This window comes from Notolepis coatsorum, assembly GCF_963971535.1.
Source record: "Notolepis coatsorum genome assembly, chromosome: 11".
NCBI classification, from domain to species: Eukaryota; Metazoa; Chordata; class Actinopteri; order Aulopiformes; family Paralepididae; genus Notolepis; species Notolepis coatsorum.
The window spans coordinates 103,047,968-103,120,056 of NC_140175.1; the positions used below are offsets into that span (position 1 = coordinate 103,047,968).

At 40.9% G+C, this 72,089-nt stretch overlaps 1 protein-coding gene across 1 annotated transcript; it reads right to left on the reverse strand.

Moving 5' to 3' along the window:
- Window positions 1–6,103: 6,103 nt before the first annotated feature.
- LOC311236952 (uncharacterized protein) lies at window positions 6,104–26,444 on the reverse strand. The gene is made up of 14 exons (XM_084324760.1): window positions 26,307–26,444; window positions 23,878–24,068; window positions 23,640–23,777; window positions 21,956–22,094; window positions 21,651–21,864; window positions 19,911–20,052; window positions 19,497–19,640; window positions 18,120–18,179; window positions 14,662–14,720; window positions 14,063–14,253; window positions 8,678–9,081; window positions 8,394–8,490; window positions 7,935–8,127; window positions 6,104–6,954 (listed from the first exon to the last, which is right to left on the reverse strand). Exons 1-14 carry the CDS (start codon window positions 26,424–26,426, stop codon window positions 6,815–6,817), a joined length of 2,232 nt encoding a protein of 743 aa, XP_084180886.1. The 5' UTR covers window positions 26,427–26,444; the 3' UTR covers window positions 6,104–6,814.
- Between the last annotated feature and the right edge of the window lie 45,645 nt (window positions 26,445–72,089).

Genomic DNA, 72,089 nt, shown 5'->3' on the forward strand with positions numbered 1-72,089 from the left:
TTGAGGGTGAGGTTAGTCCGAAAGAGGTATTTTTAGGGTATATGGCATATAGGGTTAGGGAGTTTGTGCCGAAACCGTTGAGGTGTTACAGGAGCCAGGAATTTGGACATATAGCCAAGACATGCAGGAAGGAGCAGAGATGTGCTAGATGTGGTGGGGGGCATGACTATGGGAAATGTGAACAGGGAGTGGAGCCAAGGTGTTGTAGTTGTGGTGGGAAGCATAGTGTAGCGTATTGGGGTTGTGAGGCGATGAAACGAGAGGTAGTGGTCCAGCAGGTGAGGAGGGAAGGTAGGATAACATATGCAGAGGCAGCTAGGAAGGTAGGACAGGGAAAGCAAGATAAGGGACAGGGGTTTAGAGAAGGGCATTTGGCAGTAAGGGTAGTGTTCTCACTTGCCTTCACGCAACACGGCCCTGCTCCCAAGTAGCCCACCCCTGACTCTTTTAAGCCACAGATTCCGTTGTTTTGTTTTGTTGTTTGTTTGTTTGTTTTGTTTGTTAATTTCATCCAATTGGACAGCACCTTGCTTCCTTTTTTTATCTCTTTTATCTTATTTGTTTTTTTCCTGTTGTTACTATACACAGATATTCATAATTTTCTTTTAATTTTTTATCTTTTATTTTTATTTTTTCAAAAATTTTATTTTTCCACCCTTTCCTTGTACAGTGTCCTTGAGTCTGAGAAAGGCGCTTCTCTCTTAAAATCCAATCTATTATTATTATTATTATTATTATTATTATTATTATTATTATTATTATTATTATTATTATTATTATTATTATTATTATTATTATTATTATTATTATTATTATTATTATTATTATTATTATTATTATTATTATTATTATTATTATTAGTGCAGGAGGATCAGGGAAAGCAAGATAGGGAACAGGGTTTTAGAAAAGGGCATTTGTCAGTAGAGGAAGTACAGGAGGAGAAAGAGAGGGTGTGGGGGGAGAAGTTGAATATAGTGGCCTTTGTGGCAGGAGTAGTAAATGCAACAATGATGGTTAGCAGTAAAACAGATAGGATAAAGTTAATAGTTAAAGTAGCAGTACAACACATGGGTATGAAGGGGTTGACATCGCCACATCGGGGGAAGTAGCAAGAGAGTTAGAGAAGGGGGTTGTTGTGAGTGATCAAGTAAGAGAGTTAGAGAAGGGGGTTGTTGTGAGTGATCAAGTAAGAGAGTTAGAGAAGGGGGTTGTTGTGAGTGATCAAGTAAGAGAGTTAGAGAAGGGGGTTGTTGTGAGTGATCAAGTAAGAGAGTTAGAGAAGGGGGTTGTTGTGAGTGATCAAGTAAGAGAGTTAGAGAAGGGGGTTGTTGTGAGTGATCAAGTAAGAGAGTTAGAGAAGGGGGTTGTTGTGAGTGATCAAGTAAGAGAGTTAGAGAAGGGGGTTGTTGTGAGTGATCAAGTAAGAGAGTTAGGGAAGGGGGTGAGGTGAGTGATCAAGAACGCCAGAGTCAGCCCACAGGAGACAATGAGTGACTCATAGATTAGGTTTGGATAGGGTGGCGATGTTAGGGATGGGTTTTTTGTTTTGTGTGTTATGGGGTTTATTGGTTTCCTTTATTGTTTTCTTTTATTTGCCGGGTCTTGTTTATCCGGCCAGTTGCTGGGATGTACAGTAGTGTGTGTGTTATACGCACAAGGTTGCAACATTGTTACATTTCAAGCACAGACCTGTCTGCTCCCATATTCCTGCACATTTTACCCTCTGTTTGTTTTTTTATCCACTTTTTCTCCCCATTTAAAAATGTTCTCCCATCCCAATTTTGTGTATCCAATTCTCCCTCCCCTGTCTTGAACGCCGCTAGACTATGCCTCCCACTGGTCGGTTGTAGTGAGGACAGAAGCCTTGCATCACGTGTCCGTGTCCCCTCCGGTACACGAGGAGGCAGCCTGTCGCATCTTTTCACCGCAGCAGCTCGAACTCTCAGTGGCGAGGAGTAACGCGTGGGAGGCTCACGCTGCCCCCGCTACTTCCTGCTTCCGCCGCACCGGCGTCACCAAACCGACCTGTAGGAGTCGCTGTCCACAACGTCCAATCCCCACCCTCTAACACTTGCCAATTGTGTTAGTATGAACGACCGGCCAGCCGGTAGCAACGCCGAGAGCTGGGATCAAACCCAGCGTCTCCTGCGTTAGTGGCGAGCGCCTTGCCCACTGCGCCAATCAGCCGCACCTTTTACCCTCTGTTTTGAAAACATTTCCTCGCACCTGCAATTTTTTGGGGGTGGGCTTTGCCTATAAAATAGCTTTGCCTGTGTGGCTCTGCATCGCAGTTTACTCAATCAATCGGTGGCAATCAGGCTCCACAACCAGGCAGGACCAGGACGAGCTAACTGCCGTGGACTGGAGGAGCTGGGTTGTGGACTGTAACTAATTAATTAATTAACATCACGATTGGACTTGTTTCTTTTTCTTTTCTTCCATTCACCACTTTTAGCTCTATTTTAGCCCTATTTTAGCTCTTCTTTTTAGCCCTATGTATTTGTCCATCTTTGTTTTTAAACACGTACTAAATAAGTGTATGTTATGTATTAACTGTTTCTATTAACTGTTTTTAAATTGCTGTTATGCTGTGATGGACATCTGAATCTCCCCTCTGGGATAAATAAAGGTTTTCAATCAATCAATCAATTCCCTCAACGCCACCATCACCAACCACAGGATCCAGCTCTCCAGCTACTGTATCTATCTCCAGCTATCCAGTTCTCACAAGATGACGTCGCCGCCCTTATTAGGCTCCCGCCAGAGCAGGCGCAGCCCGGTCTTAGGTCTGGGCGCCAGCATAACTGATGCAGACGCCATCATCACTGGCGCCAAGCTGCCAATGGTCGCCAGATCTTGCGGTGCATGATGTACAACTGCGACACGCAACTGCATGCCAAGCGGCCAGGTTTGACCGGGAGCCTCGTCACGGTTTCATGCGGACGTTTTGGAGCAGGTGCGGTCATTTTATGGAAAGGCCCATATCCCAAGATGGTAGCGCTCGTCGATGCTAGCAACAAGCTGCGGCACAATCCGAAGGCCAGGCGCTCCAGTGAGGCTACAGCTCGACTGGTGGACGCAATGGAGCACACGCTGGATGCCACGTTCCCGCTGTGGTCTCCCAAATGCAGAGGAGCTGATCTGCGATCCAGAGGACATTGCTTTCCTGGCCAGCATGAAGGGGCGACACGCGACAGAGTGGGGCCACATTTGGAGCATTGGATGCCAAGCTGCGATCCAAGCTGAAACGGCGACAGGAGCGCGAAGCAGCGCAGCAGGCATGCCTTACCAAGGAGCAGCGGGAGATGACTGCGAGGTCCAGCATGGCGGTGTTGGAAAGCGAAGGTGATGAGGACGGCAATAGGGAGGTGTAGTCTGACGTCACTTTGGTCCGCCCGCGAGGTCCACCCGTATAGGGATTTATCATTGGGAAAATGGATTATCGGCTATTGTAACAATTCTGCCTCATGAACATTGGAAAGCTTTCCATTTTTGCACAACGTGAGTTCCCTTCTATCACTAACATGATTGTTTAAGCATTTTTGGTTGAAATAAAATTCAGCGATTTTTTTTTACGATTAATTGCGAATATTTTCATGTTGAACTATAGATTGTGGATGAATACTCACAGAAAGGTCAGACCCCTCCTCTCCTCTCAGACTCAGATAGTGTAGTGGTTCAGACCCCTCCTCTCAGACTCAGATAGTGTAGTGGTTCAGATCCCTCCTCTCCTCTCAGACTCAGATAGTGTAGTGGTTCAAACCCCTCCTCTCCTCTCAGACTCAGATAGTGTAGTGGTTCAGACCCCTCCTCTCCGCTCAGACTCAGATAGTGTAGTGGTTCAGACCCCTCCTCTCCTCTCAGACTCAGATAGTGTAGTGGTTCAGACCCCTCCTCTCCTCTCAGACTCAGATAGTGTAGTGGTTCAGACCCCTCCTCTCCTCTCAGACTCAGATAGTGTAGTGGTTCAGACCCCTCCTCTCCTGCTCAGACTCAGATAGTGTAGTGGTTCAGACCCCTCCTCTCCTCTCCTCTCAGATAGTGTAGTGGTTCAGACCCCTCCTCTCCTCTCCTGCTCAGATAGTGTAGTGGTTCAGACCCCTCCTCTCCTCTCCTGCTCAGATAGTGTAGTGGTTCAGACCCCTCCTCTCCTCTCAGACTCAGATAGTGTAGTGGTTCAGACCCCTCCTCTCCTGCTCAGACTCAGATAGTGTAGTGGTTCAGACCCCTCCTCTCCTCTCCTCTCAGATAGTGTAGTGGTTCAGACCCCTCCTCTCAGACTCAGATAGTGTAGTGGTTCAGACCCCTCCTCTCCTCTCAGACTCAGATAGTGTAGTGGTTCAGACCCCTCCTCTCCTCTCAGACTCAGATAGTGTAGTGGTTCAGACCCCTCCTCTCCTCTCAGACTCAGATAGTGTAGTGGTTCAGACCCCCTCCTCTCCTCTCCTCTCAGATAGTGTAGTGGTTCAGACCCCTCCTCTCCTCTCCTCTCAGACTCAGATAGTGTAGTGGTTCAGACCCCTCCTCTCCTCTCCTGCTCAGATAGTGTAGTGGTTCAGACCCCTCCTCTCAGACTCAGATAGTGTAGTGGTTCAGACCCCTCCTCTCCTCTCAGACTCAGATAGTGTAGTGGTTCAGACCCCTCCTCTCCTCTCAGACTCAGATAGTGTAGTGGTTCAGACCCCTCCTCTCCTCTCCTGCTCAGATAGTGTAGTGGTTCAGACCCCTCCTCTCAGACTCAGATAGTGTAGTGGTTCAGACCCCTCCTCTCCTCTCAGACTCAGATAGTGTAGTGGTTCAGACCCCTCCTCTCCTCTCCTGCTCAGACTCAGATAGTGTAGTGGTTCAGACCCCCTCCTCTCCTCTCAGATAGTGTAGTGGTTCAGACCCCTCCTCTCCTCTCAGACTCAGATAGTGTAGTGGTTCAGACCCCTCCTCTCCTCTCAGACTCAGATAGTGTAGTGGTTCAGACCCCTCCTCTCCTCTCCTCTCAGATAGTGTAGTGGTTCAGACCCCTCCTCTCCTCTCAGATAGTGTAGTGGTTCAGACCCCTCCTCTCCTCTCCTCTCAGATAGTGTAGTGGTTCAGACCCCTCCTCTCCTCTCAGACTCAGATAGTGTAGTGGTTCAGACCCCCTCCTCTCCTCTCAGATAGTGTAGTGGTTCAGACCCCTCCTCTCCTCTCAGACTCAGATAGTGTAGTGGTTCAGACCCCTCCTCTCCTCTCAGACTCAGATAGTGTAGTGGTTCAGACCCCTCCTCTCCTCTCAGACTCAGATAGTGTAGTGGTTCAGACCCCTCCTCTCCTCTCCTCTCAGATAGTGTAGTGGTTCAGACCCCTCCTCTCAGACTCAGATAGTGTAGTGGTTCAGACCCCTCCTCTCCTCTCAGACTCAGATAGTGTAGTGGTTCAGAGTGACCCCTCCTCTCCTCTCAGACTCAGATAGTGTAGTGGTTCAGACCCCTCCTCTCCGCTCAGACTCAGATAGTGTAGTGGTTCAGACCCCTCCTCTCCTCTCAGACTCAGATAGTGTAGTGGTTCAGACCCCTCCTCTCCTCTCAGACTCAGATAGTGTAGTGGTTCAGACCCCTCCTCTCCTCTCAGACTCAGATAGTGTGGTGGTTCAGACCCCTCCTCTCCTCTCAGACTCAGATAGTGTAGTGGTTCAGACCCCTCCTCTCCTCTCAGACTCAGATGGTGTAGTGGTTCAGACCCCCTCCATCATGCCAGTCTTGCTCAAGATAAATTACTAAGGGGAGTGGATTATCATCTCTTTATTTACCAAAAATGCATGATGTAAATGAGGCATAATATGTCAGTGGTTTATTTCAACTGTGGTGTGTGTGTGTGTGTGTGTGTGTGTGTGTGTGTGAGAGAGAGAGATTGGAAGTAAGTTAACACAAGCTACATAATGTTTATTTAGTTGATTGTGGCTAAATAGATGGCTTCTTTCAGTTCATATGTAAATTGTAAGGTAGTTAACCCATATAGAAGTTTAGGTGACTATTTGAGCCCAGGATTCAGCCATGAAGTGAGAATAGCATAACATATCAACCAATGAGCATAATAAGAATAATTACATTATAGATAACATTGTCCAATAAACATAGCAAGAAAATATTTTAATAAACAGAAATCCTTGATTGGCAGACACAATGTCACTGGGCCAAGTCTGCCAGCGATCACACACTCCCAAATACATTCACCCCAGGCACAGGAAGAGAGTACACAAGGCACTTGTAACTAAAATGGCTTCGGATATACTCCCAGTATAAATCAAAATAGAGATAATTGTTTAAGGTAAAGGAATACACAACTTATTTCCTCTCTCTTTCAGATGTAAAACCTGAGATGGTTTCCACTGCCTACCCGCCCCCCTCCCTCACTAATCCTATGTGAGAGCCCCAACATCAGCCAACCACCTTGGCACAAATAAAAGACATATATGGGCACATATAATATGATTAGCATAACTGTTTTAAAGACACAGAAACACCCACATTTCCATTTACACAGGTTTACATAGGTAATAATGAAGCATCATTGATTGTCATTGTTGCAAAAGATACAGGTTGAAACGACTGATTATAGATTTAAACATATCATTGATTACAAGTAATTTACTGAACTAATTTACTAAACTCCTTCTAACCATACAAAATGTCATTGCTTGCTAAAATTATACATGGTTTAGTCTTGTGTGGTCATACCTCTCAAATGTATGTCAAGAAACACAATTACTGATTGTTAATCAAATCTGACAATAGTATCTGAGAATGTTTCCCATCAAATTATTCCTCAAACGTAAACCATCCTATTTATTTTCAACTGATGGCATAGGTTGATATTTGACACTTGACATCTTGGTTTTGTAGATGACCACTGCACAGATCATGCCAACAGCAGCTAGAAGACATCCAGCCATGAATACCAGGTTCATGTTCAAATTGGTCACTAGAGGAAAGAAAAACACAAGTTCAGCTCAGTATCGTCAGAGGTCTTGAGAGTGCCAAGCAAAGCTAGTAAACAACCATTTTATTCTTGTTTCTAATTCCTGGTGTCCATAAGACAAGGTTTACGATTACCTGTGGTTTCATTTTATTCTTGTTTCTAATTCCTGGTGTCCATAAGCAGTGATGCTACAGATTACTTGTAAAAATAATCTGATTACTGATTACTGATTACTCATTTAAAAAGTAATCTAGTTACTTTACTGATTACTTGATTATCAAAGTAACTAGGTTACGAAGTCGTCGTCATCCCCCCTGCTGCTGCCACAACATAAGAATGACAACAGTTTCTTTTTTTAAATAATGCTTTATTGAAAGTGCATAATGTCATAAATCATGCTTGGCTGCTCAGACAGGTCATCATGAGATGTCATCAGCCATCAGTTGCCATCAGTTGCCATCCGCAAGTCACGACTCACGCGTAACATGAATATCTCTCTCTCACTCTCACTCTCTCACTCTCTCTCAAGTAGCCAAATTACACTATAAAACTAACTGGATAGTTGATTTAACTTCATGCTGAAGCCATTCTAAAATCAGCTATAAACGTAAACATGTGTGTGAGGCTGTGAGCGTGCGTGCGTGCACGAGCGCACGTCCCATCTCTGGTCTAGCTGACTGTACCCCTGGCTCTCTTATCATCAGCATTATGAGATAGTAACGCACAGCCACTTACTTAATCAGATTACTGGCTTGTAAAAAGTAACAAGTTAAATACTATTTACTGAAAAAGTAATCAGATTAGAGTAACTAGTTACTGGCATCACTGTCCATAAAACAAGGTTTACAATGACCTGTGGTTTCATTTAATTCTTGTTTATAATTCCTGCATGGTGTCCATAACACAAGGTTTACAATTACCTGTGGTTTCATTTTATTCTTGTTTCTAATTCCTGGTGTCCATAAGACAAGGTTTACAATTACCTGTGGTTGCAGACGTCTTTCTCAAGCGCAGGGGACCCTGGGAAATGAAGTGGCTTGTAGTCTGGATGGCGGCCGCTCTCTTGCCACGATGATGCTGCCGACCATTAGGAGAAGGAGAGCTGGTGCATCCCTGAGAGCACCTGGAGTTGGGCTCCCCAGCTTCACACACCATGACCGTACAGCTGATGTAAACCTTTAGTGGGCGTCGGTAAACCATCAGACTCACAGTAAAAGCAGAAGGACTCTCTGAATTTGATTTCAAAGATAGATTTACATTTTATGAAAGCAGAGTTGAGGGCAGACCACACAAAGAAAAACTTCAAGCTGAAATCATTAGATTGAGCGATCATATATATCACAGCGTATAGCCTATTTGGTAGCATGATGGATAGTTTTTAACTAAAATGACAATTTCTATGTAGTAATTTGCTCCATCATATCTACAGAAAATGTATTTACCTGGTCATACAATCCAATGAATTTGAAGGCCTCCATTCCGAACCTGAAATATTTCGGGCTGGACGGATAGACTTCAACCGTCTGGTCGATGATACACCTGGTAAAAGGAAAACAAAATTCAGATTGGATGTTCAGTCCTTAGAATTGGTTTTACTTACACAAAACAGTTGAAAGAAAGATGTTAGCCTAAATAACAAGTCTATTAGGGACATTCTAACGTAACAACATGACACTGACTTTCATAAACAAAACAGTAGTCCATCAGTTACTGTATCTGTATTTACCCATTTTCTATGATGGGGTAGACTGGCGAGTAGTTGGGAGTATCATATGGTGCAGCACTGCAGGACTCCACAAACAGCTCGGTTTCGTTGAGTGTAGACGTGGCATCTATCTCCATGTAAATCTTTTCCCCCACATCAAACTCCAATGGGTAGTAACTGGGATCAATTATTGGGCTAAAATGGTTGTTGCGGAAGAACTCAAACTGGTAGGTGAATGTACCAAAGCCTTTCTCCTTGAACGTGACATTGCTCCTGTGCACGGAGAAACTCAAAGACACATTTTCCTGCTTGCTGTACTGGCAGCAGAACTTCACTTCCACATGGTGTCCCCTGGTGATGATTTCATTGATGTTGTTGTCAATGCTGGTGATTTCATTCCTGAAGTGAAGGCTATCGTCATCCTCCTGCAATGAAAGAAGTTATTCACGTAAGCAGTGCTTATGGTGACTCTGCTGCTGAACAGAGCAACGCTAATCGTAGCTGCCATGTTGTCCCAGGCCCTGGGCCAGCAGGTTCTTCTAATGGCCCATAGACTTTAGATCTTTTTACCTTTTATTTACCCAGGGTAGGTTCGCTGAGCACAGATGCTCTTTTTCAGGAACGCCCTGCTTCACATTCACACAGTTCCATTCACACCTGGGAGCTGCCCAGTACAACCACAGTCTGCCACCGTTGGCCACTGAGCAACTCCACTGGAGCAGTTGGGGGTTAAGTGCCTTGCTCAAGGACACTTCAGCGGTTGGTGTTAAGGGGATAGGAGAGAGTTATTAATTCACTTCACCAGCCCAGATTTTTTCCTGCCGGTCCGGGGGATCGAACCAGCGACCTTCCGGTCACAACCCGCTTCTTTTTTTATTTATTTTTTTATCTTTTTCCCCCTCCTTTTTCCTCCGATTGTCTCCCATCCCAATGTTAGTCGTTATGCCAATTCCCAATCCCCTTCCTGGTCGCAGTGCGCACTTACCCCCCACAGTCGGTCTGGGAGAGTGGAGGCTATCACGATCACGTGCTTCCTCCGACACACGTCCAGCCAATCAACCGCTTCTTTTTCACCTGGCAGCGCGGATTCTCACTGAGAGGGCGTAGCGTGTGGAAGGATCACACTATCCCACTTAGATCCTATCCGCGCTTAGCAGGCGCCCCGACCGAACTGTAGGAGTCGCTGTTTACAACGACCCGGACCCACCCCGCCAGCTTCTCCCACCCTCTAATACTGCCAATTGTATTAGTGTGAACGGCCAGCCAAGCTGGTGACAACCCCGGAGCTGTGAGCTGGATTCGAACAGGCGAATCCTAGCGTCTCCGGGGTTGGTGACGAACGCAATCTCCGCTACGCCACCTGACCGTCCCCACAACCCGCTTCTTTTAACCATTAGGCCACCGCTGCCCCCATAGGCATAGGCATTATTGCAGGCAGCCCTGACTAAGTTGAAACCACAAAGACCTATCTGAACGCTATGATCCTACCAGGTACCACCCCCCCGCTGAATTAATTTGTGCAGTCTCGCTCTGAGTCACTGAGCAGAGCCTCTATGTCCACCTCTAGGGGTGACTGCAGTGTTCCAAGACAAGGCTCCGCTTTTTCTCAAACTTTCTTTTCATATAAAGCCATCAAAGAACAGGCTCCCAGACTAAAAAAAACCCATCACTTTCATTGTTTTTCTTGTGAGTTCAAAAACAGTATTCTGGGTGTAACAGAGTTGATTGTGATTCCACTTGCCAAGGTAACTAATAACCAATAGAATAGTGTTTACTTTGTTCTAAGGATTCTCATTGGCTGGTCGGCGTTTCCTTGTGAGCTACTACACCAGTGTTTACGTTAGTGGTATCATTACAAGAGGAATACTGGATGTTATTATGATCATTACACAATAATTATCCAATCCACGTTTGTCTATTATCCACCATGGACCTCACTTCCGGCTACTACAATGTCGATATGCACGAAGATGACCTCTCTTTGCTCAGACATTTAAATGAAACATCAGGGATATCCTGACACAAACTCTTATGCACTGTAATTTAGTTAAGAGCAATGCACTGCTCTGTTGTTCTATAAAGTGTTGAGAGCGATGCACTGTTGTTAAGTTGAGAGCGACGCACTGCTCTGTTGTTCTATAAAGTCATTTAGAACTGAACTTTGTAAAGAAACTCAAAGCGTTATGAGCGATGCATTGCTCTATTGTAAATGTAATTGTATATTTTGTATTGAACTATTTTGTCACACTGTTTTACTGATGTCTATTCTATTTTATTATTTTTAGTATTGCCTATTTTTAAACTGAATCAAACCACACTTTTTTACTCTGTCTATTCTATTTTATTATTTGTATTACTGAATGAAACCGTAAACAGAGAGGCCTATTGGGATGTTAGATCCTAAATGTAAATGTGAAAAACTGTGATTTACCTTACCTTGCTACCTCTTTTATCTTTTTTATGCTCGCTTATGCCTGTATTTTTTACTGCTGTGAAGCACTTTGAACTGCAATTTCTGTATGAAAAGTGCTATACAAATAAAGTTTATTATTATTATTATTATTATTATTATTATTATTATTATTATTATTATTATTATTATTATTATTATTATTATTATTATTATTATTATTATTATTATTATTATTATTATTATTATTATTATTATTATTATTATTATTATTATTATTATTATTATTATTATTATTATTATTATTATTATAATGCTTGAGTAAATTGTAATGAACCAAAGGAGAATATAAATTATTATTATAATAAATTCTTTCTTTGACGGTGAATAATACCATGCTAACATTGACCATTGCCACTGAGCTCATTCAGCAGATCAAGTTTACAAAAAAGCTAAGCAAATTAATAAAGGGCAGATGATTTACATTTTTTTTTGTAGATAAAGTACTGGATTTTGCCATCTAAACACATGCAATTTTAAATATGAATATAGAATATCAGGCCTATAAATTACCTTATTATGGCCAAGTCATACATCTATGGATCGGGCCAAATCTCCTCCAATGGCAGAGTTCAATCTGGAGTTAGTACCACCAGGCGCCCATAACAGGGCAGCAAAGACTGTGAATGAAATCTACTGTGACCTGTCGTACAGACCTTGTAAGTCGCTTTGGATAAAAGCGTCAGCTAAATGACAAAATGTAAATGTGAATGTACTGTAAGTACAGTTACTTTTTTGTAATGAAAAATACTCCGCCATTTTTCATCAGATTGAGAGGCGTTTCTTTTCTAGACGTTCACAGAAAAGTAAAGAAACAAACTACGTTCTATTTCATGGCAATAAAGTTAAAATCATTGGTAAACAAACATAGTGCTGACAGTAATAGAGGCAAAAAGGCGTTACAGGGATAAGGTGGAAATTCAGAACAGGCTGATTCCAGAGGTATGTTGCGGGGCCTCAGAACGATGACAGACTACAAAGGCACCCCCCCCCCCCCCCCCCATGCTGAATAATGATATCTCCCTGGCAAACAAGCTCAATACCTTCTATGCACGGTTTGAGGCTGTAATTAACAACAGCCTACAGGCCACTGCAATGGCCTAATAAACTAACCTACACGGTAGCACTCAACACTTTGATGAACATTGTTACTCAGCTGATAGAGTCGTGCCCTTCCTGATGACTTGTCATACAGAACTGGTAAGTCGCTTTGGATAAAAGCGTCAGCTAAATGACTAAATGTAAATGTAAATGTAATGAGTAGAGCCACTGCCGATGGAGACTCAGTGTTCAGGATAATAGAACACGAGGTGAGAAGGACCTTTAAGAAAGTGAATACCAGGAAGGCAGCAGGACCAGACGGCATCCCCGGTCGCGTCCTAAAAGTCTGTGTCGACCAACTGGCCCCGGTATTCACTGACATATTCAACCTGTCCTTAGAACAGTCTGTCATCCCCACCTGTCTGAAAAAGTCCACTATTGTCCCTGTACCCAGAAAATCCACGCACGCTTGCCTCAACGACTATCGCCTTGTAGCTCTCACCTCCATGGCCATGAAGTGCTTTGAGAAGCTAGTGAAGGGCTACATCTGTTCCTCCCTCCCCAACTTCCCACTCGGACATTTATAACAAGCGTTGCAGGGCCAAGGCTAAGAGAATAACAAAAAACTCTAGTCACCCAAACAACTGCCTCATTGAACTGCTGCGGTCAGGCAAGCGCTACCGGAGTCTCATGGCCAGTACAGAGACTCAGAAGGAGCTTCTATGCTCAATGGCTCTATGTAACAACCCATCATCTACATTCATCCACATGCACACACTCACTTTTAAACAAACACTCACCTTATTAACACTCACTTTTAATCTATTTATTAAAGAGATTTGCACTACATTCATACCTCATTTGCATTTGCACCTTACTGTACCTTAAAGTTCTGTACCTCACTGTCTGCATTTGTACCTCACTGTTTACTCATTTTTACTCACTGTACCTAGATTGTAATTAGGCTGTACTTTAGATTGTATATTGTATTGTATATTCCTCTTTTACTTACTTTTTTACTTACTTTTTTTACTGTATGAAGCACACTCTCAGGGGCTCATACAGAACCAAGCATTTCACCGTAAAGTACATGTATTTTATTGTGACAAACAAACTTGAAACTTGAACTTGATACAGTATACACTTTGACTGCTGTTTTGATAGGGTTAGGGTCTTTACTCTTGGCTACATTTGAAAGAAAAACGCTACATTAAATAATACAGACTGTATTAATCTATTTATGACGTGAAATAAATCTCGTGCTCAAGGGGTTAAACATCGACGACTATGTGAACTATGATAAGTATGTCCAGCTCTTGTGGAAGGATCTGGAGGAAACTATGGTAATAAAGCACAAGTCACTGTGGTCAAGCAGTTGAGGAGGCATGCTGACATCTGTTGAAGTTGGTGACCGGGTGTTGTTGCCCAACAAGGGAGAGCGTGGTAAACAATCTTTCTGAACGGTGGGAGAACATCATCTACCATGTTGTTGGGATGAATGCTGACAGCCACACTTTTAAGATTCAGCATTCAGCACCTTTCTTATGTAAGGAGTTCTTAAATTGTGCCTATTATGTAGGGTGCTTTTATTGTTTCCTGTAATACATTGAATATGATGTTATTGTGCTTTTTATTGTAAGGTGGAAGGGAGGGGTGGAGGGTGGGGGGTCTTTTTATGACTGTATTCTTGTTTTTTGTATTCTTTGTACTCTTACTGTATATGACTGTTTTATATTGTATGTGTTTTTTGTGTGTATGTGTTAATTGTCTAGGACTATATATGCACACTGTACATGCACACTGTCCTTTTCATAAACCAAATAAACTAAACTAAACTAATGAACGCTTGTAAATCATGAAACAAGAAGCCTAATAGAAAGAGTGAATAATAGTACCTCGATCTGAGTGCCACAAGCATTGAGGGGGAAGACAGCGATGATATGAGTGCTGTTGGAGTGGGTCTGGAGGCTGCAGACTGTGTTGCTGGGGTCACTGAGACGCAGGTGATCTTCATCAAGTCCTCGGAATGACACTTTGGTCACCTCTACTGTCATGGTGTTCTCCTCGCAAATCACATGTGCTTCAACTGGAATAACAAATATCACATCGTGGCATCTATTCCAAATTGTGATGCTTTTTATTTTTATAAACATGTCTAAGCTACAATATGGAATTCACCATTCTTTGCTCATCACAACTTCATTCACATGGATGTTTTTTTTCAATTAATAATGTAAACAACCATTTTACAGCCTCAAAAGCCTTGTAAAACTCGTGTTTTGATGTCACGTGCGGCCCAGGCTAGAGACTGTTAGCGTTAGTGAATCAGGAAGAGGTTGAATGGGATTTTGCCATCAACTTCCACTTCTCTTGTGATTAGGACCCAAAACCATTGGCTATCTAGAACACTATTTACACAATCATACTGTATAATGCATTAGGATGCAATGATAATTTTTTACACAACTTGCCAGATCTAAACAATATCACTTACTGTTTTCCGGCACAACCTCAACCACAACACATCTCATCTCGGACTGATAGATGTCGGACCTGAAACAAATAGACAAATATCACTACACATCAGACTCAACCACTGTACCACACACACAATTGTGTGGAATGGGCTCATTATTTAGTGGTTGAGTATAGTCCACACGGTCCTCATCATGTAGTGGTGGAGTCCACAAGGTTCTCATTGCTGGACTGTGTCAAATGAGGACCACGTAGATAAGTTCATAAATGAGTTAATCAACTTACTTTAACCCCTTAAGCCCGACGGAATTAATATCTTGTCATAAATAGATCAATACAGTCTGGGGTCAGTCCGGGGTCTGATAAATAGATCAATACAGTTTTCAAATGTAGCCAAGAGTAAAGACCCTAACCCTATCAAAAATGTATATTTTCAGCACTACGTTTGTTTACCAATGTATTTAAGTGTTATTAGCGAAATATGAGTTTATAAATATCTCTGCGCATCCCGGCGGATATCGGATGAATTAGATGCAAGGAAATAATGCCTCATGAAACCGTTGCAGTCCTAAGAGAGAGGAGACCCAGTGCTTTCGATGGACATCGAAATTTCATAAAACTACACTACCCAGCTCACACCAGGCTCTGTCAAAGCTGTTGAAAATATTCTTTGCGAAAAACTCTTACGTTATTTCCGTGATTATATCTCACGGGTCAAACAAACCTGAAAGTTATTGCCATAAAATACAACGTAGTTTGCTTCTTTACCTTTCTTTGAACGTCTGAAACTGCGTCTCAATCTGATGAAAAATGGCGGAGCTATGGACATTATAAAAAAGTAACTGTACTTACAGTCGTTTTCATTCACTGTCTTTGCTGCCCTGTAACGGGCGCCTGGTGGTACTAAATCCAGATTTAACTCTGTCATTGAAAAGAGGAGATTTGGCCCGATCCATAGATGTATGACTTGGCCATAATAAGGTAATTTAAAGGCCTTATATTCTATATTATTCATATTTCAAATTGCATGTGTCCGGATGGCGAAATTCTGTACTGTATAAAACCGCCTGTAAATCATCTGCCCTTTATTCATTTGCTTTGCTTGATTTTTTGTACCCATTGTCTTTACCACCCCCCATTGTCTACCCCCTCCTTCCCCTTCCTAGCTCACCTTAACATCCGGTCACCCCTCCTCTCTCCTTCACCCTTAAATAAATCTGTGTTAACTAAGTCTATATTTGACTGATACATTCTTAGCTCCGGTTAAATTCTTTCACAGTATTATGATGTTAAAGGTTTATTGTACTTTCTGTTTTTCTGTAAAAATTTACAGAATTAATTTTGACTAAATTCACAACTTCAACTTTTATCTATTGATTCATATATCAATACCTTTTATATAAATAAAATGTCTTTCAGTCATTTTCTTTTTTTTGTTTTTAAGATTTTCACATTTTACATTTGCTGTCCTCTGCTATTACACACACTGGGTGGACATTCCCAGGAAAAGCATCTGGCACACAGGAAGGGATACGTTTTATGTCACGTTTTACCATGAATCGATTATCACCAGTGTTGTGCAAGTTACTGAAAAATAGTAACTAATAGTTACCATTAATAGTTACTTAATTTCAAAAGTAACTCAGTTTCTTTACTGATTACTTACACCAAAAAGCAATGTGTTACTGTGAAAAGTAACTTTTTAGTTACTTAAAAAACAAAAACAACATTATTTCAATCGCTTGAATGTGGTCAATCTCACCAGCAATGACATTGTACGTGTGCCTACCCTTTATCCTTTTACAGGCCAATGCAGCTTTCTGACATTGTAAAGTAGTGGGGTTTATCCAGTGAGATGTTATCCCGAGCAAGCTTTTGTTGTGGACGGACCAAATGTCTGCGGTGGTCGAGATGTAGTCCAGACTGTCCAGCCCCTCAAACCTTTCTTTAGCTCATTTTCCATGTTTGTATGAGTGGGATGAGTTTGGGTCTTTAAGATTTGAGATTGTTAGCAGGTTACCACTTTAACCATGACCTCATCAGGGCTATTTGAGATTGATAGCAGGTTACCACTTTAACCATGACCTCTCCATGGCTATTTGAGATTGCTAGCATGTTACCACTTTAACCATGACCTCTCCATGGCTATTTGAGATTGCTAGCATGTTACCACTTTAACCATGACCTCTCCATGGCTATTTGAGATTGTTAGCAGGTTACCACTTTAACCATGACCTCATCAGGGCTATTTGAGATTGCTAGCAGCTTGCCAGGCTATTCACTACATCAGTAGCTCTCAACTGTTGAGACGGTTCGCAAACCTCAAATTGATATGCATTACAATACGACCCCATTTAATAAAATGTTCTCTCAGGGACCCCCATCTGAGAACATGGCTATTGTAGGGATGCTCGATATTGGCTTTTTTACCGATATGATATACCGATATTGTCCAACTCTTAATTTCCGATACCGATATCAACCGATATCAACCGATACCGATATATGCAGGGTTTCCCCCCCCCCCCAAAAACGGAATAATTTCAGGTAATTAACATTACATATCTCTTGTTGTGGAATTAACACAACATTATGCATACTTTTGACAATAAATAAAATCAGAATTTGTTCTTACTTGCTTGCCTGGGTACATAAAGGTTAAGAAATATTAAAAAAAAAAATGTTTTTAAATTTGAAAACCGTTACAGATATTTTCCGATATCAAATTTGAATGCCAATATTGGTAGGCCGATAATATCGGACATCCCAAATGATCAATAAAATAGTTTCCCCATAACTATCCTATCATACTGTAGTTGAGGACAGTGGAGGGACAACTATCTGAATAGTCATTCTTATACACTCATCAAGTTGACTTCTAGGCAACTAAATAATAGTGAAATCAAAATGTTTAATGGGCACCCCCTAGAACCCCCTCAAGGTTGCCTGGGCGTCCCTGGATCCATGTTGAGAACCACTGCACTACATAATAACCACTTTCTTACCAGTATGATCCTCCAACTCATACAAACATCTATAATACACTCCCAACTTGCCTACAGAGACAGTATTCAGAGAAACACATAAGTGCATGCTTACCAACTGTTTCACCTGTTTTATAGCAACACTACTATCACTGACATCTGAGGGGAGATCCCTCCTTGAACGGCCCTTCTAAGGTTTCTCTCCTCCACATTGCCTGTGGTGCATTTTTTCCTATTGCTGGGTTTTAGTGAGGGGTGGGGTATGTCTGGGAGTGTTGCATTCATTTATTTTATCTATTAAAAATGTTTTGGACTTTATGGTGTTTTTGTTTTGTTCTTGATTTATTGTGATGTTTCTTCTTGACTTGTTTAAAGGAGACGTGTCCGGCCCATGGGGACATTAACGTGTGTTGTCGGGCCTTACAAATACATTTGATTTGATTTGAAACATTTTCCTAGACACAATGTAGAAAGAAAGAAGAAGGTAACTTACTGTGCAGAAACTGTGGGTGGTGGTTGGTTGTGGTGGTGACTGGCTGAAGATGGAATGTTCCTGAGTCATTAGAAAATACATCTATTATAAACCTTGTGTTTTATATGATTGAATAAGAACAGCTATTCCCTACAATCATATTGTTAAGAAGCATCAATTTTTTTTGTAAATGCCAGATCTTAGTAAGAAAGTAAATAAATAAATAGGCCTTAAAAGGGGACATGCATTGCTATTCCTAGCACAATTTGGGCAACTTTACACAATTCCTGTGAGTCTATTGAACACATCTGTAAGCTTTTATTCAAAAAGATGCATTGTTTTATATTTCTAATCAAGTACTCAAAAGCCACATTTTTCTCCCTTTGGATTTCAGGCTGTGTTGGCCTGGCTCTGCCCATAAGCACTTTGTGTAAATGAGTATGTGCTACTGCTGCTGCTTCCCCACGAGGTCCAGCCCAGGTTGTGTGTAAATGAGTATGTGCTACTGCTGCTTCCCCGCGAGGTCCAGGTTGTGTGTAAATGAGTATGTGCTACTGCTGCTTCCCCGCGAGGTCCAGGTTGTGTGTAAATGAGTATGTGCTACTGCTGCTTCCCCACGAGGTCCAGGTTGTGTGTAAATGAGTGTGTGCTACTGCTGCTTCCCCACGAGGTCCAGGTTGTGTGTAAATGAGTATGTGCTACTGCTGCTTCCCCACGTGAGGTCCAGTCCAGGTTGTGTGTAAATTAGTATGTGCTACTGCTGCTTCCTCGCGCACGGTTTGTTTCCCCGACAGAAGCTCCTCTCTCTCTATCTCTCTCTCTCCATCTCTCTCCCTCTCTCTCACTCGCTCGTTGTCTGCCTCGCTCTATTTGAGGAAGTGAAGATAATTCCACTCGCTCTGCTGTCGCTGTCAACCATAGAGGGGGCGTTAGTTATGCAAATCAGTGCTATATTCACGTCAGCAAAACCGTCAAATCAGAACAGCATAGTTGAGTGAGGGAGGATCTCGTGAACTCGAGACTAGACTGGTGAGTCAATATGGTAATTAGAGACACAGACCCATTGATACTAACCTGTATTACTATAAAACCATGCTAAACAAAAAGCCATTTATAATGCATGTCCCCTTTAAATGTTTGGAGGAATCCCACCTCCAGAAATACCATTGAGGAGCTCAGGGTCCTGAATAACATCAAGGAGCTCAAGGAAAGGGTGGGGATGAATATCACCAAACCAAACGTGAGTTCAACTGTGTCATCATCACTGCCAGGTCACAGTACAACCCCAGGCTGGAGAATCAGTTTTGCCAACGACTCACACAGTTTAGACTCTCTCACACACTTCTAAAATGTGGGGATGCTGCATCTTTCGTGGAAGAAAATAAATATAATGCTCACCCAATTACTGATTGAGCGACAAAGCAAATGGAGAAATGGTCTCCCAGGTCCTCTTCAACAGGAGTCCATCTGATAACATACTCATCATGTGTGGTCCTGTGCTTGGTGATGTTAAGGGGTCCACTGATGAGGACATCATATACTCTGTAGACAAAGATGAAACAAACACGTCCCGATTTTATTATAATAACTGACTTTTTTGTATATCTGGCTTTTTTGTGAATATTTTCATGTTGAGCTATAGATTGTGGATGAATACGCACAGAAAGGTACACCGTGCAAATGTTAATGCTTTATTTGTTTTAAACGAGACGATTTAGAAATGGTCAATGGGGAATTACATTGCGTTTTCAAGATGGTGGACCAGCCAGAAACACCAATAACGTAACCACTACACCTCCCTATTTCCCTTACATTGAGTTTGTAGCTTGTGCTTTGACTCTTATCTCCATCTCCTGGGTGGCTCCAGCATGGAGTCGCTCCCCATTTCTGGGTGTTGGGTGCAGGAACTTGGGAAAATATACTCCATCAACGCAAGATGGAGCAGCTGAATCCACTGCAATTCAAATGGAGATAAATGTAAACACCAAGATACATGTTTCCCTGCATATAACCAGTAGCCTGTTTAAGCCCTAGCCATATTTTCAGAAAAATTGCCTAAAAGTACATACCTAGGTAAATGGAAGATTGCTCCACTACAAGGTCCATTTGCATGTTTTTGGTATCTAGGGACATCTATGAACCTCAGGGAATGTATTCCCAGTGTCAGATATATTGTGTATGTTACTATGCTTGAGTAAATTGTAATGAACCAAAAGAGAATATCAATTATATTATTATACTTTTTTCCATCTTTCACGGTGAATAACACTATGCTAACATTGACCAGAATTGCCACTGAGCTCATTCAGCATCTTCTTGAGATCAAGTGTACACAATATCTAAGAAAATGAATAAAGGGCAGATGATTTACAGGAGGTTTTGTAGATATAGTACAGCATTTTGCCATCCGGACACATGGCCATTGAAAAATGAATATAGAATATAGAATATCAGGCCTATAAATGACCTTATTATGGCCAAGTCATACATCTATGGATCGGGCCTAATCTCGTCTTTCCAATGGCAGAGTTAAATCTGGATTTAGTAAACAGAAATGTGAGTAAACACGTATACAGTATGTGTGTGTGCCAGGAGTGCTCCTTATGCATCCTCACCATAAGCCACCTGCATAAGCTATAGATTTTTATAGAATTAGTTGAACTTATCCTTTGTGTCTATTGTCATTTGTGTGGGTTCAACTCGTGAACAGTAAGATGAGCTGTGGAATGTTTCTTCACTGGCTCTTACGATGTGCACACTAAGCAATGTAATACATAAATAAAACCAACAATAAAGAATAACAATAAAGAAGAAGACGGTATATGGACTATTAATATAGTATATTCCACTATAGCTATATCCGTGAGATTTGGTTTAATTCTTATTTATTTATTTCACAATACCTTGTTGAGTCATGACTAATGCAAAACGTAATTTTTAATGATACAGATTTTGTCGTATTTATTATTATTATAATTGGATGTCTGTAGAATCGACGTGAATGCAATCACCATGATTTCACCCAAATGAAGCCCTTAGAAACACGGGCACACACTAGTCTGTCCAACTTACAACTGCCTTTCCACGTTCGTAAATCCTGTTTGTAGCTATGAACGAATCTCCGTAATGAAACTGTTCAATCATGCCAAAATCGGCCCGAGAAGTTCATAAGTCGAGTTACGAAGAAATTAGTTCGTAAGCTTCTCGTAAGTCCATTCGAGCATGACGTGACGTCTATTATCTTTACCAGATAATCTACCATATAATTGTATCTAACTGCTCCAAAATACAGTATACTATTGATTGATTGATTGAAAATTGTATTAACAGATTGCAGAATGGGTACAATACAGTACGGCTCAATACACACAATTGTTAAGGGGATGCAGACCAGAGAAAGACTTTCATCTTGTTTACATCAGGGTCCCCCATTTTCAATTCATCATAAAATCACAGTACCTGAGCTTTACCATGACATTGCATCTTTCTATTTATCAATCATTACGCTGTGTATAAAATGCCATGCAAGCACAGCAGGAGAGGATGACTTACCAAGGAGAGAGAACTGCAAAGGAAGTTTACTGAGGGGAGGAGAGGAGGCAGTCGGCCTAGTTGTGGTAGTAGATGTACTCAGTGGAGACCTGACATTTGGATAACCATTTGTGTAGGCCAGGGAGATTCTATGTGTTGGGAAGTCCTCCACCACCATCTCAAATCCATAGACACCAGGTGTCACGGTGTGGTTATAGTGTAATGTGCAAGAGCCCTAAAAAAGGTTAGATACTGCAGTTGGTTTAAGCAAAAGAATTAAAGAAAGTATTTGATACGGCACTGAAAATATTGATTTGCTAACCAACCTGATTAATGTGAAATCCTGAGGGTAGGCTGCACCTGTAACACTCTGTTCCTCTGGCAGTTCCATATCTGCACAAGACCTGGTCCCCATCCGGGTCAAAGGCCATCAGGTTGTATAATCTTGGGCAATTCTGACGAACTCTGAATACATTTGTTAACACAAGCAGAAGGTAACAGTTGTAGTCACCTGAATACAAGTCCAAGAGTCACTTACAGACAAGAATAAAATCAGAAGGTTGGGAAAAGCAACCACAGACAGCAGAAAGGTGTAATAGTAAGTCATAACAATAATAAGTCATGACAATAATAAGTCATAACAATGGTTCAGTCATAACAATAATACGTCATAACAATGATTCAGTCATAACAAAGATTCAGTCATAATAATAAGTCATAACAATAGTTCAGTCATAACAATAATACGTCATAACAATGGTTCAGTCAGGCCAACTCATGTATTTACCTTAAATTATTTATTGAATAGATGACATTGGAATACAATTTTAGTTTGTTTCCGGTGATGAATGGAGCTGCCTTTGTGAAGGCCTAATCCCTGTGCACATAACTGGATGCACTATAAGCATGATATTTTATAACATAACTGCAACAAGCAACAGCACAATAAATTAAGTAAAATAAGCACAAGTAGTAGTAGACTACGCAAGAGAGAAAATGTAGGCTTTAAGATGGGATTTAAAAATGGAAATCTCCTAATATGAGAGGACACGTGGTTCCAGAATGAGGGTGTTCAACCCTGTATGTGCAGTGGTGCGTTGGTGATTTCATACCTGGCTGCACTGTGTTTTAATGACGCCACATGCACACTCACTCCCGGGTGCGTGCGCGCGCTCCTGCGCATACGCATAAATGTTCCCTCGCGTGCGCACAGAATAAAGACAATGCCTAATTGCCTCTAGGAATGGAATGTAACACATTTCATTCACAGGTTGTGTGAATGTATCTGTGGACGTATTTGAACACACCTGACAACCTGAGCTATTGTTATGCAAAGCAGCCAGGTGGGTACTTGGCGAGTTGGCGCATCAGTCGAGTGCAGTGCATTCCTGTGTGCACGCGTGTGCACATCCATGCATGTGCGCGCTTCGGCTCACAGACCCGGTTGCACGGTGTGAAACCCCGTCCCATGACCAACGCACCCCTGTGTATGTGGAGCATGACACACTGCCCCAAGTGCCTTATCATGATAAGCATTAATATACATGTCAGATTTCTAGAGAGACAATGTGGAAATGACTGTTCAGTTCAGTCAGCTAGAAATCAGCAATGCTAGAATATAAACCCAATTTGCCTTTTCATTGTCAGATTTGACATTCTGTGACATCACCAGTTAGAGGGTTCTCTATCTGATTTCTAGCTTTGGGAAAGAGTGGTGCATGTTCACAAATACTGACTCAACTGTTCTTGGGCACAGGAAGGACACAGTATATGAATTCTTAAAATGGGTGGCATTCCCCTTTAAGCAATTATTTTTAAGAGGGATACAAGATGGCTGCCACAAAACATTTGTGAATGGGATGTGTCATTTCTAATCAAATGGTTACCTTGTATTCTATTTATTCCAAAAAATTGCCCTTTCTTATTTCAGGTTAGTATGGTATTTGAAATGATGACCCAAGGCAAAAGGTTTCAGTATGAACAAATACTCTGAGAAATGAATTCCATTACCGTAAGAAAGGCAGAATGGCGATAGCTGGAGATCTGTTTGGTTCCCCAGTATCAGATCTTGTTCCCAAATCCACGTGTGCCAGTAGTCTATAGTCTCCAACATTGTTAACCGTGGGGATCCAACTGTTGCCTCTAGAGCTGGTGTGTTGATACAGAAGATAACAGTCACATTCCATAAGTAAACATCATCACATCATAACTAGTCTTATAATTCCATCATCTGAGTGAAATAACCCACCTCAGTTCAAAAGGACGGTTAGTTTGAACAACTCTTGTCACGACTTTCTCGGTTTCAAACCACGAATTTTGTCCAGTGGCGCGGTCGATTCTTCCTCTTTGACTCCTGACTACAGACCCACAGTTGCCAAGGGAACAACGGTAGACGGGGTGATCAAACCTACTAATGGTTCCCCTCATGCGAATATCCACCTGTGGAACAAGATCATTATGTGAATGTATAATAATGTAATAGGAGTTTCCTGACATTGTGTAAGTGAATAGAGAAGGGTTCCTGCTGTTACATATTGTTGGAGTGCACTTGGAGGACCAACATTCACGTGGCCTAACCTGAAGGCAGAACATTTGGTACATTGCATTACCAGTTGGCTACAAATGCAGAAAAGTCCAACCTCCTACTAGGAAGAATACAATGGAACCGCACTCAAAGTACAAATTCCAACTAGGAAACTTAAAAGTCTGTATTGTCCACAACCGTGGGCATGGACTGCATTTATATAACAGCTTTTATCCAAAGCGCTTTACAACTTATGCCTCACATTCACACATTCACTCACACATTCACACACAGACGGCGGAGGCGACCATCATGCAGGATGCCGACCTGCTCATCGGGAGCAGTTAGGGGTTAAGTGCCTTGCTCAAGGACACTTCAACACAGTTCCCGGGAGGAGCCGGAGTCGAACCCGGGAACCTTATGATTACCAGACGACCGTTCTACCTCCTGAGCCACTGTCATCACATTTGTGCCATCTGTCACCACCTCTAATAAACACCAAGAGGGGCGTTGTCTCTTGAATAGTTCTGAAGCAGGTGTGTGTGCAGCGCTGTGGCAGCGAGACCCAAAGCAGTCGACTGAAAAGTGGCTAGAAGCTAAATATGCTTTGTATAGAACCAAGCACTCTTTGTAATTTTTTTATTATAAATAAATAAAGTAGGGCCGTCAGTTTATCGCGTTAATTAGATTAATTAATTACACAGCAAATTATCGCGTTATGAAAATTAACTCAAAATGTATCAACTTAAAAAATTTAAAATAAATGTATCTCATTGGAGGTCGCTTTCACACAGGGGCTGTTTGGTCCGGACTTTCGGACCAGAATTCGATAGTCCGGTTTTTCGGGTCTGTGTGAATGCGCGTCGAACTCGGTCCGCGGACCAAGCAGGCGAACTCTAGTCCGCCTGAAAACGTAGGTCTCGGTTCGGCTTCATCGAACCAAATGCGAACCAAATATAGGAAGTGATTATTATTACCACTGCTCGCAGCACTCACTGCAAAACAAGCACACTGCATCTAATCTCTCTATCTATCTATCTATATATGTCTGTGCATCTTGGGAAGAAGGAAGAAAAAACGCGGCTTATTATTATTACCGAGGCGCGCGGCTTTTATTATATTATTAAAACAGCTACTTGTGGGCACTCATAAAAACACCGTGGTCTACAAGTTGTTTAGCGAGAGGATGGTGGTAATGTGCTTCAATAGAACAATGGATCAATGACATGTCAAAACTCGGCTGATCTGGAAGGCTCCGCAGTACACACACAGACACACACACACGCGCGCGCGCACACACGGGATCGCAGCCACACACACATTTCCACTGTCCAATAGACAAGCACCCTTTTCGACCGCGTGACATTGTTCAGAAGGTCTCGGTCCGACTGACAGATATCTGTGTGAAAGCAGGCGAACCAAATGAAGAATGCAACAATGTTGCAACTTCACCCCCAGAACCGCACCGAGTCCACCAAAACTATATTCAAGAACGTAGAATACACATTTACAGACTTTCTTTTAATATGGTCCATTTGCATGTTCTTGGTATCTGATTCTAGGGACATCTATGGATCTCAGGGAATGTATTCCCAGTGTCAGAAATACTGTGTCTGTTACTAGGCTTGAGTAAATTGTAATGAACCAAATGTGAATATCAATTAAAAGAAATTTCATCTCTGACTGTGAATAACACCATGCTAAAATGTACCAGACCTGAAAAATCTAAGCAAATTAATAAATGGAAGATGATTAAATAGAAGGTTTTGTAGATACAGTACTGAATTCTGCCATCCGGACACATGCTATTTGAAATATGATTATAGAATATAGAATATCAGGCATAAAATGGTTATGCGACTAAAATGCGATTAATTAGATTAATTATTTACAAATCCTGTAATTAATTAGATACATTTTTTTAATCGCCTGACAGCACTAAAATGAAGTAATTTAGCTTCTGTTTTAACGGTGCAACATTATCACTATTATCATTATTACTTTGCACTAAAGTTTGTTCTATATTTTATTATTATTACCCCTCCATGCTGCAATGACACTTGAATTTCCCCAAGGGGATTAATAAAGGAAAACTTGACTTGACTATACTATGCTATTTATGCTATATTGTAATATCAAGTTGAATCTCTCACCCTAAATGTTCCATCATTTGTTCTTTTGGTGTTGAAGGTCACGGAGCTGCCATAGTAATGACTTGCAGATGCCAATGAGGCCAGTAGCTGCATTAAGAACACCAGTGTAGAAGAAGACATGGTGCCTGAAACTCAACTCCCTGCTTCAAATATCTGGTGCTGTGTCTCTCATCCACCATCCTTTTATATAATCTCTCAGGTCACGACAGCACATTAGAATGCAGAAAGACTTGTAGCTGAGACGCACATATATATACACACCTGAGATATACACTCACATGGGGGCAGAGGCACACATGGATACGAGACACACACAAGAGATAGGAGTACAGTCACATACCTGGAAGATGCACACACACACATATGAGGCATGTACACATGCTTGCGTGATACACGTACCCACATACATTATGTTGGAGACACACATGCATGCATGCTCTCATGCACACCTACATGTGTCTGGGACGCTTTCTCTCACATGCAATATGGAGAAGGGTGGCATCCCGATAGAGGATGCAGCACATACCTGCTCGCAGGTAGATCGGTCTACATGCAAGGTATATATATCAGGGATGTATACGCATAATGTATAGTATAGTATTTTTCTTTTTTCGTAAGTCTTTTTTTTATTTTCCATGTCAGTTGTTAATGTATTTGTATGAGTCTTTTACATGTTTTGTATGTTCTTACAAAAAAGAAAAAGGCAAATCTTGGAAGTTGCATAATGGTGATGTGGAAAGAGATGTTTTGAATATTGGAGAGATTTGTGCAAAAAATATTAAAAAAAAAAAAAAAAAAAAAAATGCAGAAAGACTTGTAAGGTTAGTGCCTGTCAGTACATTTTTCTTTGGCATTTTTTTTTCTGTCCACTTCATATTTAAGCATTACATCACGCGCAGGAGTGTGTTTTACTAATTAAATCATGCCTAGGGGTGGTTGTTAGGCCCGAGGCGCAACCGAGGGTCATTAGACCCCCCTAGACATGATCTAATTCGTATAACACACAACTTCAAGTGATGTAATGTCTTTTATACAATGGCCGAATTCATCCAACCTTATTGCTATACAATAAACACACAGTAATTGAAGCATAATCGAGATTTATTCACAAAACCATCTGCAGAAAAAGTAGGTAAAAAAAATTAAAATAAAGTTGCCTCCGTGTCTAGAAGCAGGTGCGGTGCTTCAAAGCATGCCATCTAACAACAAACTTCATATAAATCCCGCAATGTATTATTGTTTTGACAATGGGTCATGACTAGGGATGGGAATCGAAAACCGGTTCCGGTTGGGAACCGGTTCCTAATTGGCCGATGCCTGGAACCGTGTGGCTCCCGTGACTTTCGATTCCCTTATCTGTCAGAATGCAGGTAGGTGAATTCCAATGGTTGAAGGCAATCACAGAGACAGAGAGTGTTTACTCTTGAACAGGTTCGACTTTAATAGTAAGAACACAGAGTAAATTCTAAGAGAGAGCAAGTGCTAAAAGCACAAGTGTAAGATAAGGTAAATGGGAGCTTATTGGAGGTCCACAGTAGAACCGTCCGCGTTATCCCCGAACGCAATTAGTGAAGACCTGACAATGGACAAGCAGAAGAGAGGTATGTTAAATAGAGACCAAATACCAACATTCTACACACACCCCCGTGACAGCCAATCAGGAACCACCCCTAAGTGACAGCACTAATTGACAGGGAAATGACAGGTGACAAGCCCAGTGACATATGCCAGGAATGTGGGTGGTCACCGACCGAGGTCGGTATCCAGAACGTAACATTATCGCTGCCAGGTTTTTCCTAGTTGCGCAATGTTAGCGTTAGCATGTAGCCATGGCAGACTCTATTTGATTCATTAAGCGCTCGAAATTGCCTGGGTTTTGGTAATATGCTCCCGAAATGCTCCCGCTGTTTGGCTACTTCTATGTGCAGTGAAAACTACTTGAATGCTTTAGAACCTAGTCATTGATTTAGTTTAGGGTGAGCTAAAATTAGCCGCGGAGCTATCGCTAGCTAACGTGAGCTAACGCTATTTAATCAAGCTCACAAAGAGAGATAAACAGCTGACAGCGGATAGTACAGGTACAAATACAATAAAACAGCAGGTGGGGACTGTTGTGTAAACCTTGTACTCTTTAGTTCACATATAATAAGACCCGGAGTGTTTGTTTACTAAGTCTCTATTCTGAGTCTGTCAGACAGGAAGTACCATGGTGCAACATACAAATGTGTCCGTGTAGCAACACAAGCCAATACCTTACAGGACAGGGGCCCGGGGAGGGAGCTGTGTGTGTGTGTGTGTGTGTGTGTGTGTGTGTGTGTGTGTGTGTGTGTGTGTGTGTGTGTGTGTGTGTGTGTGTGTGTGTGTGTGTGTGAGACAGAAGTCAGAGGAATAACGACCTGTTATTCAATAGATTAAATTAGTTTAAGAATAAAAAAATAAATACATTTTAAGAGAATCTCAAATACATTATTTTATTTAAGTGTAGGCTATAGTTAATGTTTTATTTTTTTTACAGTTTTTGTATTTTTCTGACATGGTAAATGGGTGCTTTTTTATATAGCGCTTTTATCCAAAGCGCTTTACAATTTGTTCCTTACATTTTACCCAATCACTCACACATTCACACAACGACGGCGGAGGCAACCTGCAAGGTGCCAACCTGCTCATCAGGAGCAGTTAGGGGTTAAGTGTCTTGCTCAAGGACACATCGACACGCTGCCCGGGAGGAGCGGGAATCGAACCGGGAACCTCCGGATTGCCAGACGACTGCTCTACCTCCCGAGCCACTGTCGCCCCTGACATGGGGGCTCAACAATAAATGACAATCAGAAATGTCAAGTTGCATGTTGTTATTCTAACCAGCTTAGTTCTGTTGCATTTCCAATTTATTTATTTAAATTATAAATTGATCAGGTATCGTTAAGAGAATCGATAAAGAATCGAATCGATAAGCAGAATCGATAATGGAATCGTATCGATAAAATCCTATCAATTCCCATCCCTAGTCATGACAAACCAATTACATAATTCAACATTGTGTAAACAACTAACATATTCCAGTTAACGGTATCCTTTTTTAATTATTCGTTACGAATATATCCATACTTCCATTGTGTCCGGGACGCTTATTGCTTAATAACAGCGGAGCAGTGCTGCCGTTGCTTCCGCGTTTTCCCTGATTGGCTGCGACACGCCCCGCGGCAGGCGCGGCAACCGCAGAGCGCTCTGCCGCGGAGCGGAGCGGCAGAGCTTGCGGCATTATGTAACCGCCCTAATCCGCCATGATTTTCATTCGGCGCTCAGCTCACCTGGCAACGCAGCGGTCCTGCGGTCCTGCGGTCCGTTGTTGACAAGTTCGAATCCCATCAAATTTTATTTTTTTAATGTGATTTTTTTTTTAACGTGTATTTTTTCGCCGGTTAAGGTTAGGCATGGTTAAGGTTAAGGTTAGGCATTGTTTCGGAGTTGGTTAAGGTTAGAACGGTTAAGTTTAGGCGCTGTTAAGGAGCTGGTTAAGGTTAGAGTTTGTCTTAGAGAATGGCAATATTCTTTCTATGGTTAAGGTTAAGGTTAGGCATGGTTAAGGTTAAGGTTAGGCATTGTTTCGGAGTTGGTTAAGGTTAGAACGGTTAAGTTTAGGCGCTGTTAAGGAGCTGGTTAAGGTTAGAGTTTGTCTTAGAGAATGGCAATATTCTTTCTATGGTTAAGGTTAAGGTTAGGCATGGTTAAGGTTAAGGTTAAGGTTAGGCATTGTTTCGGAGTTGGTTAAGGTTAGAACGGTTAAGTTTAGGCGCTGTTAAGGAGCTTAGAGAATGGCAATAGACAGCCTATTTCCGCACTGCCGCTCTCCCGCGTTGCCGCGGTCACATGGTCAAATTGTCACATTCTTGCACTGCTCCGGTGTTAAAAAGTAACACGCGTCCGGGACATCCAGTGAAATCGTGTCAATGTCCTTTTGCAGAGGCAGGTTGCTACAAAGCATGCCATCTAACAGTGAAGTTACCGGTTGTTATTTGATTGATTGATTGATTGATTGATTGATTGATTGATTGATTGATTGATTCAAAATTGTATTAACAGATTGCAGAATGGGTACAATACAGTACAGCTCAATACACATAATTGTTAAGGGGATGCAGACCAGAGAAAGACTGTCGTCTTGTTTACATCATTTTCAATGCATCATAACATATATGACATACAGATAGACAGTGCTACATCTATACATAGGTTGCTACAAAGCATGCCATCTAACAGTGAAGTTAGCGGTTGTTATTTGATTGATTGATTGATTGAAAATGTTATCTACAACGAATGCCATCTAACAACACACTTCCCGCGATTTATATTTTGTTTCACAATGAGTCATGACTGTTACGAACTGGCTCAAGCTCGCAACAAGAATAGGGAGACACAGGCACAATTTAAGAAATAACAAAGAGTTTATTGTCAGTAATATAAAGGAGCAGCCAATATATATGAGTATCAGTGTGTCAGCAGTGTGTGGATGAGTGTATGTGCAGCATGAATGTGTAGGTGTAAAAGCAAAGAAAAGCAACCAAAACAAATGAACCAAAAGTAACAGCCAAATGACCAAAGAACCAAATAATCAACAAACAGCAACCAAACAAACAAAGAACCAAAAACAAATGGGGAGTTCGCCAGAGAACCAGAGGCAGCCTCTCTCTGATATCCTGCTGGGACACCCCGGCCCAGGTGTGCACCAATTAGCTGACGAGCCTTCCCCAGCTCTGCTCTGCCAGCCAGAGCAGAGGAAGACAACACAGTGTGGGGGAGGGTCGTCACACCTCCCCCCATAAGACAGGGACCCTAGGGTCACTGTTTCCAACCCAGACACCGTATTACACTCTCTAATAAAAATTACATTTCCTCCAAAAAGTGACAGCTGAACATGGGTCGCATAGACATGCCCGCCAACTCCCCATCCAGCCACTCCATCCCAGCCTCAGCAACCCCTTTTCCCTCAGTCATCTGTTGTCTGAGCTGCTCCTCTCTGCCACCTCCTGCCTGAGCCAATTACATAATCCAACATTGTGTAAGCAACTAGCACATTCCACGTGACTTTATCGTTTTTGAATGAGTCGTTATGACGATATGAATACATCCATTCACGCCCCTTTTCCAAGATGGCAGCTCCATGTTTTTAGGCTGTGTGTTTATGCGATTTTATGTCTTTTAAATGTGTTTTTTTATAGCTTTTTGAGTTTTTATTGCTAAAGCTTGCTTGATATTGCCTTCATTTATATACTGACTGGATTTAGTCTGGAAATCTGCTTGGATTACCTGCTTGGATAACAAACAAGCCTGCCAGGAGCAGCCAGCTACCACCAGGCCAGGCCCAGGCTCCAGCAGCAGCCAGTCACCACCAGGCCAGGCTCAGGAGCAGCCAGCTATACCACCAGGCCAGGCCAGGCCCTGCAGCAACTCAGGCCAACCGGGCTGCACCAGGCCATCAGGCTAGTAGTAGCCTAGCTGCTACCAGCCATCACCACCAGGCCAGCCCCAGCCTACCAGCTACCAGCCACCAGGCCAGGCCCAGGCTTCACCATCAGGCCAGGCCCAGACATCACCAGCCCAGCTACCACCATCAGGCCAGGCCCAGGCTTCACCATCAGGCCAGGCCCAGACATCACCAGCCCAGCTACCACCATCAGGCCAGGCCCAGGCTTCACCATCAGGCCAGGCCCAGGCATCACCAGCCCAGCTACCACCATCAGGCCAGGTCCAGGCTTCACCATCAGGCCAGGCCCAGGCATCACCAGCCCAGCTACCACCATCAGGCCAGGCCCAGGCTTCACCATCAGGCCAGGCCCAGGCATCACCAGCCCAGCTACCACCATCAGGCCAGGCCCAGGCTTCACCATCAGGCCAGGCCCAGGCATCACCAGCCCAGCTACCACCATCAGGCCAGGCCCAGGCTTCACCATCAGGCCAGGCCCAGGCTACACCATCAGGCCAGGCCCAGGCTACACCAGCAGACCAGTTTAACTGTTTAACTGTGTAGAGGGGCATTTCTTGTACTGAATTACTGCACAGGGTTAGCACACTGGATCCATCTGAACAGCTGTTTCAGCTGGAGCATTTTATAGACAAACATTACAACAATATCAACATGTCGCAACAGAAGCCTGTGAAACTTAACATTCAGACAAAGTCACAGAAGATTACAGACTGTATTAAGCCCAAACTGAGTAAAAGATCACGTTCTGACATTGAAGATGCAGAGGAAGCTTCATTGGAGGAAGCGCTGACAAGAGAGGTTGACATGAATCTAACATTACAGGCCATCAATAAGAGACTTGATAAACTGGATATGTTGGACTTGATGATGCAGGAAATTAAGAGCCTCAAAGAAAGCTTGGAGTTCAGTCAGAGACAAATTGATGAGCTGGTCAAGGATAATGCTGAGCTGAAAGGAAAGGTGGAATACATGGGAAACAAAGTAGACATAATTGAGAGAGACAACAGGAAGTTGAAGGAATCTCTTCTGGATGTACAGTGTAGGTCTATGCAAGACAATCTGGTTTTTACAGGGATAGCAGAGAAGGAGAGCAAGGACTGTGAAACAGTCATAAGGGAGTTTATGTCAGACCAGCTAAGACTGCCTAGGGACACTGTTCAGAACATCACCTTCTCTAGAGTACACAGAATGGGAAAACCCTCAGGGGACAGACCACGGGCAATAGTGGCTCGTTTTGAGCATCACCAGCAGAAGGATCTTGTCAAGGGTAGGGGCAGGGAGTTAAAGAACACCACCTTTGGCATGAACGACCAATTTCCTCCCGAGATCAATGGAAGACGTAAGCTATTATATCCTATCATGAAAGAACATCGAAGCCTAAACAAACGTGTCGCCCTTGTAGTGGATAGACTATATATCAACAACCAACTGTATAGGGACTCCAGTATCACTCCCTGGTTATTCTGAAACCCATTGAGACTATTGCTTTATGGTTGGTAGGCCTACTGATACTTCCTGTATTAAGCTAGGCTTGCATAAGGGTTTGGTTATAGCTCATATCAATGTGTGTAGCCTGAAAAATAAGTGCTATGAAATTGAATGTATGGTCAAAGCTAACTGGATTAATATCCTTGCCATCTCTGAAACGCACCTTGATGATTCCTTCTCTGATTCTGCTGTAACTATAGAAGGTTTTAATATTTTTAGAAAAGATAGAAACAGGTTTGGTGGGGGTGTGGCAATCTATGTTCAGAATCAATTACCTGTCAAAACACGATATGATCTGATGAAGGACAACATTGAAGCTATCTGTGTGCAGGTTCACCTGCCCTATCTCAAACCAATTCTAGTTTGCAGTTTCTACAGACCTCCGAGTGCAAATGCTACATATGTTAATGATTTGTGTGATATGTTCGATAGGATATCGGACGAAAACAGAGAAATATTCTTACTTGGGGATATGAATGTAGACTGGTTGGGAAAGCCATGTACCAATAGGAACAAGGTGCTCTCTATATTACATACTTGTAATCTGTCACAAATTGTCAATCTTCCCACTAGAATAAGTAGATAAGGATGGTAGCATTTCATCTACATGTATTGATCATATTTATACAAACGTGCTAGGCCAATGCTCAAAGGCAGTCTCTGTTCCTGTAGGTTTCAGTGACCACAACATCATAGCAGTCTCCAGAATGACGAAGGTCCCAAAAGCCAAAGCAAAAATGATTGTCTCACGGTCATATAAGAGTTTTAATGTAGAAGGTTTTATTAATGAAATGTCGGGTATAAACTGGGAGGAGGTATGTTGTGAGGATGACCCAGAGGTTGCACTGGACTTATTTATGTTGAGGTACATGAGTGTAGCAGATAAACATGCTCCGTTAAAAAAGTTCACAGTCAGAAACAAATCAGCCCCATGGATAGATAGTAGCTTAAGGATTTTAATGAATGAGAGAGACATAGCCAAAAAAGCATCAGTGTGTTCCAGTTCTGCAGATGACAGACAAAAATACCGTTCCTTACGTAATCAAGTCACAAAGTTAAATAAGGTGAGAAAAAGGGAATATTTTAAACAATGGTTATATGATGTGAGAAATGATGGTAAAAATCTATGGAATGTTTTAAATCAAATTATGGGTAGAAAATCCAATGTCTGTACACCTTTTGTTGAGTCATATGGAATTGTCCTAACCAAACCATGTGATATTGCCAACCATTTTAATAATTTTTATGTAAGTAAGATATCTCAGCTCAGACAGGGACTGCACATCTCAAACAATACAAAATCAAATGACATAATTAAGAATATCATAATGAAAGATAAAGGGTGTAAATTTGATTTTAAACAGGTTGAGGTTAGTGATATTGAAAGGTTACTCCAGGCTCTACCTGACAGCAAGTTAGCTGGCACAGACAACTTGGATAGTAAATTATTGAGAATTACTGCTACGATCATAGCAAGTCCAGTGTGTCATATTATTAATAGATGTATACAAGTGGGACTATGTCCAAAGAGATGGAAGGAGGCTAAGGTTACTCCTTTACCCAAAGACTCCAAATCAGTTTTTAATGAGGGCAACTCCAGACCTATAAGCATTTTACCAGTTTTAAGCAAAATCATGGAAAAGTGTGTTTTTGCACAAATCCAAGAATATTTTCAGTTTAACAGTCTGGCTACAGAGTCTCAACATGCATACAGATCTGGTCACTCCACATCGACTGCTCTAGTTCAGATGACTGACGACTGGCTCAGAGCTATTGACAACTCCATTTTAGTAGGAGCTGTGTTTTTAGATTTCAGTGCTGCATTTGATGTGCTTGACCATTCTCTCTTGATTGATAAACTTAAATATTATGGTTTTAATCCCCTGGCTTTGATGTGGATGCAGAGTTATCTGTCCTCCAGATCTCAGCAGGTTTATTTGAATGGCAGCCTATCTAGTAGTAGAAGTTTGGAGTGTGGTGTTCCACAGGGGAGCTCCCTAGGGCCTCTGCTCTACTCAGTGTTCACCAATGACCTACCGTGGGCTACTAAGCAGTGGCGGACTGGCCATCGGGACGTTCGGGACGAATCCCGATGGGCCGGAACCAAAGTGGGCTGGTCCAAAAAAAAAAAAAAAAAAAAAAAAAATTATACTTTTTTTTTTTTTTTTTTTTTTTTACTTTTTTTTGGGCCAGTGTGTGGGCCAGTGTGTGGGCCACTAATGTGGGCCGGTGTGTGGGCCAGTGTGTGGGCCAGTGTGTGAGTCGGTGTGTGGGCCACTAATGTGGGCCAGTGTGTGTGCCGGTGTGTGGGCCAGTGTGTGGGCCACTAATGTGGGCCAGTGTGTGGGCCGGTGTGTGGGCCAGTATGTGGGACGGTGTGTGGGCCGGTGTGTGGGCCAGTATGTGGGCCAGTCTGTGGGCCGGTGTGTGGGCCACTAATGTGGGCCAGTGTGTGTGCCGGTGTGTGGGCCAGTATGTGGGCCGGTGTGTGGGCCGGTGTGTGGGCCAGTATGTGGGCCAGTCTGTGGGCCGGTGTGTGGGCCACTAATGTGGGCCAGTGTGTGTGCCGGTGTGTGGGCCAGTCTGTGGGCCGGTGTGTGGGCCGGTGTGTGAGTCGGTGTGTGGGCCACTAATGTGGGCCAGTGTGTGTGCCGGTGTGTGGGCCAGTGTGTGGGCCAGTATGTGGGCCGGTGTGTGGGCCAGTGTGTGGGCCAGTGTGTGGGCCGGTGTGTGGGCCAGTGTGTGGGCCAGTGTGTGGGCCGATGTAGTGTGTGGGCCGGTGTAGTGTGTGGGCCAGTGTGTGGGCCGTATGTGGGCCGGTGTGTGGGCCATTATGTGGGCCAGTCTGTGGGCCGGTGTGTGGGCCAGTGTGTGAGTCGGTGTGTGGGCCACTAATGTGGGCCAGTGTGTGTGCCGGTGTGTGGGCCAGTATGTGGGCCGGTGTGTGGGCCGGTGTGTGGGCCAGTATGTGGGCCAGTCTGTGGGCCGGTGTGTGTGCCGGTGTGTGAGTCGGTGTGTGGGCCACTAATGTGGGCCAGTGTGTGTGCCGGTGTGTGGGCCAGTGTGTGGGCCAGTATGTGGGCCGGTGTGTGGGCTGGTGTGTTGGCCAGTGTGTGGGCCGGTGTGTGGGCCAGTGTGTGGGCCAGTGTGTGGGCCGGTGTAGTGTGTGGGCCGGTGTAGTGTGTGGGCCAGTGTGTGGGCCGTATGTGGGCCGGTGTGGGCCATTATGTGGGCCGGTGTGTGGGCAGGTGTGTGGGCCGGCAATAAAACAATAAACAAGTTGCATAAACTAAATCAGATTAAAAATGATCACAGTTCTGGTTTGCCTTAAGATGCAGTTTAAGATGGGTCTTGAACATGGAGTATGTAGGGCACTCTCTAATCACAACTGGTAGGCTATTCCAGTAGTTACCACTTTTAACAGAGAACACAGTTTTTGCAATGGTAGTATACCGAAAAGGCACCTTACAGTCCCCTCTACTGATGGCCCTGGTGGTAATGCCAGTGTCTGCTTTCTGTTGGATGAACTCATTCAATGGGGGAGGGGCAAGTCCATGCAGAACCTTGTACATGAAGCAAGTATATTTGAAAACTTGGAAATTCTCGAAACTTAGCATGTTATGTTTTTCTAAAACATTACAGTGATGAAATGAAATTGGTTTCCTATCAAATACTTTTATGGCTTTTTTGTAGAGTAATTCTATTGGTGTAAGAGTAGTGACATATGAAAGAGACCAGTTGATAAAACAGTACTCGATGTGTGATAAAATCATTGAATGCAGAAACATCCTTGCAGCATTAACTGGCAGGCAGGGCCTGATCTGCCTGAAGTTTTCGATGTTAAACTTGACTGTGTTTGTCACTTTCTTCACATTACTTTTTGAAGGTCAATGTAGAGTCCAATGTGACCCCAAGATACTTGAATTAAGGGGAGACACTGCAGGTGAATAGGGTAAACAAATTAACTAATAGATATCACAATGAAACTTCCCCAGTTGATTACTTATATTAAGACAAGACTTTTTTGTATTACAAGTTTTCTGAAATTGTATGTTTAAATATGCAAATGAGGCACGATCTACTTAAATATGCACTAATTTGCATATACTTCCAGGACAGAAATCTGAACATTGGATAAAGCCATTTTCAAAATTATAGTTTCATTTTGTTGACATATTAGAGCCAAAGGTTATTACAGAGGGGATTTTGGATATCTCTTTTTATCACTCCATAAATCAGAAAATACTCCATTCAGTCCATTTTTATGGTAAAATTCCATATTTCGCCATGTTTTTAGGAATAAAATGTGATATAAATCAGGGTATGAATGCGATATCAACAAACCCTTCTGTAAATACCTTCAGAACATAGATATGAATAGAACTGGAAGGTTTGGTGTATGTGAGTGCTACTGAAGTGGAGATTTCTGGCTCAGAGTATGAGGAAAAACTCTTAAAACTCATTTTTGGGAAAACGCCTTCAGAGTTCTGTATTGTAAAATGCCATACTTTCTTTTTTTAAACAGATATTTACAAACACAATACCTAATCAAACCATTAGTAATAGACAACCTAAACACATGCCTGATAACTGAATAATAATAATAATGATGTTATTGAACTGAACATAACTACACACAGGCTACAAACAGTGTAGTACAGTGTAGTACCCCCTAATAGGCAAACAATATTTGAATAGATATCACTATGAAACTTTCCCAATTTGTTATGTACATATAAACCAAGAAAAAATATATTTCAAGTTTTCTGAAATGTATGTTTATATATGCAAATGAGGCACTTCCCCATTAAATATGTGCACATTTATGGATGCAATAAGGCAAAATGATGTAAAATAAACAACTAAATGTGTGTTATTGACGTTTTATTGTCACTAGTTTCATAGAAGACATGTTTAGGAAGCAAAATATAACAAAATCTCAAAATCAACAAAAAAAGTATATTTGACTATTCACCTGCAGTGTCTCGCCTTAATGTACAATGTCCAGCTCCGCCTCTCCCAGAAACACATTAGAGTGAGTGACCTCTACTGGTGACTTTGTGAACATCATACACACTGTTTTCTTGGTGTTAAGTGAAAGACATGCTTTTGTTAGCCAGTCTTGAATGAGACATGAGACATCAGTGAATGAGATTCACGTTTCCTCCCAACCGCAAGTAGGCCTAGAAGCGCAGAAATGGAGAATGCAAAAAAAGAAAGGGTGGAGCTGAAAAAGCTAGAATTGCTAGTAAAAGACGCAGAACAATGTTCTAAAATTACAGACATGTTTAGTAGAGGAAGGGCTGGCGTTAGAGTAGCTGCTGCTGCTAATGATGATGAAGTTCAAGTGGAAGGAACCAACAGTAACATGACAGGTGCGTGCAGTAGCCTAGTGCATATTCTACTGTTGGTGTGTGCCGGTTCATGAGGGCTAGCTAGCCTATACTAGTTCTTGCAGTGATTTCAGTCATTCTATTACAAGACAATGTGCTTTCCGTATTCCTGATTCCTTACAGCACGTGGACGTAAATAGTCGTGACTCGTGACGTTTTTTCTCTGACTAAAAGTTTAGTTAGCAATGTTAGGACTAGTGCCCACCACAGCATCAGAAGCTAAAGTGCTAACCTAGAGAGCCAATCAGAACCTAGGACGGGCTGCAAATTAATTGGCTACTAATATTATAATAGTAAATACTCAAATAAAATACTATTATGTTCCCTTTCAAATTTTCATGTTGATATAATATTGGTAATCTAATTGATTGAATTGATTAGTTGCCATTTTACATGCTTAAATAAGATGTACCTTAGAATTCCCAACAGTTAGCCATGTTCTCGATTAGTCTCATCTACATGTTTGTAGATAACCACAGCTAACTAGCTTAAGCTAACAACTAGGTCAACTACTACCCCGTAGTTAAACAAATGTGATTGCATATAACAGCTAACTGCTACAGCTAAGTTGGTAGTTAGCCTATTCCATTAATGTTGAATGTATTTATGAAGGTTGTTGATGGTGGTTGGCGCTGAATAGCAGACATGATTCCGTCAGTCTGCCACAGGGAAGCTGTGTTTGCTGATGCTGCTCACGACCACCAGTAGCGTATGACTGTGTGAGTGTGAATGCTTGATGGTTTCTGTGAAGCGCTTTGTGGAACAATGCTGATATACAGTTAAGAATGAGTAATTCGCTTTTGATTTTTAAGAAAATGGTTTGTAAAGCTATTTTTGAAAACTACAAGGGTGAATAATACTGTTTTTTTTTTGCTATTTTCTTTTAGAATACTGTTTTGGAGTCTTACTTTTTTTAATTTTTGTTAAGAATATAGGACAGGCATAGGCTATATAAGCATTGCTTCAGTCTGTACCTTCTCAGTCACTGTAAAATCAAATATTGTTAAATGATGGTGTATATTATATTGTGTGAGATGATGACTGAATAAACTACTACTACTACTACTACTACTACTACTACTACTACTACTACTACTACTACTACTACTACTACTTTGGGTGTTTTCAAAAGGCTGAAAAACGCTGTATGAATTCAAGCCATTATTATTGATTGCTGATGTTCTTCTTATGCAGTTGACTGAGGAAAGAGAGAGCGCCCAGTCCAGCACAGCTGACCTTGAGGGGAGAGAGAGAGCCCAGTCCAGACAGACAGACAGACAGACACACAGAGAGAGAAAGAGAGAGAGAGATACAGAGAGAGAGACACAGAGAGAGACACACAGAGAGAGGGAGAGACACACAGAGAGACACACACACACACACACACACACACACACACACACACACACACACACACACACACACACACACAGAGAGACACATACACAGAGAGAGAGAGAGAGAGAGAGAGAGAGAGAGAGAGAGAGAGAGAGAGAGAGAGAGAGAGAGAGAGAGAGAGAGAGAGAGAGAGAGAGAGAGAGAGAGAGAGAGAGAGAGAGAGAGAGAGAAAACAAGCTCTTGGAATGGGTGTCTGGGAGGAAGTGGGGGGTCTTTCGATGTTGATTAAACGGCAAGCAACTAATGTCATGAGTGCCAAATTAAAGGACAATAAATCCAATCTAACTGAAATTGTGTAGCACAGACCTTTTCTATGGATCAAAACCTCAATATTATTATGGTGTAGTTAATACTTCATGTATCCTTAATCCCTAGGCTAATGAGGCACTAAGATGTTAGTAAAAAAAAAAAACATATGCCAATGACAGGAAGTAACGGTATATGTATGTGTGTGTCTCTGTGTGTGTGTGTGTGTGTGCACTGTGCATGAGTGCACATCTAGGGGCGGTGTGTAGATTTGGTCTCCCTGATATTGACTCCTTAGCCACAGCCTTGGGTTGTTTAATACTGGACAAGTGTTTCATAACGGCCGTTGTGTGGGCCGGTTTCGGGGCCGGTGCGTGGGCCGGTGCGTGGGCCGGTGTGTGGGCTGGTGCGTCTGAATGTCCCGGGCTGAATTTGTGTCCCAGTCCGCCACTGCTACTAAGAATGCCAAATTGGTTTAATATGCAGATGATTCCACCTTGTATTATGCTTCTCCATCAAATGGTATGTGTAAGAGCCGCATTCAAGCTTATTTGTTTTGATTAATTCTGAACCTGTATTAATTCATTTCTCTGTTTCAGTGAGTGGGGCGCTTTGCTCAGGTGAATGGGGCGGGGCTAACGCTATAAGCCACAGGTGCGGCGTGTGACGGCAGGGCAGCAGGCAGCAGCAATACTGTCATTGACACGCAACGCAGACGCAACCTTTTTGTTATTGAGATTATTAGGATCTCTTGCTTTATTTTTATGTACGATATTGTTTTCATATTTTGTTCTTGCTGGACCATTAAAAGAGCAAAAAGAACAACAAAAACGTGCAGTGGTTTCTGTTCTGCGACTGCGAGTCTGACACTGCTTCCCAGCCCTACAAGTGGCCAAGAAAGGAATATTCTAATAGGTTATAGGACAAACCTGTTAGGATTTTGGCCACTACATCAAGTCAATGACAAGCTGCGGTTAAAGAGCACGGATTATTGGAGGATCAAAGGGATCCGAAGGAACGAAAAAGGATTATTGGAGGATCAAACGGGTCCAAAGGAACGAAAAGCGCCGGCCCGACGTGCGGCTACAAACAGAGGAAACGCCGGCCTGACGGCTGTAAACAAGCAAACAAACAAATAATTGAGGTATGTGTTTGCAAAAACCAACGCCACATGAATAATTATTCGTTTGGAATAAATGCATGGATTATTACTAGGGATGTCCGATATTATCGGCCGACCGATATTATCGGCCGATATCGGCAGTAAAATGTGATATCGGAAAATATCGGTATCGGTTTAAATACAAAAAAAAACAATAACAATATTTGTTATATATATATCCAGTGAAATTATTAGTTACCTGAAATTATTCCGTTTTCTTGGACGGGGAAACCCTGCATATATCGGTATCGGTTGATATCGGTATCGGAAATTAAGAGTTGGACAATATCGGAATATCGGTATCGGTAAAAAAGCCAATATCGAGCATCCCTAATTATTACTAAACGGACGTTTGCCTCTGATAACGATGTTTATGGACAGTGAATATTTTATTTTGTGCTGGTGACATATCATGGATAAAAAGAGCAGCCAAGGAAACGCTGCCCTGGCGTGCGGCTGTAACCAAACAAACAATTGAGAAAGACAATGATAATGAAATAACCAGCCACTGTTTCTAAACACGTTGAAGACCTTTTGGATTTATTTATTTGTTTATTCTGAATTAAAATGGCGAGTTCAGATGAGGCAGACCTGCCCGCCGTTAATGACATGGATGAGGCGCAGCTGCGCGCATCGAGACAAGGAAAGGCTTCCCATTTGACACGGAGAATTAACATTGTTAACAGCCTAATGTCTGATAAAGAATGCCTGGATGAAGTCAAAGGGAACATGATAAAGTTTAACGGACTTTCGGATGATTTTAAAGCCTTGCATGTCTCATATGCGCAAACGTTGGATAAGAGCGCCAGACAAGAGGACGATGAGAAATGGTACCAGCCGAGAGCCACACAAATAATCTCATTCCTTGCCAAAGTTACAAAGTGGATATCCGACGTAGAAAATGCTGATTCAGCCAACCTGATTCAAGTGGAAGGTCTGCCAGCTGACGAAGGTGAAGATGAAGGAGTGGGGTATATCTGCAGTGCCGCAGCCCGAAATGAAGACTGCGATCCAAATAGGATGGCAGACACACGCTCAACGAGGTCTCACTCTTCCTCACACCACTCCTCCTCTTCCTCAACATTACGCATCAACGCGGAGGCAGAGAGACAATTCTTATTGGCCAAAGCTTCTATGTTACAAGAAAAACATGCCATTAAAGAACAGGAACAAATGTTACAAAAAAAGAGAGAAACATTAGAACTACAAGGAGAAATAGCAGCCAGCACAGCCAAAATTGACTATCTTAAAGACATTGAATTACAAAGGTGCCGCCCTGCACGGGCTGAAGCAGCAGCTACTGCGCTGGTATATTCAAAGCCAGATGTTTCAATTCATCCATATGACATAGGTGCTCCAGCTGTTAGGAGCAAGGCAGGAGCACATCACTTGCCCTTTTTTAATGTTAACGATGGTAATGCTCACAGTTGGCCCGATGCTCAGCCAGATGACATTAATGACCAGCACCAGCCCCAACTAGTGCACAATATTCGACCTGTCATGCCCCAAAACACACAGCCAACTCTGACACAAAGACAAAGCCCCCCTACGTCCAGCACAGCAAAGGATGACCACTTGATTAAAATACTGGAAAATCAAAGCAGCTTGACGAGGATTCTTGTAAAACAGCAACTTCTCTCGACGCTGCCGCAAGGAAATATTCCACCCTTTGATGGACACATTCTGGAATACAAGTCCTTTATTCACTCTTTTGAGCATTGTATTGAGAGCAAAACAGATAACAACAGAGACAGGTTGCAGTTCCTTATACAGTTTACAAGAGGCCAAGCTCAACGGCTAGTCAAAAGCTGTGAATACATGTCTCCAGACAGAGGCTATCAGAAAGCAAAAGATCTACTAAAGGAAAACTTTGGGAACGAATACAAGCTCTCTTGTGCTTACCTGGAAAAAGCTCTATCCTGGCCCCTAGTTAAAACTGAAGATTCAAGGTCGCTGCAGGATTACGCCATGTTTCTAAGGAGTTGCTGCAATGCTATGGAGGAAATGGAGTACTTGGAGGAACTAGACACAGTGTCCAACATGAGAGGCATTGTGCTTAAGCTACCGTACAAACTCCGGGAGGGATGGCGCAGCACAGCCTACGCACTGCAAGAGGGGCGCAGTCGTAGAATAAGGATTTTAGACCTTGTCTGTTTCATTGAAAGGCAAGCTCGCATACTGGCAGACCCAGTTTTTGGCGATCTTCAAGACCACTCAGCTGCCAAAGGAAAGGTGGCTGTAAATACTAGATTTCCTGTTAAACCACAGATCCCAAGGGTGTACGACAACAGTTTTGCCACAGGTGTCACTATTTCCCCAGAAGAAAAAGAGCGTGAACCCTCCTGTCCCTTCTGTGGAGGTGGACACACATTGGATATGTGCTTTCTATTGGAAAGGAAGGCGCATAGTGAGAAGATTGGCTTCTTGAATGATCATAATGTGTGTTTTGCCTGTTTGTGCCCTGGGCACCAGAGTAAAGAATGTAGGCAACACCTCTATTGCAAAATATGCAATCTTAGGCACCCTAGCATACTTCATATCCACCAAAGAGAGAAAGCAGATCAAAGGCCAGCCAAAAGAGAGTCAGAGACAGCAACGGGCAGTGCTCCGATCTCTGTACAATCCAGTGGTCTTACAGGGGCCGGTGTAAGAGCCGCATTCAAGCTTATTTGTTTTGATTAATTGTGAACCTGTATTAATACATTTCTCTGTTGCAGTGAGTGGGGCGCTTTGCTCAGGTGAATGGGGCGGGGCTAACGCTATAAGCCACAGGTGCGGCGTGTGACGGCAGAGCAGCAGGCAGCAGCAATACTGTCATTGACACGCAACGCAGACGCAACCTTTTTGTTATTGAGATTATTAGGATCTCTTGTTTTATTTTTATGTACGATATTGTTTTCATATTTTGTTCTTGCTGGACCATTAAAAGAGCAAAAAAGAACAACAAAAACGTGCAGTGGTTTCTGTTCTGCGACTGCGAGTCTGACACTGCTTCCCAGCCCTACAAGTGGCCAAGAAAGGAATATTCTAATAGGTTATAGGACAAACCTGTTAGGATTTTGGCTCAGGATTTTGGCTCAGGATTTTGGCTCAGGATTTAATGAAGTCCTGAGCAGAGAACTTAATGATGTGAATGATTGGATAGCTAACAGGCTTGTACTGAACATCTCTAAGACAAAAAGCATGGTGTTTGGATCGAGGCATGGGTTGTCTTGTAACCCAAAGCTTATTTTAAATTCATGTAACTCCATCATTAAGCAAGTTGAAAGCATTAAGCTCCTGGGAGTGATACTGGATAGTACTCTATCTTGGTCAAACCACATCACTAACATTGTCTCAAAGATGGGAAGAGCTGTAGGCATTGTTAGAAAATGTGCTTCTTTTGTTGATCGTCCTCTTCTACGTCAGATTATTCAGAGTCTAGTCCTGTGTCATGTTGATTATTGTTCGGTGATCTGGTCATCTGCCACCAAAGGTGAGATCAGGAGACTACAGGTAGTCCAGAACAGGGCAGCACGGTTGGCTTTGGGTTGCTCACTAAGGTCCAATGTCAACCGTATGCATGCTGGTCTCTCCTGGCTCACAGTTGAAAAAAGGTTATCGTCTAACTCACTTGTATTGTGTAAATCAGTCATTAACAGCAAGACTCCATATTTTGTGTTTGAGCAACTTGTTTACAGAAGCTCTATACAAGACCATAATACAAGAGGGGCCAGAAATGGTCAGTTTGTACTCCCTCGTCCTAGAACCAATGCTTTAAAGCGGTCTTTTATTTATAGGTGCATAACACTCTGGAACAACTGTGGAGGAAATATGCATAATTAACACTATTATAAACACTATTATATTAATATTAATTGATTGTAATACCATATCCCTCCACTAGGACATAAAAGGTCATATTAAAGGTCACATGCAGACATGCCTGTTTTTGAATATCAACAAGGTATAATGTAATTTGGGATAGTATGTCATGTGTTGACTCTATTGAGTTCTGAAGCCTGTCAATGACGGGGTGTAATATAATTTGTGAATAATGTGTCATCATGTTTTTAGCGACATGTTGAATTCTGTGTCAAACTGATAAGAGATTTGCTTTTGGGATAAGGAGCAGAGCCTTCAAGCTGATTGGTTTAATGACCATTTACATCATGAATCAGATGTCCAATAGGCCACAGGATAAATTACACAAGGGTCATTGATTGGTTAAGATCAGTTTAGTATGATAAGAATAACCCACCTCTTTTGTTTGTTATAAAAGCTGATTGTTATTGTGATGTTTTTGAGTCTCTCCTCCAGGAACTTTATGAAACACTGGAGGTAGTCAGTTTAGAAACAGATAGTTATCTCTGTTGGACGTAGCTGCAATGGGCAGAGGTAATGATGCAATATCTCTGATTAGCAGAGACCCAGAGACTCAGTTACCGTGTGAATTGTCGGTATCTTTAATAATAAACTTCTTCAAATTCACTTTAAGGTAAGACTCTGTTTTTATATTATTGCTGTGTAATTATTCTCACCGTATGGGTTCTTAACTGTGATTTACATAATTGTGTAGAATGGATTTACATAATTGTCACGACAATTTTGGCACCCCAGATGGGACCCTTAACTTGACTTTTCCTAAGCCAGGGATTGTGGGCTGGACTTGTCAATACAGGGTCAAAACGATAAAATTAACCAAGCCCATATTTAGAGGTGAGAATTCTCATAGATGATGTTTGCCTCTGTAACTGTGAATCAGCTAAAAATAAATATCTGAAATATTAAAAGAATATTTTCTGTATAAAACCACATCTGTGAGACTGAGCTCCAGTGGCTGAGAGATGCATCTGGCTGGAGTTTGTAGTCTCTAAGATCAGTATCAAAGAGTTTCGGCCGGAACGCTTGGATTTTGATACAGATGGGGATATACTAGAGAATGTGAGAGGTCTGACAAATGACTTGGAACAACGCCAGTTTTCGTGTGGCTGCGGTCTGTGGCTGAGATAAGAGTTGACTCACAGGGGCAGAGGATTCTTTCTGAGTAAAGCATGCAATGAGAGCAGAACAAATTACAGAAATATATTATAATGAAATAAGTATAGAATAAAGCTAGCAATTAAAATAGTGTAGAATCAGAAGATTATTGGTTGTGTAAGGGGTTTGAGGCCCTCTGCAGAAAGTTATTGCAGGAAGGAAAGTGTAAGGGGTTTGAGGCCCTCTGCAGAAAGTTATTGCAGGAAGGTTGGTTGTATAGAATAAAACCATTTGGAGCTTACCCACTTACCATTGACGGTATGAGTCAACGCGGGGCTATCTTGATGAAAGACAGATGAGAGATTGAAGATGCGTAAAAAGACTAGCGCCGAGATTCATTATGTTGTATAATTGAGATTAGGGAAGCTATAACACATAGGTATTAAGTCCTGTGATCTCTGAGATTTGTTTATCAGTCCTGAGGAGGCTGGATAAAAGGAAGTAAATTGCATGCATGCATAAAATAATAATAATTATGAACAAATACGGAGACGCCGGCCGGGAAAAGATTGTATCTGTAAACCAGGTCCCAGTATATATGCTGGCCGAAAAAGATTGTGTCTATAAATATTCAGGTCCCAGAATAATGCTGGCCGAAAAAGATTGTATCTATAAATAATGGTCCCAGAAAATATGCTGGCCGGAAAAGATTATGATCTAATAAACCAGGTCCGGACGTCAAAACGTTTAAGTTATAATTATTTCAGAAGTACTCTAAAAAATAATAATAATAATAATACAAATTCCAAAAGAAACGGAAATTAAGCACACACATGATATTAATTATAAGTAGTTTAATGGGATAATAAGTGTAACAGTGGCTAGACACTGACAGTTCAAGCCACTGCAAGGTGGCCTGAACTGATGAGCACACACGCGAAGGGCAGCTAGCCAGGACACACAGACACAGGGCCAGTGTCAAATATACAGTAAATGTATATGGGTATATGTTTTGTTGACCGGTATTGTTGTGTGTCAATGTTTTGTCAATGTTACTATACATGTGGGTATATGTTTTAATGGCCAGTATTGTTTTGTCAATGTTTTGTCAGTGTTAGATACAAGGAGTATAATAATAATACGTATATGAGAGAACAGAACCCAAACTTCTGGAGGATGGCAAGATCGTCTTGATCAAACGATCTCTTCATCAAATCTGTTAAAAGATCGGCACAGCGCTGCTGATAGCACTCTCAATGGCATTTATTTGGTGGATAAAGACTGTACAGTTACCCATCTATTGAATGCCCTAACCCGAGCCCCGAAGAAGAAAGAGCTACTAACAAAGTACAGTAGTGCAGCTCGGACGTCTTGCATAGTGTGAGACAAAAAGATTAGATGAAGTATTAAGATATGCAAGACTAGACGACAGAAGGAGGGTGGCAGTGCAGAACCCGACAGGAAGGGTAGCCAAACCTATATATATATTATTATTCATGGGACCTATCAACAGGTCCTGATTCGATATCTGAACAAATAGTTAAAGAAATTAAGACTGGATGGGAGTTTGAAGAGGACATCATGTCCCCACCAGAATTACATGTCACAGCGAAAACTGTGACAAAACCTGACCCCAGTTTGCTAAAAGGAAAATACATAAACGTTTCAAAAGAATTCTGTGCATTATCTGTACAACTGCCTGAAATAGAATATACACTTTTTTCTGTTCCAGGCAGCATAGTTCACGTCTCAATCTGTAAAGCAAAAGATAAGACGTGGCAGGGAGTAGGACCATGGCTGGCAATATTGGAAGTCGTTACTGATAGGCAACCTTCCTCAAATGGAGCCCAATATTCCAGAACTATGGAGGTTTTCAAAATCTCCTATCCCCAGGTATTCATGGGAACGCACCAGATTCATGTAGTGCCACCAAAAAAATCCATACAGGGAAATATCTCCAAATGACACAAGGATTGCCTAAAATATTGGAAGAGGTACCAAGCGGCCTATGGGCAAAAGATAAATATGATGTAGGCTTAATAAAAGGAGCCACTCCCCTGGTGGTGCAACCGAAAGGTTCACAGGGGCCCTGCAAGGCCCAATACCCCCTCCGGCCGGATGTTGAGGCAGGCATTACTCCAGTATTAGAAGAAAGAGAATGCCCTAAGACCAGAAGACTACATGACAAAAAGGGGGGGGGGACTCTTACTGACAGAGTGAGGGAACAGACAGCACCTCTAAACTTTGTAGAATTAGCCGAAACAATTAAATACATCAAATGTAATTTACATGATAAAAGGGAAAATACAGAGATATTAAAACAGCACAGTGGGGTTTGTGTGAGCGGGCTGGTGGGCTCTGATAAGGTTATCAAGATCAAAGTGGGCAAATAATTACAGGCCCGCGGCTGTCACTGACAGACAGAGGCACAGACTATAAAGGGCTATTTCCCTATTTTAACTAGTTTGAGCTATGGTTAAAACCATTGTTAAAAAAAAAAAAAAAAAAAAAAGGGGGGAGAGGATAGAGAGGATAGAGAAAATAGCCATTTAGCCATTTATTGAAATACAACTAAATAAAAATGTTAAAGATTTCTCACAAAAAAGTTGTGAGAAATTCCTACTTATATGAAGTGAGAAATACTTTTATTATCCCGAGGGAAATTTGACACTGCAAATCACTCAACATCAAAGTGATCAAATTGCCTAGGATAAGAACAGAATAAAATAGAATAAAAATGGAATAAAATATACAGTAATAAATATAGTAGCAAATACTGAAGTCTACAGTAGGGGTGATATTGCACAGTGCTATTTCAAAACTAAGAGTCCAGGAAGATGGTAAATATGGATTGTTTTGCTGTTGTCTGTTTCTAAAATTACAATTGTGTGAAACTGAAATACACAACAACAAAAAAGAATAATCACACAATTGTTGTCAATGACATTGCAAATGTGCCTTTTAAATAAAGTACAATATTTACAAAGTTCACTCAACTAAAATATAAAACAGAAAGCTATTTGAGTTGACTGAGAATTAGCATAACATTAGCAATACAGGTAGGCTAACCAGGAGTTAACACGAGTGTATCCAAACTAAGCAAACATGTTAACTGAGCATTACAGACTCACACAGGTGAGATAAATTGCAATATGATGTTTGCACAATACAAAAAACTTACAAGCAATAATTTCCATGGCTGGAAGAATAGGAACTGCATACAGCAAGAGACCTCATATCGAAATACTTTCTGGGGTGATGAAATAGCTGACCTGGCAGTGTCACATGACTGAATTAGCCAATAGCATCAAAGCTAGAACGAGCTAAAGAAAATGAGTGCAGTACTCAAAACGTTCACAAGAGAAGGAAAAATTCTTTCCATCCAAGTTATAAATAGCATAGAAGGAAGAGAAGAAAGAAAGCAGGAATAATGCACCAATCTAACAAAGGTTCTAGTTTTTTCGATCCGCTCACAGGTGAAAAAAGCCCTACTGAAACCACGGGAGGGCCACTTCATAGCCTGCAACCAGGAGAACTTGGGACCATACCAGGACAATACCAGGTCCTGCTCATCACCACATCTGCATTCAAGGTGGCAGAACAACCAAACTTGGATCCATGCCAGCCACTGCAGGAAATGTTTCAAGCCACAAGAAGTATCCTTGAAAAAGACGATTAAAAGATTTCTATGATAAAACCAAACAAAAATATTAGAGAGAAACCCTGGTTTAGTTAGGCGCCGGGTGGACCAGCTATATTGAGTAATCAATATTTCCGACAGTCCACTAATTTATTATTTTTCCTTTTTTGTTTTGAGGTAACTCTGGGTGGAGACTTTGGGCTCTGTAGAGGGTACGCCCTGAGCCCGGCACGCCTCAAAGAAGACGGTTAGGTTTAAGGTAGTTATATGAGTGGTAGGGAACCAGGGTTGCTCAAATACAAATATCATTGTATATGTTTAGGGTTTGACACCAAGGATGTTTTTGCTCACCACCTTTTCTGTTTGTATTCTGTGTAATAGTATGCTACTTAGCCTACTTGTTAATAGTAGTGTCTATTGCTAATATTGGTTTTAAGTATAAATTGTCTTGGTGCTATAGTTTGTTAACTGTGCACTACAGACCAGTTTGCCAGTAGCAGTGTTTCAGCTGTGCACCAGTGAGTCTTCATGGTTCTAAGTAGTGATTAGTGTTTTAAATATGGCTTCCATTGTGAAAGACTTTATACACACTCCTTCAATAGAGGTATTGACTCAGTGTACAAAGGAACACCTGCAAAACATTGTTGATAATTTAGAAAAATTTAAAGTGGAAGTGAGGAAATAATGAGGTGCAAGGTTTTGTAATTTAGTATATCTTTACATTATACAATATTGCTACTGACTTAAATATTTCCCCTTGAATATAGTTAACATGTTGTTTCCATGTTAAAATGTATAATAGTCTGCAGCAGGGGCGTTTTTAGGGTTAGAAAACATTGGGGGCTTCAGCCCAGGGGGCTGAAATACGCAATTTTTGAGTAATTAGAGATGAATACTGAATAACTAGAATCATTAGAGGTTCTCAAAGTGAGGTCCAGGTCCACGAGAGGGATCTGGGCAGTCCCCATAGAAAATTCAAAGTTAACAGGATCAAATCATCAGTTTCTTATTTATTTATTTATTTAGCCAGATAAAACATTGATCTGGTCCAAGAAGCCCCAACAGGAGTACAAATATACATATATACACACATACATATACTGTACATACATACACATATACACCAATAACTAAATAAAAACACAGTTAAGAATCATACACCTAAGCAAATAAACAAACAAACATATGCACAGCCTATGTACAAAATAAATAAACAGTTAATCTCTAGTCTTTACAGTTTTCTTCAATTGCATAAACACTCAAATCAAAAGTATTACACAATTATCAAAACCTTACACTCAAGGAGCAAAATATAGGCCCAGATTTGCACCCCTGGTTGTCAGCCTCACTTTTTGAAAAAAACAATACACACAGTGATTTGCAAAACACTAAACACACTTCCATTACATTAGACACAGAATGTCAAATTATATATACATTTTCTCCCATTTTCCCAAATCAGTCAACATGTCAACATGGAGAATCACAACAAAAAATTATCTTGCCAGATCCAGCTAGGCAAAGAGATAATGTCTAGTATTTTCTGTTAAAAATTTTTCAAAAATAAATTGTTTTACTGTAATTTTAACCTGTACTGGATACAGTATTTTATGTTTGTCTGATATTTGCTGAGCTTACAGTGTTATGCACATAGTAGCATGAAAACTGGGACATGTATTGTTGTGATTCTCCATGTTGAAATGTTGACTGATTTGGTTATATGGAGAGAACATTTATATTTTCATCAGTCTGCATCATTGATTTGGGTATATGGAGATAAATAAATTATATTTTCATCAGTCTACAGCTTTGGTCTTGTGTAGTGTTTGGTGAATTTATTGTATATTTGCACATTCTCTGCATACTTCACTTACAGTACTCTAATCACTGAGAAGTAGAATTGCTAAATGTGTTTTAGGTTAAGCACAGCAGTGTGTGTAACTGGTTCAAACAGAATTAAGTCATATGAAACGTGTCATATGGTAACAAAATGTAGTTTTTATAAATTAGTGTATGGTTTTGACAAGTGTTTAATTTAGCAAAGGATCTGAGGTGTTCTGATAATTGTGTGTGTGGTTGTGCTAATTGTGTGTTTTGAAACACCGGGCCCCATTTTCAAAATCATGCTTAGGCAATCGAAAAAAAACTGTATTGTGTGTTTCATTATATACATATGTTTCAGTCTTCTCATAAAAAGAATATTAGATTTTTGGGTCTTTTCCTGCCTTTGGTCCGCTTTGCATTCACATCTCAAATGAACCGCAGCAGGGTTCACTTGCAAGAGTGAATGAGCTTTCACACCACCCCAAACCAACCGGACTATCTGAGGTTCGATTAAAGCTTATTATAGGACACTGGACACGGGTATGGATGGCTCCAGGTGCTGCTGCGTTAAAGTGCACATCTTCAATATCTGTACTATTTAAAAGCACAGTGCAGGACACACTCAAAGGTTATCGCACCTCAGAGATGGCAGTGGACATGTATGACAGGACAAAGACCATATGTAATGGCCTTTGGATTGAGGAACATACTACCAGCCAAAGGAGGAAGCAGAAAAGGATGGACGAGTATGTAGTTGAGTCATCTTGTGGCACAAGCTCAGACCTCAGCTCAGGAGATCAGCTGAGACAGAGACTGTTCTATCCAGTCCTCGACAGAATGCTGCAAGAGCATTCTCATGAGTTGGATAACAACTTATGAGAGGCATACAGGCATGTTATCCAGCCTCAGACCAGTTTCTCTCAGTGGAATTGCTGCAACCCCTCGCCACACATTACAATATCCAACTATTGCCAGAGGAGATCACAGTTGCAAAGTGTTTCCTGGTCAGGACAGGCAGAGATGCAGTTAGGGTGACCAGATGCAAAAAGTCCAAAAGTGGGACAACAGTAAGATTTTGGTGGGACAAAGTGGGACAACAGTACGATTTTGGTGGGACAAAGTGGGACAAAGTGGGACAGATAGATAATGTAAACATTTTTATTAGAATAACTGCCATGGTCTTCACTGAATAGATTTAAATCAAAGGTTAAAGGTTAAATCAAAATAAATACAAATTAAATACCACCTAACATCTGTTTTAAATATTCAAACGTCATCACTTGACAGGAATGTCTTGTGTTTGATATTCCCTGTTAACACAGAACTAGGGAAAACAGTGTAGTATAATACAAAAATAATAATACAAATAAATTGTGTTTCTATATTAGAATAACTGCCATGGTCTTCACCGAATAGATTTAAATCAAAGGTTAAAGGTTACCACAGTCGGCTGACCTGTATGAGTGTTGTACTGTGTGATAGACACTTATTATCTCAGCTGCAGTGACCTTGTCCGTCTGGCTATCATTGTTTGGTTTAAAAAGAAACGTATCCATAGATCTGGATGTTTCTTTTTGGTGAGCCACTTTCAAGTGAGACTCACGTCCACTGTGGCGCTTCAAGTTGTATTCTCCTCCATGCGCAATTGAAAACGACACAAAACACAGAAAGCCTGCTGCAGATTGCCTGCCATCTGCCTCACCCAGTCATGTGTCGTTTGCCAGTCTTGGTTGTAACTGCAGGTCTGTTTCTTTTTACTGCTTTCCATCTTGAACTAGTTCGCTTGTAATGTTGTTGTGTTTTTTTTGACCAATCAGATTTGCGATATGAGGTAGCGTCACGACTCAGTCTCAGTCACGTCACAAGCAGGCAAGCAGCACGCTAAAGTACTATAACCAATCAGAGCAATGTGTGTGGACAAGAGGCGGTTTGCTACGTTTACTGTCTGTAGGGAGGGGCTTTTAGACGCATGTTTTTTTTGGCTTCGAAAAGAGGGACATCCTCTCAATATGAGGGACGTGGGACATTTGGTCAAATGGTGGGACAGTACAACCAAAAGGGGGACACCTGGTCACCCTAGATGCAGTCCCTACTATCCAAAGTGTCTTTTCCCTCCTGGATGATAATAATAATAATAATAATAATAATAATAATAATAATAATAATAATAATAATAATAATAATAATAATAATAATAATAATAATAATAATAATAATAATAATAATAATAATAATAATAATAATAATAATAATAATAATAATAATAATAATAATAATAATAATAATAATGCATTTGATTTATAAGGCGCCTTTCAGGACACTAAAAAAAAAGTCCACAAATCGGTGAATGAAAAAAGTATAGGATCAAATGAAAACTACTTAAATTTTTTTTTTAAAGTACTAAAAACCAACAAAAAATACCAAACACCAAAACACATTCAGCACAGACAATGGGGATGCTGACATAAAAAAAAAAAAAAACAAAAAAAAAATGTAATTTTTTTTTTTTTTTTTTTTTTTTAGATCCGGGGCTAGGAGAAAAACATCCGGGGCTAAAGCCCCGGAAGCCCAGGGCTAACGACGCCACTGGTCTGCAGTAGCCAGCGGATTTAACAACGAAGTAGGAGAGGGAATATTATTTTTCCCAGAGCAGGTATACCTGGTCTGCAACACTAAAACCTATAGTTGTATACCTAGAGAAAATGTCAAAGGGTACCTGTTATCTAGCTTATCTGACACCATTAATCAGAAAAAGCCAGTACTAATGAAATTAGTACCATAAAAAAGTAGACGTATGATCAGTCAAGGATCACGGATTATGAGTGTAATGTTTCACAATATGGGACCTAGAGATCCCAAGCTAAGATAGCAGTGTTGTCTACAATATTAGAGAGACACAGGAATCTAACCGAAAAGGTTTTGACTTCCCTACAAAAAGGGGGGGGGGGGGTATGTGAAAAGCTTCACGCTGAATGTTATTACATCAGCGACTCAAAGTGTTACGGAAACCAAGTGGGATGTTTATATGTATATAATTATCTGAAGGGGGGGGTGAATTAATTAATTGAAAGAGAAGTGAAGGAAATAATAATAATAAAACAAAGTAAAGACAATTTTATAATAATTACCATTGCCACGTTACAAGCAAGAGCTATATGTTTGTATGAAAAAAGATTCCCCATACCCTGACTGCGTCCAGTGAAGGAAAAAGACAGAAAAGGATAGCAGAGGGGGCTAGTTAGTATGTTTGTGCGCATGTGCAAGATCCATACAGCAAGAGAAGTGACAGGAAACACATAGGTTGCTGATAAGCACAATGTCCATTTATGAAAAGAAAAAACTGTGAAACAGTGTTGTTTTAAAATGAAAGAGGCATAAATGATATGCCAAGTTTGAAAAATTATATATGTACCACAGATTATATAACATGAAGTGTTGAGATTCATATGCTTCCAGGAATTCGCCGGAAACTCCGGGAATGGAAAGACAGAGTCAAGCATCGGCTTGCAGTTGTGCGTCATGGGACTTGTGACAAGAGGGGCCTGAGCAACCCAGATGAGCTCCAGGCTGCCATCAACAGCAACAGGAGGGAGGGCCGGCGACAGAACTTTGGCAGCTTCCTGTTCACCTACTGGGCCAACGGGACCCGACCAGGCTGTCATCCCCAAGCTCTCCATGGTCATGGCTGTGGAAATCAACGGAGCCTCGATGACCTCCAACCATGTTGATCAAGAAAGGACAGAAGCTGAGCGCTGCTCTAAGTGAGCAGGTTGATGAAAGAAAGGAACAGGTGGACTGACTATTGGGATAACTTCCCAGTTAGAAGATACGCAAGATATGGAAGTGTGCCAGGTCATGGGTGTACACTGGACTCAATGAAATAAGAAGAAAATTGTTATGCTTATAGGGAAATGTTAACATGTTCACAATATATTACTAAAAGGGAAAATAGATATGACAATTTTGGCAACAAACAAATGCCCCAGATGAGAGTGTGATAACAAAATTGGGTCTATGGCCCTGTTGTGTCTTCACACTAGAACTGGAGGAAAGGCCATGTCATATCTCTTCAACCTTGGCTGTGTTTAAGAGACAGACACTGTTTAAAGCCTATAGTGTTTGGGCTGTATACTAGTCAGACTAGTTAAAGTTTTGTACAGAGAAATATGTATTTAACACGAAGTGGATAATATTTCCCTCACAAAGAAAAAGCTTACAGGAAAATAAGATACCCATGCACGAGCAAGGGTCTAGGCATGGTGTAGTGGCTATATTAATGTATAATTAATATTAATTAAAGTATTTAAGGGGGGATTGTGGAGTAAATATGCATAATTAACACTATTATAAACACTATTATATTAATATTAATTGATTGTAATACCATATCCCTCCACTAGGACATAAAAGGTCATATTAAAGGTCACATGCAGACATGCCTGTTTTTGAATATCAACAAGGTATAATGTAATTTGGGATAGTATGTCATGTGTTGACTCTATTGAGTTCTGACGCCTGTCAATGACAGGGTGTAATATAATTTGTGAATAATGTGTCATCATGTTTTTAGCGACATGTTGAATTCTGTGTCAAACTGATAAGAGATTTGCTTTTGGGATAAGGAGCAGAGCCTTCAAGCTGATTGGTTTAATGACCATTTACATCATGAATCAGATGTCCAATAGGCCACAGGATAAATTACACAAGGGTCATTGATTGGTTAAGATCAGTTTAGTATGATAAGAATAACCCACCTCTTTTGTTTGTTATAAAAGCTGATTGTTATTGTGATGTTTTTGAGTCTCTCCTCCAGGAACTTTATGAAACACTGGAGGTAGTCAGTTTAGAAACAGATAGTTATCTCTGTTGGACGTAGCTGCAATGGGCAGAGGTAATGATGCAATATCTCTGATTAGCAGAGACCCAGAGACTCAGTTACCGTGTGAATTGTCGGTATCTTTAATAATAAACTTCTTCAAATTCACTTTAAGGTAAGACTCTGTTTTTATATTATTGCTGTGTAATTATTCTCACCGTATGGGTTCTTAACTGTGATTTACATAATTGTGTAGAATGGATTTACATAATTGTCACGACACAACCTACCTAGTTATCTCTACACTTTTAGTAAATACATTTTTAAAAAGAAACTCAAATCTCAATTACAGTTGTTGCCTTAATGTGTATTGCATTTGTGTATGGGTTTTTGCCTATTAGCCTACAAGTTCTCATTTTGTATCTTTTAAAATGGATATTTATTGTATGTTTTTAGTTAATTGTTTTGTTTTTTATTTCCATCTATAGCATCTGTGAAAGTATCTTATTTTGCTATATACTAAATCCTTGTTTTTATCTTTTGTATTGATCTATGCATTAACTGTTTTATGTATTGTGTTGTGTGGACCCCAGGAAGACTAGCTGGGAGCCATGGCACCAGCTAATGGGGATCCTTAATAAAAACAAACAAACAAAACAAAAACAAACATTCATAAAGATTATTGTCCGCCATCTTGGTTTCATTCATAAAAACACGAACGGCTGAGTGATTCGGAAAAAAAGTTATTCGGTTGTGGGCGGGTTCTGGGATCACGTGTGTTATGAGAAATAACAACGTCTGAAAGAAGTTTTTCAGCCAATCAGAATCAAGAAATGTGCATGCCATTGTATAATACTTAAATAACAACCCTATAGAAACATATGCCATAATTAAACCTATTACACCAGCTCCTGCTAGACCAGGCTGTCACTAGCCTACTATGTAGCCTAAGCCAGGGGTTCCCAAACTTTTCAGGCCGGGGCCCAGAAAATAAGGCGTCAGAGAGCCGCGGCCCAATGCACATCGTCTGGCTTTTTTTTTTTTTTTTTTTGCCAGGCGACCGATTTTTTAAGCCAAATATCACTTCAATCCTATTAAGTTAGTTCAAGTTAGTTATTCATTTATATGTGCTATTTATGAGAGGGCTAACTTGTTGCAAAATAATAATGATAATAATAATAGCCTCATTAAAATACTATTGTTGCTTCGGTTGTTTTCAGCGTTTTATGTGCATAATCTGTTATTTAGTTTGAAATGTTCATAGAAATAAGTAGATTTTTCGTTTTTGTTTATTTATTAAGTTAATATAAAACCATATAGTCACATTTTAGAATACAATAGAATAGAATTTTAGAATACAACTAGAAACACTGTCCTGGCCTGCTTCTAAGTTCAGTGGCCTGACAAAAAAAAATAAAATAAAAAAATAAAAAATAAAAAAATAAAAAAATAAAAATAATATTTTTTTTTATTTTTTTTTAATCATCTCGCGGCCCACCCGTGGCTTCTCGCGGCCCACCTTTGGGTCGCGACCCCGACTTTGGGAACCACTGGCCTAAGCTACTGATTATAAATGCATCATGCATAGCCTACAAATAATGTGAGCACAGTGCCTCAACCTGACATTAATTTCCATGGTCTCATACAGTGATACAGGTGTTTACACAGCTACGGAAATGAAGAACTATAAATCCCTGGAGGCTCACACGTTTTTTTCCGAGTGGGTGTCTATTGTGGAACACTATAAACCCGAAAAAGACATGACAGTGTTCAGAACCCAGGTGAAGACATGCCAGTGTTCAGAACCCAGGTGAAGACATGACAGTGTTCAGAACCCAGGTGAAGACATGACAGTGTTCAGAACCCAGGTGAAGACATGACAGTGTTCAGAACCCAGGTGAAGACATGACAGTGTTCAGAACCCAGGTGAAGACATGACAGTGTTCAGAACCCAGGTGAAGCCCTCCTGGAGGTTCACAGAGAAGCCCCACAACTAGGGATGCTCGATATTGGCTTTTTTACCGATACCGATATACCGATATTGTCCAACTCTTAATTTCCGATACCGATATCAACCGATACCGATATATGCAGGGTTTCCCCCCCCCCCAAAAAATTTAATAATTTCAGGTAATTAACATTACATAGAATAGAATAGAATAGAATAGAATAGAATAGATCTTTATTGTCATTGTTACACTTGTTACAACGACATTTAAAATGCAGCCCTAGGTGCTAGTAAAAATATAAAAACACAGTCCTAAACACAGTATTAAATATAAAAACAGGAATAAGGCATAAATAACATTAACATAAACAGGGGGGTGTAAAAGATAATTGCACTATCCCTTAATGTTGTGTGTGCGGGGGGGGGGGGTGCAAGGGAGACTGTTTTAGCTGAGTTTAGTGCACATATATGGCCCTAGGATAAAAACTAAACTTCAGTCTGTTAGTCCGGGTGGGCATGACGCTGAAACATGTCTCTTGTTGTGGAATTAACACAACATTATGCATACTTTTGACAATAAATATATATAGTGCGAAATATAGTCCCAGTCAGGCAATTTTATTTTGTTACAAAGACTTAATTTCCTGCATTCTAGTGCAGGAATTTTAGAATGTTTACCCTTTAAATGCCAGTGTGTGTGATGGCATCACAAATTATTGTTAAAAAACACACACAAAAATAAATATTTTCAATATTTCAAATACAAAGTAGATTTTTCTTTTTTCTGGGGGGGATTATTACAGGCTAGCATGTGTCAATGATTAGCAACAACACTGATTTAGATTTTTGTAATGTCAGATTTAACAACTCTTTTCAGAAAAGTGGGAGTATTTCATTTTTAATCTGACATTACAAAAAACAAAACATCTAAAAAAAAAGATTTATGATCAGGGCTGAAGTTGAATAAAAGATGTATGACTGTTTAGACTGCATTACTCTCTGTCTGTTTACTCTCTGTACTCTGTCTGTTTCTTATACTTTAGGAGAACTTTTTTTTTAGCTATGCGACTTACTGTGAAGCACTTTGGTTGATTGATTGATTGATTGAAAATTGTATTAACAGATTGCAGAATGGGTACAATACAGTACGGCTCAATACACACAATTGTTAAGGGGATGCAGACCAGAGAAAGACTTTTGTCTTGTTTACATCAGGGTCTCCAATTTTCAATTCATAATGACATTTATGACATACACAACATACAGATATACAGATATATATCATGACATTTATGACATGACATACAGATATACAGTACTGTTACATTTATGACATACAAGATATACAAATATACATTACTGTTTAACAGAGATCCTAACAGAAACTATATACATTCGAGGGCAAGGAAAATGTACATTAGGAGGGGCAGGCACGTGCACACATAGAGCCCAAGGGGTGCTCGAGCACCTGCCCTTATGAGCCTCATAAAAAAGTGCCATTAAAAAAAGTTATAATATATAACTGAAAAATGTCAGGATAGAATCTAAATATTAGGTAAAAAGAGAGAGATGCCCGTATTCCATTGCAGTTTGCACGGCCTCCTCAGCATGCCTCTCCGCGGACCTATATATTTTATGCATAGCATGGGTGGTGATGATGATGATGATGATAGAAACCGCTGTGGCGCATACAGTTGAATGCTGGTATTACACTCACTGAGGGACACCAAGAAGTCAAGTCCGATGGGATTTGGGAATCTCAAATACAAATCGGGATTGGAATAAAAAATGCATTTATATTAAACAATACAGAATATACAGCACTTAATGGGGTCATAGGGTAAGCACTTATTCCCTCCCCCCTGAACATTTATGGAGATGTATGGGCCTTTTAAGCAGTAATGGGCAAGCTACTTGGAAAATGTAGTAAGCTACACTACAAGTTACTCTCGATTAAATATAGCTCAACTACAATGGAAGCTATCCCCAGAGAAATATAGCAAGCTACACTACAAGAACATGGCAAAAATAGCTAACTACATCGGCACTACTTTTTTTTACTTCATGATCAAGTTTCCACCAAACAAATAGGCAGGCAAAAAAAAAGTTCAGATTGATTGTTATTATAAAACTGAAACAAGCCCTCGGTCTGGCTTTTTGTGTCATCCTTTTAACATGAACTTGTATTATGTACAAAATGTTAATAAAGTATGAGGAAAAAACTGTGGAAACGTAATAAATAAAAGGCAGTGAAACAATAATCAAATAAACACCAAAATATATACTCTATTGGAATGGAGACTTTTCAGCACAGGATAAACTACTGTTTCAACTCAAACCACAGTAGCAAAATGACAATAACCTGGCCAAAGAAAAAGTGCAAGAAACATTTGTCTACAAAATAGACATTAACGAAATCCATCTTTACATGAACGGTGGGACATCAATAGAACAGAACATTTGACTATTATGCTACCATGTCTATACTACTACCAACTATGCTATTATGTCTATACTACTATGTACTCAGAGTATAACACTCAAGCTTGACACTGCTAGACAAACAATACTACTTCCTTGGCTGCTAGATATGTACCACTCCTGCTGACTTATGCAAGTGCACTGACTTGTGTGCTGTTTGGGAACAGTTGACAATGTTTATGTAAAGTTTTCATCAGCTTACCTGAATATTATGTGTTCTCAAGTTAGTGCTGGACGTGTGGGAAACTGAGAGCAGCTTCGTTTTTGGCTGACACAATAACACATAGTTTTAGGTGTTTTTTCAGTCAACCTCAGTCATAAATGTTTCCAGATAGGGCCATGGAGAGGCATTGTTGTTATTGACATCATCATCTTCATCAATGCCATCGAATCCCTCTGCCATTTCGTGCGGACTGGTTCATGTAATCCGTTAAATTGCATTCATTCATTCAGTACGTCTGTGTTTTGATTTTCACTTCCTGGTTTGCGGAGCTGGAGTCCCGCCCTATCCTGCCTCTGATTGGCCTACCCGTAATGTTTTGACCTAACCTTACCCAATCGTGAGTCGTCATACTCATATCTAAACCAACCAACCAATCATAGTGGATTTTCTCTGTTTTTTTTTCTTTTTCTCACAAAACTTTATTTCTGTTTCTCCGGATAGTAGCGGTGTAGCGTTTCTTCACGCTACGTCACTACTTCGTTCTAAAAATAGCTGCACTACAGAGAATGCTACTTGGTTCAAAAGTAGCGACGCTACCATCACGCTACTGAAAATTGTAGTTAAGCTATGTAGCGTCGCTACTTGTAGCTAGCTACTGCCCATCACTGCTTTTACGTCAGTGATAAAAGTGTCTTTCAAGGATAAGTGAGCTCCTGAACTGATTATTATTAGGGATGCTCGATATTGGCTTTTTTACCGATACCGATATTCCGATATTGTCCAACTCTTAATTTCCGATACCGATATCAACCGATACCGATATATGCAGGGTTTCCCCGTCCAAAAAACGGAATAATTTCAGGTAACTAATAATTTCACTCGATATATATATAACAAATATTGTTATTGTTTTTTTTTGTTTTTAAACCGATACCGATATTTTCCGATATCACATTTTACTGCCGATATCGGCCGATAATATCGGTCGGCCGATAATATCGGACATCCCTAATTATTATAGTTCAATATTCAATATTTGATCACCAAAACCCCCCAAAAACATAAAAACAGGGCCCCCCGCCCAAAAAGGGCCCCCAAAAATCGGGCTCACGCGCTGTGTATGATCGGTTAGAACACACAGGCACGTGCACACATAGAGGCCAAGGGGTGCCTGAGCACCTGCCTTTTTGAGCCTCATCAAAAAAGTGCCCCTTTTGAAAAAAAAAAATATATATATATATATATTTTTTTTTTTTTTTTTTACTGTTACGCATATAGACTGCCCTTCCAACTGAAAAATGTCAGGATAGAATCAAAATATTAGGTAAAGAGAGAGACATGCCCCATATTCCATTGCAGTTTGCACGGCCTCCTCAGCATGCCTCTCCGCGGACCTATATATTTTATGCATAGCGTGGGTGGTGATGATGATCATGATAGAAACCGCTGTTGAATGCTGGTATTACACTCATTGAGGGACACAAAGAAGTCAAGTCCGATGGGATTTGGGAATCTCAAATACAAATCGGGATTGGAATAAAAAATGCATTTATATTAAACAATACAGAATATACAGCACTTCTTGGGGTCTGTAGGGTAAGCACTTATTCCCTCCCCCCTGAACATTTATGGAGATGTATGGGCCTTTTAAGTCAGTGATAAAAGTGTCTTTCAAGGATAAGTGAGCTCCTGCACTGATTATTATAGTTCAATATTCAATATTTGATCACCAAAACCCCCCAAAAAGCATAAAAAGGGGGCCCCCCGCCCGAAAAGGGCCCTTACAAATCGTGCTTGTGCGCTACGCGCGCTCGCTTAATATATACACACAAGTGTAGTGCCCTTTTCAGCCTTTGAGCACCTGCCCCTCTAAAGTCCTGTGCACGTCCCTGATCCACATTACAGTCGACTGCACTGCATCATGGACTCCTCACATGACCCTCCTGACCTCATGGCAGCTTTATGGAACTCCTCCATTGAGAAGAAGATGAGGAAGATCACGTTTTTTAAGTTTCTAACAGAAGGCTTTTGACTTTTGCTTCAAACTGACATCTGAGAAACAAGATTCTTAGTGCGGATACACTGAAAAGAGAAAATATTATTTTGCCCAAGATAGTCAGAATGGGGAATTTGATTTATAATCTAAAAGAGTTTATTCAATAACCATTATGATATTTAAGTGCCATTATTTACTTTAATTTGATTTCAAACCTTTATTTCCACTCGAAAAAAATCATTGAAGCTGCCATAATTTTCAATTATGTCAAGTTACAGGCAAGTAAAAATAAATAGGTGAAACCACAGATAAAAAAGAAAGAAAGAAATCTGTTAAAACAGTTACATATAGAATAAAAGACAAAACACATGAAATATAAATAAAGCTTACATATTGGAGCAGGGAGGTTTGTGATCATGATTTTAAATTGTAGATAGTTTAGAGTATGGGTTTTTAAAGTGTGTTGAAAATCATTCCAAGCAGTTCGGGCATTAAAATAAAAGGCTGACTTTACAAATTCAGACTGTACTCGGGGGACCTTAAGCATACCTTAAACTGAGGAGACTCAGGTCCTTCAATGTGTGCAATAGACTGCTGCAGTAGTTTTACCAATATAGTAGCCAGCATCCTCTTTTTTGCCGTTGTATGCTGGGAGGGTAACATCAACTCAAGGGACACAAAGTGAACAAGTTGGTGAGGAAGGCTAGCTCTGTAGTGGGAGTTGAGCTGGTCAAACTAAAGGTGGTGGCAGAAAGAAGGATGATAAAGAAGCTGGTCGCTAACCTGGAGAACCCCTCCTACCCTTTCTATGAGGAGCTAGTCAAGATGAGGAGCACGTTCAGCCACAGACTCATACCACCCTGACACTCCTCTAAACGCCTTGGCCAGTCCTTTGTGTCAGTGGCCATCAGGCTCCACAACCAAGGCCATGGACTGCTTACTGCAGCTGGAGAATTAACGACAGTAGAACTTGGGAACTATTAGAAATGTCTGATTCTTAACCACTAAACCCTACACAGACTATAATGTATATTATGGCCAGTAGGGAATACAGACCCTCATCTTCACCTTTGTGTATACCGTTGAATATTATTTATAGTTTATATTCAGATTAAATGTTTTATTGCCTGTATTTATTTTTACATATATATTATGACAGATGGGGTATCAGACCCTCATCATCGTTGTGATATAAGGTAGTAGCTTTCTGACAATGGCTTCATAGATAAACTAATACCTATGTTAATTTTGAAATGCCAAAGCAGAAGAGCCGCATTACAAAACAGGAATGTTTGTGGGTAATTGCATGTGATAAACAACTACACCTCAACAATTAATGGCTCCTGGCCAATGTTCCAAAGCAGAAGAGCAGCATTACAAAACAGGCATGTTTGTCGTAAATTGCTGTCTACAATGATTTATTGCAGGTATTAAACAACTGTACCGCAAAAATTAATGGATCATGGCCAATGTTCTGATGGAGAGATTAAGGCATGACCGGATGGATTCCTTGAAACACGTCAGGAGTGGCAGCTCTGGTTTGGAGTTGGGTGACGTGGTCAAAAGGGCAAAAGTGTAAGGAAGTTGGTGAATAAACGGAATGACTGAACGTGATGAATGATAACGTTCAGAAAATAATGGGAGTATTTCCAGCCACCAAACTTGACGGAAGCAATGGTCAAGTTCCATGAAGCTGCCGTGACGTCATGTGGGTCATGTGAGGAGTTCAAAATGCAACACAGTCGGCTGTACTGTGGATGCCTTCTAGCCATTACCGCCCTATCTTTGGCAACATTACCGTAAGTACAGCACCGGTAACCAACTAACCATAACTTGTTAGCTAGCAACATCCTGGCGATGTGGCAGTCCTTACATCAGCATTTTATCTGCCTCTGTTCTGTTTCCCCCTCGAAATGCTCAATATGTGTGGTCCATGCTCAAACTATTGAGACACTAGGGCAAGTGTTACCAAGACAGGAAGGTAATGGCTAGAAGGCATCCACATTACAGTCGACTGCACTGCATCATGGACTCCTCACATGACCCTCCTGACCTCATGGCAGCTTTATGGAACTCCTCCATTGAGAAGAAGATGAGGAAGATCACGTTTTTTAAGTTTCTATGTAACAGAAGGCTTTTGATTTTTGCTTCAAACTGACATCTGAGAAACAAGATTCTTAGTGCGGATACACTGAAAAGAGAAAATATTATTTTGCCCAAGAGAGTCAGAATGGGGAATTTGATTTATAATCTAAAAGAGTTTATTCAATAACCATTGTGATATTTAAGTGCCATTATTTACTTTAATTTGATTTCAAACCTTTATTTCCACTCGAAAAAAATCATTGAAGTTGCCATAATTTTCAATTATGTCAAGTTACAGGCAAGTAAAAATAAATAGGTCAAACCACAGATAAAAAAGAAAGAAAGAAATCTGTTAAAACAGTTACATATAGAATAAAAGACAAAACACATGAAATATAAATAAAGCTTACATATTGGAGCAGGGAGGTTTGTGATCATGATTTTAAATTGTAGATAGTTTAGAGTATGGGTTTTTAAAGTGTGTTGAAAATCATTCCAAGCAGTTCGGGCATTAAAATAAAAGGCTGACTTTACAAATTCAGACTGTACTCGGGGGACCTTAAGCATACCTTAAACTGAGGAGACTCAGGTCCTTCAATGTGTGCAATAGACTGCTGCAGTAGTTTTACCAATATAGTAGCCAGCATCCTCTTTTTTGCCGTTGTATGCTGGGAGGGTAACATCAACTCAAGGGACACAAAGTGAACAAGTTGGTGAGGAAGGCTAGCTCTGTAGTGGGAGTTGAGCTGGTCAAACTAAAGGTGGTGGCAGAAAGAAGGATGATAAAGAAGCTGGTCGCTAACCTGGAGAACCCCTCCTACCCTTTCTATGAGGAGCTAGTCAAGATGAGGAGCACGTTCAGCCACAGACTCATACCACCCTGACACTCCTCTAAACGCCTTGGCCAGTCCTTTGTGTCAGTGGCCATCAGGCTCTACAACCAAGGCCATGGACTGCTTACTGCAGCTGGAGAATTAACGACAGTAGAACTTGGGAACTATTAGAAATGTCTGATTCTTAACCACTAAACCCTACACAGACTATAATGTATATTATGGCCAGTAGGGAATACAGACCCTCATCTTCACCTTTGTGTATACCATTGAATATTATTTATAGTTTATATTCAGATTAAATGTTTTATTGCCTGTATTTATTTTTACATATATATTATGACAGATGGGGTATCAGACCCTCATCATCGTTGTGATATAAGGTAGTAGCTTTCTGACAATGCTTCATAGATAAACTAATACCTATGTTAATTATGAAATGCCAAAGCAGAAGAGCAGCATTACAAAACAGGCATGTTTGTCGTCAATTGCTGTCTACAATGATTTATTGCAGGTATTAAAAAACTATACCACATGAATGAATGGCTCATGCCCAATGTTTTGATGGAGAGATTAAGGCATGACAGGATGGATTCCTTGAAACACGTCAGAAGTGGCAGTTCTGGTTTGGAGTTGGGTGACGTTGTCAAAAGGGCAAGTGGGATCAGACAGTATTTAACCAATAATGGAACATCAGATCATCAGACTGCTGGAGCCAGTAGAAAGGCGACGAGACAGAAGGAAACATCACGACTGTTCACACCTCATCATCAGGTGGTAGAACTGGTGGAACCAGCCAGCAGACACAGAACGCTCTTCTTCTCCAGGTGAGGACACACTGGGGGAATCAATTAGTACCACACACACACACACACACACACACACACACACACACACACACACACACACACACACACACACACACACACACACTCACCTCAAAATAACTCCCAAATTGATGGTACTGCATGTGAGCTCTGGTGGACGTGTTGTCTGGAATTGGCATAACGACGGAGAAAAAGTAGAAAAAAAAAAAAAAACTAAACATTCTGACTGTGTCTGAGGTTAATTCTTTACAGTAATGTATATTTGTGTACAAATGCATTTATGATCATCACAATCTACCAAAGGGTTTAAAAAAAAAAAATCTTTTAATTCGGATGTTCATTCTTATCTTACACATCAGTCCAGGTACCTGGCTGCATATACCTTATTGCGGTACTTCTCTTAGGCAGTTCTCAGTGAGGGTCCAATTAAAGCAAACTACAAAAAAATGCTCATATCCAATAGTAGATAGATAAATAGGTCATACATGTAGGTATGCATTTGGTTATGTGGGTGGGTAGGTTTGAAGGAAGGCGGGTAGGTGGTTATGTATTTTTATGTACGCCGTATACAGCATATCCATGTATGTATGTTTGTGTTAACACATATCTTTTGAATGTATTACTGGTATTATTTAAATAATATGTATATTTTTGTATGTTTGATTTTACAAAACAGGGGAAGTTCTCGATAAGCCTATATAGGCTTCAAACTTCTATCAAACTATTACAAAATAATATGGTTATTATGTATATATATATTTTTTTACTTTTGTTTAACTCTGTGTTAATAAATAAATACAAATACAAATGGACAGGCTATGCTGTGCTGCTCTGGTGGGCTTGTTGTCTTTATGGACAGGCTGTGCTGTGCTGCTGCGGCTCTGGGAACTTTGGAACTTTGGAACTAACTTTGGAAGTAATTTCATTTTAACGCTCTTGAATTGGTCATTTAAAAAGGTGATATAAAAGAAAGGTACTAATCGTCCACACGACCCTGAGTATGAAGATTAAGATGTTGACTTCCCCACATGCAAAGGGACAGAGGTATTGAATATGTGAATATCCAATATGAAACCAACTTTACCCCAGTGCAAAACATCACAGGCAGTGGAGCACCTTTCAGTGCTTTCAAAGGAGGCATCCATAAGGAGAGAGTTCTTCATGCTCCCAGTAGTTACTACGCAGTAATCTTTTATTTTGCAGCCGTGCATGTGTGTGTGCGTGTGTGTATGTGTGTATGTGTGTGTTATAGGTATTTCACCACACTTGAAATGCATTTGTTATTACATTATGTGGCACATTATTACTTTATTCATAAAATAACTGTGGTAATCAATGTAGTCTTTAATGTAACAACAAGCCTATAATGTAATATTTGTATTATATTTTTCAGACTATTACATTATGGTATTTTATTACATATTTGTATTACATTGTGTGTAGTTATTACATTATGTGTAGTTGTGACGGTGGCCGATTCAGTCACATAGAACTTACTCTTAAAATAATTGAGGCTACAAAATGTGCAATACGACAGTGTGCAAACAAGCGTGGTGCAAAACCAGCAGTCTAGCATGGGTGAACTGTGTGTGTGAAAGATGCCGTCTGTTTCCAAGCCAGAGAGCGCTGGACGTCCGTGTCCGTCCCCTTCAGACCTGAAAATTACAAAAAGTTAATGGACAGTATGGACAGTGGGTAATGGACAGTACGCCGCTCTTGCAATACTTACACATACAACCGGTTTAACCCGGTCGCTGCGTAGATCAGGAGTACGGCGTAGTGTATCTGCCGACACCCTCCGGTCGAATCATCTGTACGGGAAGCCTGAATACTTTAGACAACAAATGTTTGTTTCCGCGTCTCTGATTGGCCAGGTAATTTCTGGTCATGTGACATGTACGCCCAATCGTGGGACCGCAAGTGTCTACACTGGTTAAGCTTAGGGCGGCGCTCTTTCGAAGTTGGTTAAGGTTAGAGTTTGTCTTAGAGCATGGCGATAGAACGCCTGCCCTTGTTTCGACGGTTAAGCTTAGGCACTCTTTCGAAGTTGGTTAAGGTTAGAGTTTGTCTTAGAGCATGGCGATAGAACGCCTGCCCTTGTTTCGACGGTTAAGCTTAGGCACTCTTTCGAAGTTGGTTAAGGTTAGAGTTTGTCTTAGAGCATGGCGATAGAACACCAGGTAGTTTGCAGGCTGTTAGACCCGGAAATAGGCGCAGAACTTGCTGTCCCACGATTGGCGCACATGTCACATGACCTGGCCAATCAGAGCGCAAAACTTGCACCCGGAAACAAACATTTGTTGTCGAAAGTATTCACGCGTACGGGAAGCCCTCCACCAGGCACGTGCACACATGTCCCGTTTGAGCCTCATAAAAAAGTGCCCTAAAAAAAATAAAAAAATAAAAAATAAAAAATCTTTTTTACCGTTGCGCATATAGACTGCCCTTCCAACTGAAAAGTGTCAGGATAGAATCAAAACATTAGGTCAAGAGATAGAGAGATGCCCCGTATTCCATTGCAGTTTGCACGGCCTCCTCAGCGTGCCTCTCCGTGGACCATTTTATGAATAGCGTGGGTGGTGATGATGATGATGATGATAGAAACCGCTGTGGCGCATACAGTTGAATGCTGGTATTTACACTCACTGAGGGACACGAAGAAGTCAAGTCCGGGATTTGGGAATCTCAAATACAAATCGGGATTGGAATAAAAATTGCATTTATATTAAACAATACAGAATATACAGCACTTCTTGGGGCTGTAGGGTAAGCACTTATTCCCTCCCCCCTGAACATTTATGGAGATGTATGGGCCTTTTAAGTCAGTGATAAAAGTGTCTTTCAAGGATAAGTGAGCTCCTGCACTGATTATTATTATAGTTGAATATTCAATATTTGATCACCAAAACCCCCCAAAAAGCATAAAAAGGGGGTCCCCGCCCCGCCCAAAAAGGGCCCCCAAAAATCGTACATACACAGGTATAGTGCCCTTTTCAGCCTTTGAGCACCTGCCCCTCTAAAGTCCTGTGCACGTCCCTGAGAACACACACAGGTATAGTGTCCTTTTCAGCCTTAGAGCACCTGCCCCTCTAAAGTTCTGTGTACGTCCCTGAGGAGGGGGTTGGGTGGGTGGGTTGGCAGGGGGTTTGGACATTTACAGGGGGCAGTTTCGAATTGCAGCCTCCCGTATTCTTTGAGGGCGGTTTTGAAGGTGCGTATAGGAATCACATAATTTTATGGCTGTGGTAGCGCGTTCCACATTGTTGTGGCATAATTGCATACCGGTAAGTGCTCTTTGAGGGCGGTTTTGAAGACAAGTTGACATGTCTAGACCAGGGGCGTTTTTAGGGTTAGAAAACATTGGGGGCCCCTTTTTTATATATTTTTTTAACACAGAAATACGCAATTTTAGAGTAATTAGAGATGAATACTGAATAACTAGAATCATTAGAGGTTCTCAAAGTGAGGTCCAGGTCCATGAGAGGGATCTGGGCAGTCCCCATAGAAAATTCCTGTTCCACCCCAGGTGAAAATCTGCATAAAATGTATACCTAGGTAAATGGAATATTGCTCCACTTCTACAAGGGCTATTTGCATATTCTTGGTATATAGGTACATCTATGGACCTCAGTGAATGTATTCTCAGTGTCAGAAATATTGTGTCTATTACTAGGCTTGCTTAAATTGTGATGAAACAAAGGAAAATATGAATTATGATTTTTCTTTTCATCTTTGACAGTGAATAACACCATGATAATAATGACCAGACTTAAAAAACTACCACTGACCTCATTCAGTACCCTCTTGAGATCATGTGTACAAAAGATCTAAGGAAATTAATAAAGGGAAGAGGATAAAACTGAAGGTTCTGTATATACAGTACTGAATTCTCCCATCCGGACCAATGCAATTTGAAATATTATTATAGAATATAGAATATATGCTTCATTACCTTATTATAGCCAATTCGCACATTTATATATATATACATATAGTATCTTTCAAATGGCCGAGTTCAATTTGGATATAGTATCACCAGGCGTGCATAATAACAGATACTGATATTTACTGTAATCGACTGTACTTTTTTATTTCCCCCACAGTGTAACCATTTTGAAACTAATTTCAGATCTAATTGTTCCTACATGGTAACAATAGTGAGGAGAAACTGACTGCGTTTCAATATTTGTCAAAAACTTTACCTTTTGTGGCTTATTATCGCGAATCATAACAATTATTGATATGATTCATTCAGAACGCTGAACTTTGAACCACCATAGTATGTGACAGGAAGTGTAGATCGGAGAAATTTCAACGCTGGCCGATATATGAATCTCCTCTACAAAATGGCCGATTGCATATCGAAAACTTAAAACGATATAAGGACACTTTTAACCTATTGCTAAACTATTGCCAACCTAACGTTTTACATTCTACATGCATTTGTGACATAGTAGTGATGTTAATACTTGAAAACGGTTGATTTTAAAATCACAAATTATTCATAAAAATATGCCTATATGATCATAATGTCAAAAGGGGTCGGTACAGACCCCGTCGGGTGGAACAGGTTGGACCAAATCATCAGTTTCTTATTTATTTATTTAACCTTTATTTAGCCAGATAAAACATTGATCTGGTCCAAGAAGCCCCAACAGGAGTACAAATATACATATATACACATATATATACATATACTGTACATACATACACACATATACACCAATAACAAAATAAAAACACAGTTAAGAATGTGAGGTTTGGTTCTTTCCCCACCACGGGCTTCTTAAAGTACTGTGATGATTTGTCCGCTGCTCACCCACTCGCTCTGTTCCTTTAAGATATTTCGGTTAATTAATTGCATTCTCCTCTCCACACGCTTCTTCCTGTAGATGCCGTTTGATTGGTGCTCCCCCAACCACACGCTTCTGGAGCAATGGTCAATCTCATCCCGCAGCTGTCACAGCTTGTCATTAAGCACCCCTTGGCTTTATATACCCTGATTCCCCATTTATTGATGTTGGATCGTTCTGAAATATTCT

Coding starts and splice junctions, on each gene's coding strand:
- LOC311236952 (XM_084324760.1), bottom strand. CDS start 26,426: ATGTCTTCTTCTACACTGGTGTTCTTAATGCAGCTACTGGCCTCATTG. Junction 22,095..23,639: donor GCCATTCTGCCTTTCTTACG/GTAATGGAATTC, acceptor AAATGTATTCAG/AGTTCGTCAGAATTGCCCAA. Junction 6,955..7,934: donor AAAGACGTCTGCAACCACAG/GTAATTGTAAAC, acceptor TCTTTCCTCTAG/TGACCAATTTGAACATGAAC.